At 40.2% G+C, this 71,089-nt stretch overlaps 1 protein-coding gene across 1 annotated transcript; it reads left to right on the forward strand.

The window, feature by feature from the left end:
* Window positions 1-33,135: 33,135 nt before the first annotated feature.
* Window positions 33,136-41,810, forward strand: tbx2a (T-box transcription factor 2a). The gene is made up of 7 exons (XM_072674342.1): window positions 33,136-34,138; window positions 35,155-35,422; window positions 36,867-37,013; window positions 37,542-37,618; window positions 37,721-37,890; window positions 39,066-39,670; window positions 40,355-41,810. The coding sequence occupies exons 1-7, from the start codon at window positions 33,759-33,761 to the stop codon at window positions 40,787-40,789; spliced, it is 2,082 nt and encodes a 693-aa protein (XP_072530443.1). The 5' UTR covers window positions 33,136-33,758; the 3' UTR covers window positions 40,790-41,810.
* Window positions 41,811-71,089: the final 29,279 nt, after the last annotated feature.

The raw sequence follows: 71,089 nt of genomic DNA on the forward strand, positions 1-71,089 counted from the left end.
GTCCACAAACATTTGAACATGTATTGTATGTTAATGGTGCCAGAATTCATCCATGTATATATTACACCAGTTATAAATATGTTACCGCACCACCCCATGTCAGACTAATCCAGTCTGAAGAGTGCTCTACTCTTTCACAGTTTCACACTTTGCTGTGCAATAGAAATCCCCTTCCAATACAGAAGCCTGAATTGGACTGAACTGATAGAAGTATAGAGAGAAAGACAGACAGACAGACAGACTGAACTTTAGGGGTGAGGGGAGTGGTAAGCAGCCTCCTCTCGATCCCCGAGCCCTGCTTTGAAAAGCAAACTCGAGGCGGCGAGTGTTTACATTGGCCCCGGCCGGGGCAGATCGATGATCTGTAAAGTGGATTTGTTATTGCCTTGTTTGCCTTGGCAGCCCTTGAGAGCGGCCCGCTGATTGCCGCCCCAGATGTCTACAGTATGCACACACACACACACACATACACATTTTTACTCACATCAGGGCCACTGGCCACATACTTTTTTCTACGGCATTTCCATTTTTTGCACCACGAATAGCTCATGAGGTGACCAGTGCCTATATGCTTGTTAAAGTTATAGTTTGGTGAAAAGGTCTCTTAACGCAATGTATGTCCTCACCTCAAGGGTGGCTGATCCTCATTAAGCTGCACTTAGAAGTTTGCATACACTCATGATGGACATGAATTTCACAGCAATATTTGGGCTTTTACATAATTTCTTTGGGAGTTTTCGGAACTCTACAGGGTCAAAATGATACATACTAGGTTACAAATACACATACAGCACGCCTACTATTTAGGTAAATGTCTCTTAGCAAGTTTAACCTCGACCAGATGCTTTTGGTAACCATCAACAAGCTCCTGGCAGAATTTTGGTTCTGGATCTTTTGCCATTCGTCTTGACGGAATTGGTAAAGTTCCAATACATTTCTGGGTTTCCTGACACAGACCTGACTTTTAAGCACAGACCACAATTGTTTGTTTAGGTCTTTCCTCTGTTAAGCATGGTGCCACCATAACCATGCTTAACAGGTGGTACAGTGTTCTTGACATTAAATGCTTTATCTTTACTCCTCCAAACCTCTTTTTCTCAGCTGGCTGGCTATAAAATGTTCCTCCAGCTCGAAGGTGTCAATGTTGGAGCAGGTGCTTCTTTCATGGATGACAGTGTCTCAATCTATAGCAATGTAAAACTTGCTTGACTGTGGAGATTGACACTGGTGTTCCAGCGCCTTCCAGTTCATGGCCGGCCTTTGACCTTGGTGGTTCTTGGGTTGTTCATGCAAAACAATTTCCTGTCTACATTTTTCACTGTTTGTACAATGTTGACTTGTGCACCTTTAATTTAAAGAATTAAAGTTTATTTTTGTTAAATGTTAAAATTGTTAAATCATGTTTGCCATTACAGACCATGCCCTGGAAGGCTGTTATGGGGAGGCAAAATCAGAAGACTACTGAGCTGGAGTCCGGGGCAGCCTCAAAGCTGGGGTGAAGAAGAAGAGTGAGGATGAGTTAATGTCATAACTCCAAGTAGTAAAACCATAATCTATGAAAGTTTACTTATTGATACTTGTCAGCCATAATAGTGCCTGATGAGATGCCATTTAATCATCAATTCACTATCATGGTACTTCAGGCACTATCATGGCTGACAAGGCTTCCTTACTTGCACTTTGACCCATTGGCTAGGTTGTTATTGTGCCACAGTCACCAAACCCAACATTTACAAAGAAAGAACAAGCCATCCCAACCCTCTGTCACTGTAAGAGTGTATAAATACACACCTACAGCCATATTACGCACAGTATTCATACAATAACCATCTGTGGAAACTGTGTGAAAACATAAAGAGCTGTAGCATGATATAAAAGTAACATTTGGAAAACATGTATACATGTGTGGTATTGAGAGGGAGAGAGAAAAGTGACATTTGGAAGCCACCCAATCCTTGTCTTTCCTCCATGCTCTTCAGTCATAGGCCTCTACATGAAGCTCCGCTGTGAGGCCCTTTCCCTCCGCCTGTGTGGTCAAATAAAAATGACCTCCTGACACTTTTATGGCAAGACACATTTGTGAGGATTTATAGTAGTTGTTTTCTTTCCATCTAAAGTGAGACTGTCCAGGGCTAAGGGCTTATTGCCTCTGTCAGCACACATTAAATGTTTATGCAGTTTGTCTCACACACTTGTCCTTTTATTTGAAACCATTCGACTCGTAGCCTCGGCTCTAGTGTGTGTCTGACACATGACTACTGTGACACTGGACACATCTTAACCCTTTTTACATAGGTACTTTCAGCGTACAATCGACCCATTCACCACAGAGACAAATTGCTTATGCCTGGCCCAAACTACTTATTCAAAATAGGTAGAGGAATCAAAGTGTTAGCATTATTGCTAGCATAGTTGTGACGGCCAGGAAGCTTTTGCTGGTAGATGGTTTCAGAAAGTCTAAGCTGGTCTTTAGTGGTCAATGTTGTTAAAAGGCTGGTCATCTAGGTAAAAACATACCCTATGCTGGTGAGCCAACTGGTTAACCTGCTCTTGATCAGCATAGCATTTATTGCATTTGATTTTGATAATGCTTGATCATGTTGGTCAACCAGCTTGGTGATGCTGGTCATGCTGGTTGACTAGTGTGGTTATGCTGGTTAAAAGATAAGCTGGCCAACCAGCTAAACCAGCTTGACTAGGGCAATCGGGACTTGGACATTTACCCTGTTAGCATAGCCCAGCAAAAGCTTTGCATTGATTATAGCACTGTTTAATGTTCATTCTGACCAGCAAGAAAAGACACAGCAGCAATCATATCGGCATACAGTAACTTTTTTAACTTCACATCATCTTCACTTCTGTTGTGTTCATTTTCTGAGGAATTTATTTCCCAACAGCACACAGATAACTGCCATTTAAAGAGGGTTTACTCTGCTCTGGTTAGAATCTAGACAGTCCACATTTCTTGGCCTTCTAAACTAGATGTCATCATCCTTCCATAACAATCCGATTATGTGCCTCTATCTGTTTGACAGGCAGAAGCTCTTAAAGACCACATGGTCTCTGTTTTTCCCCCTTTTTTGTGTTTTTTTATATGGCACATCTCACCAGAACAGCTTGATGTTTTTACGGCAGTAATTGAGGTTAAGTACGTTTATCAAAAGGTTGCAGTGTGGGACTTGAACCCATAACCTTACCTTTATGAGCACAGATCAAAGACAGACCCAGAGAGCTGGATGTGTTATACGTTTTTCATGCTGTATTAGTGTGCTTTAGATGCATAAGTGTACATCCATAGACTGTGTGTGTTGGGGTGTGTTAAAGCATGCTTTGAATGAAGTTGAAAGCGTTTCCTTAATGTATTGAAAGTATATATATATATATATATCTTATTTAGAAGGTCCTGACATACTATCTAGGTAAACTATTAGAGATTAAAGATTATTGGTTGTGTTTGGATAGGAAAACGGTTAAGATTAGGCCCAGGTTAGATTTAAGGCCAGTTTTTTTGGTGACCATTAAATAGGCAAACTTGCATCCTACAGCACTGCCACAATAGTAAATAGTTGGTGCAGTTACAGAAGGATAAGCTGAGGTTTTACTGGCTGGCTAATGCAGAAGGAAGTCAGATAATTAACTTTATTGCTAGGAAGCTGAATATCACATCTAAATGTATTAGCCAGTAGATTTTATTAATCATATGTATTGAGAATTTATTACATGTGAACATCACAGGGTTTTATTAACTGTTAAGTGCAAAATTGTGTTACATTTTTAGGATTATTTCCTTTTACAGTGAAATAATTACAATATAAAAGTGCCACAGACATCTTCTGATTGTCCGTATTGAAAGTGTTGCTGCAAATCACACAGTTAACTCGTGATAGAGTGTTAACCCTGATCTTAGCTCCAATTTTTTCAGTATTGTTGGATTTGAATTAGAGCGGAAATTAAACGTGGTATGACATTAGGTGTTCATTCAAAATAACGACCTAATTACTGCACCCAAGAGAAGGCTTCATTCTGAAGAAGGGATCTGTCTCGCTCTCACACACACATGCAAGCACATACACTCATCTTCAGTGGTAGAGCAAGAGTTATTTGGGATCCACGCTGGTAGTCTCTTTTCTGTTTGGATTAAGGTGAGAAGGCAGACAGGCCAGCCGAGCAGAGCACACACTGAGCCCTGCAAGGCATCTAACACCTCCTCTGTCACTGTAAGTATGTGTCTCAGTGGTGCACACACCGGCATACACCCACATACACACATGCTTCTAATGATTTCGAGTAGACTAGATAGCTCAGTCTAATACACACTGCCCCTCCTTAAAGCAAGGGTTCTGCTAATAAAAGAATGGACCTTTTCCCCTTTACACCAAATATAGTCCCTCAGTCAAATTTAAAAATGCTGTCCATTGTGGCCTTTATAAGTCTGAATATGGTAACCGCGTTTTACTGTAATTAAGCTACAGTTCCAGTAAAAGCAGACAGTAAAGGAAGTTTTTGTTAAAGGTTTTGGAGTCTCACCACCTTTTCATTTATGAGCTTGCTAATGGCTTGAATGTTTAAACTGTTGTTGGAGCTCAACATGAGTTTAAATGAAAATTTCTGAGATGCAGCGCGAGTAGCCACACCAGAGACAAACCAAATAGTTTGAGGGGGTTCTTACACAAATTACTTGTGATAGGTGAGGACTGACACATGCCACCCAGCTCTGATGCAGAAAGAGAGCCATCTACCCATCCAGAGAGAGCAAGGCCAGTTGTGCTTTCTTGGACTCCAGCTACTGATGGCAAGCAGCATGACAGAGCGAACCAGTGACCCCCAGGTCACAGTGGCTGCCACTCAGAGCCCTCAGAGTGAATATTTAACAAAGCTTACAAAGTACAATCAGTATTCCATGATACGGTTCCCTTTAAATCAATGTAATGCAGGGTCCAATCATATCACTTTCCCCTGCAGAGCCCACAGCATGGCAGCCTTCAGCATGCAGACAGATAATACACTGTGACAGGAGTGGGAATATGGGGAAACATGCATACATTTGTGCATGTATGTAGGAGAAAGAGAGATAGAGAGAGAACGAGAGGGGGAGAGATAGCAGGACCAAGCTTGTTCCACATAGCTCTGCTGCTGGCCAGAGGATGCTTGACCTTTCTTCCATACCCCCTTTATTTCTGTGCCACTGCTGCAGTGTATTAACAAGCGTAAGGTGTACAGCATGTGACACGTCCTCACTACCACTGCCAAAAGTGTCTGGGTAATCCCGAAGTTATGGTGCCATGAAGCCACTGTCAGAAAGTTTCTTTTTCAGTTAATTACGAATGAATTAGGAATTATATCATTAATATTTTATAGGTGTGAATTGATCGCACCTTTAATCACTAAGAGAATATTGAGGGACCGAAGTAAAATACACTAAGGTGTAGTACTCAGTAACTACAGGCACTTCTGGGGCTATTCTTTGGTAATAGAAGTTCGTAATAACACTTTTATTAGGCTTTGAAGGGGTTAAATGAATACAAAAACAATTATATTTTTAAGGTATTTCAATACTTACACTGTATGCTAAGGAAAAGTGAAGTTATAGTGGCCTGGGACAGGCAAAAATCAGTGGGACACAAATGCCATCTTAACGGTAGAACCACTCATCTCCTGTCAAAGTGTTGATTAGTGATGGGACAGTAGGAAATGTTTTGATGTATTCTAAAAATCTATAATTATAATTATTATAATAATTATATTATTATAATTATGCCCCTCTAGCCCACACCTGGCATTAGGCAGTACTTCTCTACATAGGGCTAGACAAGCTGTGTATGTGTGCATTTGTACATCTGTGACAACAGTTGGTGCAACTTAAAGTAGCCGAATGCATTCATTAGAAGGAGGGGTGTCCACATATATTTGGACATATAGTAAATATATTGTCACATGCCTTGAAATCTCCAATCCTGAATTCACACACACACATAGACACAAACACACCCATACAAAAATATGAAATCATGCTCTGTAAGCTTAATGCCTTTTGATTTTCCTCACACTGCTGTGTGCATGCGGATGTCTGAGTAAATGTGTGTACGGCAGTGCTTTGCGTCTGCCTTACAGTGACAGTAAACAACTCTTTGACCTGTTACACTTGCACACACACACACACACATACACAAATACACCTTCACCCACATGCAAGTCATAATATTTGTAATAATGTAAATACAATTTGACATATAAGTTATACATTGTAAAAAATTAAACTAACATAGAATACATACATTTTCTTCAGTTTTAATATTAAAACTTTAAGTATTAAGTAAATGACTTTGGCTGGGGTCTAAGCATTCTCAGATGCATTTTTACAAGCCTATTATTTTGCTTGTAAATAAAATGATAAGCTCTGTTTACATTGGCAATGTAACAAGCTTAGCACTAAGCACTGTAATAAGAATTGTAGCACATTGTAATTATTATATAATTATAGCCGTATTACCCATGCTTCTGTATTCTGTAGCTGTTTTGTTTATCCTGTAAAGGTTTCTGAGTTTATGAGTCAATTTTTGGGCATGAATATAATGTATAGGACTGGTACATAACAGAATTGGCCTGCTTTATAGATTTTTAATCTTTTAAGTCACTTTAATGCAAATACGTGTCCTTATCACCATCCTTTAGCTGTACAGTAAATAGATATGGGATTAATGGCATCTCTGGATTCAACGGCTCAAGCTTCTAGCTGTAAACATGGAGAACACACACTGGTCTTGCAAAACTTCAAGCAGGTCAGTCACAAACGCGCGTAAGCAGACTTCAGCCGTTGTGTTGAAATCGACGTCCCGTTATATTCTGTTGTGTTGACAGAATATAAACAGCCAAAGTCAGGCATAGTGGCGCAGAGATAAACCAAGTCGGTCGTTAATCATGTGCGAGCTGTACGAGCTAGGTGCTATCGTTACAAATGTAACCACCAGTGATAGCTTGAATGATAAACGAAGCGAGTGTCACTTGCTTTCCTTTCATGCTGACTTCAGTTTCCCTGCATGTCCACTAAATGATGTGTTTAGAGCCTGAAATGTGTATACAGATGGAAGCTCACGCTCACACACACACACGTGTGTGCTATCCACCTCTTTCCTGTTTAAGACTGCACACGAAAGCTGATCAATAAATCATGGTTATTTGTTGTCAGATGGAATGGGATAGATCTATTTCTAATGAATGTGTGCTTACTAGGCTAGATGAGTGAGGCGCTAAGATGGCCAAAGTGGCTGGAGAGCCCATTAACAGCTCAGCATAAACACTGTGTTGCTTCATTAACATTTCATGTAACACTGCTAGCTCCAAGAGCCATTACTGCCTGCCAAAGTAAGATGAAGAGAGATTATGCTACACTTTACGCTGGGTATTATGAATGTGGTCGGGTGATATTCTGTTTACATGCGTCCAGACCACCCCATTCATAAAGGCGGGAGAAGGAAGATGGAGGCTGAGGGGAGCTGTGAAGGATTCATCTATTTAAAGCCTTTGATATGAGGGTTTATAGCTTTGCTTGTCAGTCGTGCTATATTCATATAGGCTTTACACTCTTTAGCACAGGTAAAGTTACCTTAGCATATATGCTAAGCATTAGAGACATTCATATGTCACTTCAAAAGAGTCTCAAATCTCTGGAGTACGATTCTGAGCCTTAGTTATATTATTATGTTCAGGCATTTTATTGTACAAAAACTAACCCCCTACTAAAAACCTCCCATCTCTTTTCTTACAGAAACATCGGTCTGAGGGACAGAACTTGATCACTACTTGGAGGAAAGAGGCAAAATATACAATTTTGAGCTGTAACTTATTGACACTTCATGTCTGTTAGCTATCTTGCTAGCTAACATGCTACTGCGGTGTTAACATTGCTCCCACCGACCACCAGCCTTGCCCAGCACTGCTATGGCGTTGTTAGCAACCCTATCACACCGGCTGCCTGCCTCACCTAGTATTGCTACTGTGCTACCGTTAGTCAGTACCGTTAAGTCCTTTATCAGGCAGGGTCACTTGAAATGGTAAATGAAACATAGCAGAGGTCATTTTATGCCACAGAACCTTTTTCAAAATAAAAATTCTGGCCCGAAAGTCCCCATTGTTGAAATGTTGAAATTGACGTTTTTATGCTGCCAATGGTGGTCTGGCAAAACTAGGCTATGGTTAGGATTTTTCTTGTCAATGAGTGCAATCCTGCCACCTTGCATTGATAGCCTTTTCTTTAGCTCTACAAAAGGCACTCTATAACACAGCTAAAAGCTACTCGTTAGCATATACTTTAAGAATAGTTTACTTACTAAAACAAGTGTGCAATCCTGTCTCTCCTGCCTTGATCTTATATAAGGCACCCTTCGGCGCTGTCAAAGGCCCCATTTTTAGAATAAAGCCACAATGTTCGAACAAGCCTGACATGAATAAGGCGTTTTCTTCTTTCTTTGTTGGCGTATTGGTGGGACAATTGCTTGTGTCCTTGTGTGGCCAGGCCCAGCTCACATGTAAACGTGGCCATATGGAAGAGAGGCCTGGGAGTGGGGCAATGAAAAGTTTAATGTGTTCTGAGTAGCCTTTTGTTTTGCCCTCTCTTTCAGGATGTGAGCCATGTTCTCAAAGCCTACAGGCATGAAGAACAGCTTTTAAAGTCCAGTGCAGACATAGTCACTTAGAGTGACATACACACTCACACACACTCTCTTCCTTTTGCCACTGATGCCCCCTAAAAACTGCTTTTAAGAAGTCTGAGGTGTGTGAGTGCCAGACGCAGAAAGGGAGCTGAAAGGCAGATATACTGTGTGAATGAGAGCGTGAATAAAGAACATTTGCCCAGGCCTCTATTGATGGGATTACACACATTTTCTCAGCTCTAGGACTGAGTGAGCACGTGAAGAGATGGGAGGGGAAAAAGGAGTAAATGATTTAGCAGCTAACTCTCCTAATGCAACGGACGAGGAGTGAAGCCAAGGTGAGACAGCGATCAGGCGCCTAATCCACAGGGCTTCTATCTCCATTAACAACCCAACGCCCCTGAAGCACTTGTGGCAGTGGCAGACAGCAGGGAGGCCGGCAAAGAGGAGCCATAGAGAGATGGAGAGTAAAGACAAGAGCTGCGATGATAGTTATGGTAATGGCGATGATGGCGAAGATGATGATGAGGAACATTTCATGTATAGTTTAAAAAATATTAAAGGCACGATACAAAAACCAATCAATATATACAATGCCTTACAATCACAGTAGCAAAAACACCCAGTTCTAAAGGATAAACACAGGTTTAAAAATGGTAATACAAAGTGGTGATTAGGACTCATAATAGTCAGAGGAAGGTCTCAGAACAAGCAAGGTCATGATTCCCACCAATTGCTATCAGGGGAAGGTATCAGAACAAATAAGGTCATGATTTGGACCAATCACAATCAGGAAAATGTCTCAGAACAAATGTTGTTGGCCATGAAGACCAATCACAGTCAGGGGAGGGCCTTAGAACAAACTAAGTGGTCTTGAAGACCAATCACAGTCTGGGGAATGTCTCAGAACAAACTAAGTGGTGATGAAGACCAATCACAGTCAGGGGAATGTCTCAGAACAAACTAAGTGGTCATGAAGACCAATCACAGTCAGGGGAGGACCTTAGAATAAACTAAGTGGCATTGAAGACCAATCACAGTCACAGGGGAAGGCCTTTGAACAAACTAAGTGGTCATGAAGACCAATCACAGTCAGGGGAGGACCTTAGAACAAACGAAGTGGCCATGAAGACCAATCACAGTCAGGGGAGGGACTTAGAACAAACTAAGTGGTCATGAAGACCAATCACAGTCAGGGAAATGTCTCAGAACAAACAAAGTAGTCATGAAGACCAATCACAGTCAGAGGAATGTCTCAGAACAAACTAAGTGGCCATGAAGACCAATCACAGTCAGGGGAGGGCCTTAGAACAAACTAAGTGGTCTTGAAGACGAATCACAGTCAAGGGACTGTCTCAGAACAAACTAAGTGGTCATGAAGACGAATCACAGTCAGGGGAAGGTCTCAGAACAAACTAAAGGGTCATGACGACCAATCACAGTCAAGGGAATGTCTCAGAACAAACTAAGTGGCCATGAAGACCAATCACAGTCACAGGGGAAGGCCTTTGAACAAACTAAGTGGTCATGAAGACCAATCACAGTCAGGGGAGGACCTTAGAACAAACTAAGTGGCCATGAAGACCAATCACAGTCCAGCGAGGACCTTAGAACAAAATAAGTGTTCTTGAAGACCAATCATAGTCAAGGGAATGTCTCAGAACAAACTAAGTGGTCATGAAGAACCAATCACAGTCAGGGGAGGACCTTAGAACAAACTAACTGGTCATAAAGACTAATCACAGTCAGGGGAGAGTAATTTAGAACAAATTAAGTGGTCATAAAGACCAATCACAGTCAGGGGAGTACCTTAGAACAAATTAAGTGGTCATGAAGACCAATCACAGTCAGGGGAGGGACTTAGAACAAACTAAGTAGTCATGAAGACCAATCACAGTCAGGGGAATGTCTCAGAACAAACTAAGTGGCCATGAAGACCAATCACAGTCAGGGGAGGACCTTAGAACAAACAAAGTGGTCTTGAAGACCAATCACAGTCAGAGGAATGTCTCAGAACAAGCAAGGTTGAGATCCTTTGCTAGATATCAAGCACTTTCTGATTTCTTAAATGAACAAAAATGAAATCAAACCGTTGTTGGAACTTTGTTTCACCTCAGATTGTTAATGGGCTGTAATCATGTGACCATGTGATGCAAACATTGTGTACTAAACTCCTTTGTGATAATTTTTATTGCCATAATCTGGAAGTAAGACCCTTTTGTCACCAAGAAGACGTAATAAAACATGCTAAACTAGTCCGATCTGATTAGGGCTTTGGATCACACTGGAACTAGAAATCAGTGTGCCTACTATGGTCTATTTAGTAATCCATTACACAATTGAGTCCCGTGGATCCAACCTTCCCATTTTCACAATTTACTGGTGTTATTCCAAGTGGATAAACAATATTTCTCAAGAACACACACCTCCCTTCCCTTGCATGATTTGTGCTGTGGAATCAGTAGGAGGAGCTGGCTTTATCCTGCCTTAAGTTGACACTGTTTCTCTTCATCCTTGTTCTGATGTCTTAAGTGCAACAAATAATGTCCTTTGTGGCTGGCTGAAGAACGTTGAGCAGGAGAGCTTCATCAAAAGACGTTGAACAGTGATAAAGGCCCATGGTTACCTCCTTTCTTCTGAAACAGTAATTAAGATGTTTGTTTGTCAATTATGCCTATAGGGCATTTTTTTGTGGCTTCTGAGGTGGGGGGGGTGATCCTCATTGAGGACCTTCTGCATTTTTTCATTGAAAGTGAGAGACTGATTAAACCTCAGGACTGTAAGATAAGCTCCAGTTTCTTGGCTAACATTTGTACTGGACATAACCCCTCACCTCGCTTCCTTCCATTTCTCAGTATGATGAAAACCATTGTTGTGTTTTCAAAGCCTGAGAATGCAGGGTGTTGTCCTTCCATATTTCTGTCAGTGGCAGGCAAGGTCTAGTCTCAACTCTATTCCTCCCTCTCTGTTTCCCTTCCCTTTTCTCTCACTCTCCCTGTCTTTCCTGTTTCTCTCTTGCTAATTCTTTTCCAGAAATACATTATTATAATTATCATGTGCTATTTTATTATGTGCCATTACTATTATTACTATTATTTTAAAATTTGGGTGGGACTGCAGACTGCCAGACAGCTGAGAAGAGTGAAGATCTCTACTACAGCTCTTTTTTTGGCCCAGAATCCTGAACTTGAAAGCTTCAGCAGATCCAGTAGCTTATGGATGTACAAGCCTGGCTGGCAAAGTTGCTAGCATTATAACTGGGAATTCACTTTCAGCTTTAGATGGAATTCCTGGCAGGACACATCAGAATTTGGTATGGTGTATCAGTATTCCATACATACACTTGGTCACAGCCCTCACACCAGTCTGCAACACTGTTCTCAATATGAAATACAATCCTTCTGAGCTTTTTTAAAAAATTTCCACTGCATCTGCCCATTTTAACATACACCAGTGGTGATCCCCATTTTTACTTCATCCCAACATGCAATAAACAGGGACGGAGCAAAAGTGTCTGGGGGCTGTGAGAACCAGTGTTATGTATATGATTGATCAAGGTAGCTCCCTTTGTCTTGACGTAGCTTTATTCATTTGTTCTCTCAAGCAGCTTCATAATAAGCTTTCTCAGATATTTTTCCTGCAAGCTTGAAGAAGTGCCTTATGCTGAATATGCTGAACTCTTCTTGGCGACATGAAACCCACTTAGTAGAAGAAATATTTCCAGAAACAAAAACATTTATTTCATAAAAGAAATACATTCTTACATCAACGCTTTGATGGACGGGCACCTATTCCAGGGGTATTCCTGGTTTGTGTCCAATGACCCATCTTGACCCGGACCAGGAGAAGAAGAAGAAGATGATTGCATTAATAAATGTATATGTCCAATTCCTTTTTAATTAGCTGTCTAGGCAAAATAATTAATTGTGATTAATTGAATTTCTTCGAGTAGTTAGTCAGGATTAAAAATATATTTTTTTTCCCTTAGGCTTTTGAAAACTGAAACTTTCCATTCCAGAGCACTTTCTGGATCTCATGTGGATATTGTGTAAACAGAATGCGTTTTCTGTGATTGAATTCCATCAGGCAAATGGAAATACATATCTACAGTGGATCAGGACAGTTTTGATGAGAAACTGTTGTTTACAGGAAGTGAAACTGAAGGGTTGTACTTGTTGGTGTGGTTTTTACACGGGAAAGTAAAATTGGATATCTGGTCAGGCTGGGGACGCATTTTGATGACAAGTGTAAATCGAATCCGTCAAAGTATTACCAGATACTATCCGGATACTGAGTGTGCTTTTATTTTCATTCTATATTTTCATTAAAATGTTTTGTTTAAGATCATTTAAATACATTCAATTAGTTTTGTTTACACATTTACACTAATTTTATTAGTAGATACACAACTGTTTAACATTGCTTAATATTAAGCATTCATATTAACTAAACAAAGTAGTAAATTTATAGTAAAATTTATTGTAAAATAAATATATTTTACTATTATAAACAAAGCACCAAATAGTATCTGATTTAGGACACGTATTATTGAAAATGTTAAATAGTTGTTTGAAATGATAAATTATACTACATTTCACATGTTTTCTGTCTTGAGATTTGATTACTTCAGAAATTTTAGGCATTCTGAAATTTTATGATAAATTAATTATTAATGGCGTATAGCTTTCCAGGTTTTTTGTGTTATATTATTAAAAACATTTTCTAATAATATATTCTTTTTTTTTACTTGATTTTTAAATGATTCACAATGTTTGGAGCGTAACAGCAAACATTTGCATGACCACAAATTATCCTTACAATTGCCCCTGCAAAAAACTACAAACCATACTACACCTGCCATTTTTGCTCAAGAACATCAAAGCCTCCTTTCAAAAGCATCCCCAAGCCTGTGTCCTCTTCTGGTCTCTCCCTCACACCCCTTCCCATCATCTTTCTGCTTTGATGACCAGATCTGCTGACCCAGGTCCCAGCGCTCTCCTTCAGACGGAACAGTGGCAGCCGCCACTCAGCAAACCTTTTTCTGAAGTGGTATAAAGTTTATCTGCTGTCCCCATGTGTCTGCCTGCTAGAGTGTTTACCAGCAGATAGCAGCGTCCTCTTCCCTTTTCCAGACCTCATGTAGATCGCCACCCCAGGTCTCAGCGGTGGTGGAAAGTAATGCATTACAATGCTGGAATATGTGTTTCTCTAACAGCTCAGTTAACCAATATACCATTAGAGCTTCAGCACTTGGATTTCTTCTGTAAGGCCAACATTAAGAATGAACGCAATTAGTGAAGTCAATGCTCATTGTCCACTGGATGACGTGTGTACATGGGGTCCTGAGGTAAGTTCCTCTTTTACTCCTCTGCTGTTTTTTTGTGTCCCTCCTCCCCTGAGAAAACCACAAAGTAAATTCCTCACTGTGTAATTTTGTTGCAGCCTAAATGTGATAAGTGAAAATGTGTTACAGTCCAAATCAGGGCTTTGGTTACTTTTACTTGTAGTCAGCTGAAATATCACCACGGTTGTGGTGGCTCTCTGGGTATCAGCAGCAGGTTTTGGAGGGTCTGGTGGCCTCTCACCTGTGTATTAGCAGCTGTCAGAGGCTCCGGCGTGTGGCTGAAGGAGTGCAGAGTCCAGGCACAAGGAGAGATAGCCACTGGGCTCCACATCAAAGAATCCACTGATAACCCCCATAGTGTTTCATGTGTGAGGTATCTGTCGGCTGAGGGGCAACGCACCTCACCCTCCTCCCCCGACATCCGCCGCCTGCAGACCGCTATCTCTGCCTCCTGTCTTTGGGATCCGTGATTCTACAGACCAGACGACTTCCTCCTCTTCCTTCTCTAGCTTTCTCTTTCTCTCTCTCTATCTTTCTCCCTCTCTTTCTCTCCCTCTTACTCACTCTTCGCTTCATTTTATCATCTCACAGGCTTCTCCCCCTCCACAACCAAGGGTTAGAAGAGATGACCTTTGTCATGTGGAGTAAAGATCTTGGTATCGCAACAGTAGCAGACAGGATGGCCAAGAGAGCCTAGGTTCTGCAGACATTAGCAAAATCTCTTGATAACCATAACTACAACTTTACTGATAATGCACCCCCCCCCCCCCCCCACACACACACACACCCCACCCGGCCAAGTAGATTTCATTGAACAGACCAGGGCCCTCCTTGAACACTTCAACTGTTGCTCAGACGTCTGCAGTAAGATGCTCCTGATTCTGTTTATTAGCTGATTACCAAGATATTAATTCAAGAAGTTGATTTGGTTTGATGACCACCCCCTGGTTTGGAATGAACTCTACCCATTATATCAGCTCCACTCACCATACAGAAGCATTTTATAGTTCTATAATTACAGACTGTAGCCCATCTGTTTCTCTGTATACTTGGTTATCCTCCGCCTAACCCTGTTCTTCAATGGTCAGGACCACCACAGAGCAGGTAGTATTTGAATGGTGGGTCATTTTCAGCACTGCAGTGATGCTGTCATTGTGATTGTATGAGTGGATCAGACACAGCTGACTGACCCAGGTCCGAGCAGGGTTAAGGTGGGAGGGTTAAGATTAGGATTTGGGTGGTGGTAGATTAGGGTAAGGATTTTGGCCAGGGTTAGGGTAAGATTAGGTTTTGGGTTGAAATTAAGGTTAGTGTTAAGTTTAGGGTTAGGACTAGGTTTTGAGTTGAGGTTAAAGTTAGGGTCAGGATTGGGAACAGGGTCAAGAATAGGCTTGGGATGAGGTTAATGTAAGGATTGGGGCCAGAGTTATGATTAGGTTTTTGGATTAGGGTTAGTGGTAGGATTAGTTTTGGGATTAAGGTTAAATTTAGGATCAGGATTACGGTTAGGACTAGGTTTTGAGTTGAGGTTACATTTAGGGTCAGGATTGGGGCCAGGGCTGAGATTAGGTTTTGGGATTAGGGTAGTGTTAGGATTAGTTTTTGGATTAAGTTTAGGATTCGTTTTTGGGTTGAGGTTAAAGTTAGGGTCAGGACTGGGGCTAGGGTTAAGATAAGGCTTGGTGTTAGGGTCAGAAATAGGACTAGAGTTAGGGTTAGGATTAGGTTTTGGATTGAGATTAAGGTTAGGGTCAGGATTTGGGCCTTTGGGATTAGAGTTAGTGTTGGGATTCGTTTTGGGATTAAGGTTAAGTTTAGGGTCAGAATAAGGGCCAGAGTTAGGGTTAAAATAATTTTTTTTTGTTTAGTTTTTTTGAGTTACGGTTTGGATCAGAATTTGAGCCAGGGTTAAATTTAGGTTTTTGGGATTAATGTTAATGTTAATGGGATTAATGTTAAGGGTAATAGAAGTAAGGTATTAAGTCTACTTTCTATGTTTCTATGTATTAATAGTATATTTACTTACTGTAAGTAATGTATTATCAGAACATATTTAAGAGATTTTCTTTAATTTCTTTAATGCTTCACTACTGCTAATTCACTGATATATTGCTGATATGTTATTGATACTTTATTAAGAGTTTATTAACCATCTACAAAGGACCACTCAAAATAAGTTAGGTGTTACCCCCAAATAAGCATGTTACAGCCAGTACCAAGTCTACAGGTCAACCCTGTAGGAGCTTCATCGCCTCATCACTGCAGCCAAAAGTAAGCAAACAGTCCTGACCCACTCTTTCACTCATGCACAGACATTATGCACCTCCTTTACCTATCTCACACTATCATCATTTAGTCACTCTGAATTTATTTGACAATTTTATCTGACTCTTATTTGATTTCCTCTCTTCCTCAGCCATACAAAAAACAAACCCACCATTCCTTAAAGAGATTTCCACCCAGAAAGATAAGCTGGAAAAGAAGACACTGCCTTTTCAAAGGCTTCAGCTGTCGTAAATTAGTCGATCCCTTCTCGAAGCAGAAGATCTAGAGCCGTCCCTTTCTGTAGACCCAGACCTTTAACATATTTAAGAGGCCACGACTGCGTCTTTCTTTCCTTAAACAAACTAAAGCCCTTTGGATTTTGTTGCATGTCTTTTTTTTCTATTTTGCAGAGAACGGTGGAAGATACAGAGAGATGGGAGGTCACAAGGCTTTAATGCATTTAGCATCGACCGCACCCCCCCTACCTCCTTCTCTCACGCAGTGCGTCTATTAGGCTGTGATTCGATTTGGGCCTATTCATTTGCAGGCCCCAGCAGCAGGGACCCTCGCTAGGCCCGCTCGGCCGCCCACTAATTGGTCCTGTCTCTGCCCGGCCCGTCATTAGATTACGGCTCGAGTCCCGGCACTTGTAGGCTGCGCTTGTGCCTCCATTTATATGGGCCTAATGTAACGCAAAATTCATTACTGATTGCATTAAGGCTGTGGTCACACACACACACACACACAAGCGGAGCATCTAACTTGGGGGAAGGCTAGAGGGAGGAGAGAGATGGAGGAGAAAGGTGAAAAGAAAAGCCGAACAAGAATGGATGGACCTGACTTAGGGTCAGATAAGAGTACCTTGTTTTTCGTATATGTAGAATAGGCTTTTGGTCGACCTTAACACTTCTGTGTTACCTTAAATACAGAATAATCCCCACATATAATGGGGTGGTCTGTGACTTTTGCACATTACTGCGTGTGCCGACTTGTTGACGACGGAGGAATCACATACCCCTAAACGCATGGCTGCTTCGACAATGGTGTATAATGCTTCTGCTGTCAACAGCTTGGCACTTACAGATCTGTGCAAAAGTCCAAAAGAGACCCCCCTTTACACATGGATTTTTCAGTTGTTCATATTTCAGTAAATTAAAAGCTGAAAAAATATACTTATATAAATATACTTATATAAAAACATAAAAGCCTCAGCAACCAGCTATAATATCAGATATTTCAGTATTTAGTGAGTTCACCCTACTACCTACTACAGCTTCCATTATTCTCAGGAGCCTTGAAGACCTTTTCTCCATCCAAGTCATCCCAGCCACATTCAATAATGTTGAGGCCTGGTCTCTGTATCTTCAGCTTCAGCAAATTGGTTTGATCAAATGTTCATTCTTTGTCTGTTGGCTTTTCTCAGTATAAGAAAAACAATGTGCAGCCATCTTTTCAGAGTTGAAAGAAGGACAGAAACTCCTTTGCATGTTTTCAGATCTGAAACAAGAGTGGAGCATAATTTTCTCCTCTCAGTGATGAAAGTTTATGAAGTGCTGTTTATCTCATGGGGCATTTTTGGTGTTCAGCTGTTCAACCATGCACAATTGCTTTACTCCCATTTTGGAAACTCCTGTTTCTCCTTGATTTCCAGCTTCTTACATGTGGTCTCCTCTGTAGTATGTCCTAAAAAAGATGAAGAACGGACTGGAAAGGTAATTGCACACTACTGTGGAGTACTTGCAGTATTTGCACAGTATCTAACACAAATTGACCTACAAATTCATGACTGTGTAACATTGTCATGTAAAACAGTTCATTGACAATACCAAACTAATAAAGATTACGTCATAGTATGTTTAATAATATTGGTAACAATTCATTCCTAAATGTATCGCATCTCAGTCCTTTGCTCTGAATTGGGGGGAGTGGCAGCAGATGGTTAGGTGCTTGCTGTCTACTTGGGATGAGGGGGGCTTCAGAGGATAGCTGCTGAAATGAGGTCATCTCTAGTCAGGAGGAGCAGGGGGCCACTGAAGGGTTCTGAGACACTGACTGGGGATCTCTTCCGAAGGTGACTTTACAAATGTTAATTGTGATCACAAACTGGTCTTACGTTTAAGACCAGTAAACTGGTGTAAGTGTATGTAAGCTTGTTTATTTTGACATTTCATATATATTATATTATATTAATAATGGAATTCATGTAATATAAATGTGCTCTTGTACTGTTTTGTGTAATTATGGAATGACATCAAAAATATATATATTTATATGAATTGTATGAATTTTGGTTTTCTCCCTAATGCATTTCTTCATGGGCCTTTATTTTGCCTTTTAAACCTTTTGTCTACAAACATTATACCGTATTTCATTTATAGAACAAATCCACTGAAAAGAATTGTCAAAATAATTTATACATTAATGTCTTTATTTATTGTTATTTGGGTTTTTCTGACAATCATCATGTCATTTTAGGAATTAGGTTTGTATTACCATAACATATTTTTGGAATGGACTTGTTGAGTTCTAGTTAGGTCTGCAAATATTCATTAGCCGCAGTTAGGTTGTATGTAGTCTTATCCAGTGTCTGAAATTGAGAGAAAGAGAGAGTATGCCAGATCTCTTCCCAGACACCACCACAATGCATTCCTCCTGTAATCAGATTTCCCAAGGCCCACTACAATGATGGCAGTTGAGTTTCACTTCTTGGTGTTAATCCAAGACAAAATTCTTTCTACCAGTGAAAACACAAGAAATGCATGGCTTAGATAAATCCTACATTCTTATTGGATAGACCATCATTTACATTTACATTTATATTTATGGCATTTAGCTATATGGTGTATAATGCTTCTGCTGTCAACAGCTTGGCGCTTACAGCTCTGTGCAAAAGTCCAAAAGAGACCACTCTTTACACAGGTTTTTTCAGTTGTTTATATTTCAGTAAATTAAAAGCTATAAAATATACTTTAAATATATTTAAAAAAAACACAGAAGCCTCAACAACCAGCTATAATATCAGATATTTCAGTATTTAGTGAGTTCACCCTACTACCAACTACATTTAGCTAAATGCTACATTTGTATTTGGATTATTGCTATTGATTGTAACTTGTACAAAAAGAGTTGCAAACATCAAACGTCACATTTTCACATTTTCTTATGCTTACAAAGTCGCATGTTCTTTCCACAGAGCATATGCTCTTTGTTTTCTAATAAATGTTATCTAAATATTCCTGAATAAATATCAAGCCCAATGAGGCTTTTTGTTTTCCGTTTTCCACCAGTGTCTTCAAAGGCAGCTGCATGCCGGTCCGTACAACCAGGCCTAATCTTGAACTAATTTCATTGTAATAATTATTAATGGAATCATCTGGGTGCACATTGTAATGGCTTTATGATTGAACAAATTACCCCCAAAACAGAGTGTCGTTCATGCATAACTCAAGCCAAATTGATCTGTGAGGTCCTGCCTGTGGATTTTGGAAGTGTTCCCTCTTTGCTAGATTTTTATCTCGAAGCAAAACATTAGAACTTCAGGGAAGCCTGTGTGCACTTATTCACATTTATTTGGATCCCATAAGCACTGATTCATAGTTATGGTGCTTCATAGCGCCTGTGGAAGTATTTCTTTTGTAACGTTTATGTTCTGGTGAAAGGAGCATACTTTCTATCATATTGTCTCCAAAACAGAAGTACGTGTCTCTTAAATTAACTTAAAAACAAGCTGAAAAATAGTTATTTGATTTTGATAAACATTTGGGCCATGAGATAAGTGAGATGACAGGGACAGCTGTCTGAAGCAATGCTGCCCTTAAATTTGTACATTTCTGGAGCATCTCCGTGATTTTTGGGCGCATTTGAGTCCTGATTATCCACTTAAATTCCACTCTTCGCATCCTCACCATACGTAACTACATAGCTTCAGTAAATATGTATTTCACAGAAATGACTGAATAATTCATACTTTCATAGCATGACAATATATTATAATTTTACAACAGTTACTGAATAATATGTATAAATATTAAAAACTGAAAAATTAGCCTAGAATGTAAGGGAATGATTACTGCCTGAAGTCATTTTTTTTCCTCAGCCTGTTTGCGATGGAAACAGCTTGTTGCTGCTGCACAGAGCTGAGTGGATTGTGGCAGCGTTCTTACAGCAGATACAGATCTTTGCTGTGACTATGGCTCGGTGCCCGGACCCTGCTGCACCCTACTCGCTTAATCAAGCTCCGATTCGACTGACCTCCTGTTTCAGACCTACATCACACTAACAGCACTTCATCTTTCCCACAAAAGTAGAAGCTCCAGGTTCCAGGAGTCCTATGTGTTCAAGGGACAAATCTGGAGCCAAATCACAATAGCAGCTTCAATACCCCCCCTACTGCTTAAAGTAACTGTCATGAGTCTGGAGTTACGGCAGTCATTTTAGTAAAAAAAAAAGCCAGAACCATGACAACTCAAACACTCCAAGAATTTGACTGATCAAATCTTCATTTGACTGGTTTAATGGTTCTTTAAATACAATTGCAGGCAGTTCTTTATTGATCCTTTTAGAACATTGTCCTACATAGCACCCCAAAGGTTGCTCTACTGTTATGAGCCAAATAAATGTATGAAATGACTATAAAGTAATAGTTAAAAGTGGTGAAACTTGGATGTGAAACCTTGAGGAAAGAAGATCTCCAGAATGAATGTTAGTGACCACAGAACCTTCACATAATCTAAAGGTTCTGTACAAATTCAAAAATGTGTGTATTACACTGTTTTCCATGCCCAAACATTCAGTTTTTCCAAAGAATCAACCATTAAAGGGCTTTTCAGGGACCTGGGCTGAGTCTTCTATGGCATTGCACAAAAAACCCTTTTTAAAACCTTCATTTGTTTAGAGTTTACTTGTTTCAGTGAAGAACAAATAAATAAAAGAGTAATACATATCAAATGACATCATACATTTGTTGTTGTTGTTAATGAGTGAGCTTATGATGCTTTAAAGCTTACGATATGAGCCGGGGGGGATGTTGTGGCATAGATGTCACATTGGATGAAAGTACTCAGATCACTGTCTAGACTTCTACTTTAAGAGCTTGTTCTTTTGTCCAATTCCATACCGAAGCTGTCTCTGAATTTCCAATAAGATGTGGTGTATGAGGCGTAGCTGCCCTCACTCAAACAAATCACATTTCACTTCCTGTTTACAATTTTGGCATGTGATCCTTAAGAGTCCTGTCTGATTTCAATCTCAGGTCAGCTGATGGTGCTGATGTGGAAAGGAGATATCCGGGCAGGGTCTCTGGGTTAACTCCGAACTTGGCAGGGCAGGGCTCCCGTGCCCCAGGCAGCAGCCAGGCAGCAGTAGGGTTTTCATTAAAGAGTAATTGAAAGCGGCTCTGGCTTTCCGCCGCTTCCACCTGCAACGTCTGAGAGCATATTTAAACGATAACAATGCTCCATGCCACCGGCCCTATTAATGACCCACTGTTCCCTGGCCAAGGTGGGTTTGTTTTCTCTCCGTGATCTGTGATTTGTGATGGGAAAGTCACTCCCCCATGGTGGCAGTGAAGGAGCTAGGTTTCAAATCTGTCCAATGAGTGGAGAGAGGAAAGGTGAAGGTGGAACAATGTCAGGTTTAGTTGAAGTCGACCAGTGCCAAAGCACCCCCTCTACTGGTGCTCCTGCCACGGGAAATTCTTCCCAGCTTTCTTTGTTGATCTTTTATGGCTACGTTTGAAGCATAAACTAATCTACAAAAACAAAAAAAAGAAAGAAAGGGCTGCAAGGTTAGCTTTGTAAATTGATTCCCATGGCTGTCAGTTGTCAATATGTAGTCTAGCAAGTGTAGAGAACCTCAGTAACCTATTAAACACAGAGAATAAGAAAGCTTACAGGCCACCAGAGAAAAATTGACATGACCAGATGGCATTTTTGTATCTCTGTGATCACGTAACATGATCGTATTCCTCCGCATCACGTGCTGAGTGGAGGTAAGGATGTCTCGTAGACTGGTCCTCACTAATGAAGGCTGATTGGGGTAGATGAAGATGGAGTTGTCTGCTCGCTCCGGTTCCTTTGCCTCCTTCCTGGAGCCTGGTTCCTCCAAGGGACATTTTGACGTGAGAGCGCTAACTGGAGACAGCTGGATTAAACTTTAAATGACATAACAAATCAAAGAGGGGGTGGACTTACGGAGCTAAGGGCGGGTGTGGGTTACTGGCCGGGACCCTGTGATAGGAAGGTCTAAATTGGGCTCGGGACAAAGTTTGGAGCAGGGGGTAGTTCTCCCTTGCCTGTGCTCAACGCTGGCACACAGCTCCCTGATTACGAGCTTCTTTTGTTTCTCCTTTGATCCCCGTCTTGGTTTTGCAGCATAATGCCGCCCCGCATGTATCTCTGTCACTGCAAGTCTTTCATTTGCTGCAATGTGTTCTGAATCAAGGGGGACGTTTCCTTGGTGGGGTAGACAGAAGAGTGGAGCAATGAGGGAAGCCTGATATCCTGTAGTTTTTTTGGGGGGGAGGTTTAAGTCACCAAACCTGAGAATTTGGGTCAGGCCAACTGGTCCTTCCTCTACAAGGCAAGGCAACTTCAGCCCAGAGTGCTTAAATGGGATTCAAAATCAGGTTTTTCAACTTGGACTTTGTAGGGTGGCAAACACCAAAGCCATTAGGTGTCACGTGAAAAGAAGTACAGTTTATATCTGCCTGAGCAGGGCCCTGAAGTGAGAAGAGAAAGAGGATTATAGCGATTCACAGAAAAGTACTAAAGCCGGGGTTTATCAGCCCATTCCGGTGCGCAATTGTTCACTGAACACTATTTCATAGGGATATTTTCACCTTCCTTTTATTTTTAACCCCGATTTCCGAGAACAAAGACGAAGTGTCACTTCATCTGGAAAAAAAGGTGCTGAGCACACAGAGTGGTGTAGAACTGCCTGCCACTGTATTCATTACCAAGCGTGTCGCTAAGCCTAAAAACACAAATAGTAACTCTGTTCAGCTCCAACAACTTGACTGCAAATGCCCTATGTCTTAAGCTTGGAAGACTGCTGGGAATTTTCAGAGCTGCCCAAAACACATAGCTCCAGTGCAATGTCTGAGAAGTGCTAGAATGTTGGTGCATTAGGCCACACAAGAAAGGCTTTTAGGTCTTTAATGGTCTTCATCAGCTTAAGGCCTTCAGAGTAATGAGCCACACTTGCATTCCTATGGGAGCTGAGGCTCGGAGTGGTACTGGGGCCCGAGCTTTGGCAGGGAAAGTGATATCATTACAGATTAAGCCCCGATAAAGCCTTTCGCTGACTCTGGACCCAAAGAGGTTGGGTGCATGTTAAGGTATGCGTTAGGGAGAAAAGAAGAGCAAGAACGTTATCATAAACTGGGGTGATTTACCATTCTTTCCCTTCAGCACTACAGCTTTGATAACCATGTTTTTTCACCTCTCTAATTTATGCACTTAGGTTGCTATGCTAAGTAAAGGATAAATTAATTGTGGTATGTTATTGTTATATATTATATTATGGCTACATACAGTATTTCAAGATAGGCCATGTAAAACAGGCCATTACTTAGGTTTGTTGGCTGGGGGCCACTCCACCCATCTCCAGACACTTGCACTCACCCTCTCTAACGTTATTACAGGTTAACTGCACATCTCAGTGCCCTGGCTGTTCTCTGCAACCTGAGCCTTAGAAATAAAGCTGTTGCCCTTGTTCTGCACCACTCCTCTGCGGCCCCTGTTCCTGTTTATCACCGGGAAGGTCTTCAGATGGGCTCCTTGCTTTACAATCTCGACCTGGCGCTGACTCCGCCGAAGGGCCACGATGACCTAACATGATGTCGAATGTGTCCCAGGTGTGGATCCGCGAGTGGAGAGGTGAAAGCGCTGTCGCTCGGCCCGAGATTGATGGCCTCCTTCCTGCCCGTCCCAAACCCGTCTGATGTTGATGGGGCGATTTTCAACTGTTGTTCAGTTGAGTGTAGGAGGGAAAGTGGGGGACTGTTGGGGTGTGGTGACTGAAGAAAAGCAGAAACCCTTCCTAGGTTACCCCCTTACTCCCCTTCTCTTTCCATGTTCTGCTCTGGCTTCAAATCACCACTGTACAATTTATAAGGCTGCAGGGGAATCAAGCAACAATGTGCATTCATGAGAAGAGAAGAGAAGTGAAGTGAAGAGAAGAGAAGAGAAGAGAAGAGAAGAGAAGAGAAGAGATGAGATACAACTACTACCCCCCCCCCCCCCTTCCAAAACCCCTTCACCTCAGACCTAGTCTTGGCCTGTCTTATGGCTTTGATTACAAGTTATTACCCCTGTTAGCTGGGGAGCCATTCGTCTTGTGTGGGAGCACTGAGCTCACTTCCTAGCCCAGGCCTGCACTGTCATACAACTGCAACCCCATCCCTCCCCCCTCCCCCCCTACTCTTTCTCCCTCTCTTTGTTTGAGCATCCGGCAAGAGACACCCTCATAACTTCATCAGACACTGATTTCCTTTTAATGGGGCTGGTGCTTTATTTTAGACAGACAAGGAATAAAGAAAGAGAAAAAACAGTAGAATTTAAGAGATGCTTGGAGACATAGCACTTACATACTTAAGTTCTTGAAAAATAAACATTCCTAAATGGTTCCTGGTTTAGATGCACTGTTTAAGTAACTGGTAGAAAACCTCTATATCATATGAACTGTCTCATATTTACAAACAACGATTCTTAATAGAACTTTGTTTTCAGACCATTATATCTGTAGGCAGTCTATAGATAGGTCTCAGCACTGACTCCTTCAGTCAGGTTTACAATACCTGTGAATGTATTAACCAGCCAAATGTACTACCTCCTACCTCTAATGACCCCCCTCCCCCCAGCACCATAATCACACACATACCTGCCAATCCATAAGATCTAGAACATTCCCCTGAGAAATGCAGTGTTGATGTACTGAGAGATTGACCTGTGAAGTTAATACATTCACCTTCCAAACCAAGTCTGAAGCCAGTCCTTACTACCCCCACACACATACACACACGCACACTCCCTCCACCCCACGCCACCGCGCCATGGCCCCGTCTGCCTTTGATCAGTGGTGGATCGCCTGGGCAAGGCAGGCTGGAGGGATGACCTTTTTAAGGCATCTCAAACATTTTGGGCCACATGCAAGCAGGCTGGAGGCTTCAGAAAGTGCAGGGAACAGGGAAGCCTTGATTTGATAAGCAACGTCAGAGTGAGCATAGATCAACAGACCTGCACCTTTTTGATAATGTTAAAGACATTTTCTCAGAAGCCTGAGTTCAGTCCAATGTAATTGATTCATCAAAATGATGAAATGGGTTAACTAGGGCTTTCCTCACTAAATTACATGGGAGCTTGAGTGGCGTATACAGGCAGATCGAACCTAGACTGACCTAAGGCATAAATTCTAGGATGGAATCCTTGGGACGTGCAACGTGTTAGTATAGCCTTCAAAAGTTATTTTCTTGATTAATTAATTATTTTAAAAGCACATTTTAAAGCACATTGTTTACATTGCATGTTATTACATATAACTGAGACATTTGAGTTTTGGGTTTATTGTAACAATAAGGCTTATGTGTATTCATGTCAGTATGTAAGTGCTAAAACATGAATACATGTGTGAGCATGACCGTTTATACTGTACAGTACAGCCGTAGGCACCCATGATAATTGTTTCAAACTATTTATCTTGGCAGTAAGTAACACACTATACAGCATGAGAATAAACAGACATTTTACACTAGTAGAATAAGGTAATGATCAGTAAAGTTACTGGTGTGTAGAATATTTACATTATTGCCTGCTGACTTCTCTGTGAACCCCAGACACTGTATGGATTAGTTCAGTTCCACCAGCAGCTCATCTGATTTACTTTAATGAAGGGCTGACTAGAAAACTATTGAGTGGGAACTGGAAATACTGGCCTACTTCAAGCTTTGGAAATGGCTGAGCTAACACACTCATACAGTCTCAATGGATTGATCATTTGTGTGTTTGTATCCTAATGTTGGTGTTTTCTTTCTTTTAAATAAATGCTTAGAGAACAGCCACATCATAAACAGTCCTGTATTCCATATGTGCCTCTGCGTATTACCAAAAACAAAGCTACAATTCAGAAGGCCTCAAAAATAGAAAGACAGGAATCTTTTGGTCTATGGCCTGCTGTAATTCCACGTTTTATCTATTGAGCTTTTGCCTGAGACCTCTTACTGAATTTCACGTTTCAAATGTCTTTTTTTTTATTTTACCCCAAAACAAACTCATTAGACAAAACAGCCTCATTAACTGATCTTTCTGAAGACGGGCCGTAATCACTTTGAAGCCGTAACGAAAGAAAACAAAGTGGGCCTTCAAATACTTCAGCTTGCTTTATTGTTCGTTATTGGAAACATCCATACAGTCATTGATACCAATACACACGCAGATATCAAAGGCTACTGACGCTGGATACACTCATAAACAGCCATCTTGTTTATCATGGCCGATCCAGTGCCATCGGCGCTGTTTTTGAGGAGTCGGGGTCGTTTCGTTCTCTCATATTTTCTCTTTTCGATCCGGCTTTTTTTTTGCCTCCACGTCTTGCAAACCTTCACCTCAAAGTCGTTTCAACACCGTTTCAAAGCCCCAGTGCTTACTGACCTCTTAGTGTTGCCTCTCTCTCCAGCTGGGCGTACATAAACACTGTAGGTGTTAATCCAACACCACAGGTGTAACTGCAGTTTTGCAGGTGTTCGTTTAACACTGTAACCATTAATTCAGGCCCGTAGTTGAAAATGTTTTACAGGGGGGGTCTTTAAACAGACATTTTTTCCATGTTTCCAGGTGGGGAAGGGTATATTTTTATGGAGGGTAATATTTCTATATAGAAATGGGCCCTAACGGGTTGTGCGCACTGACTGACGCTAGTAACGCTGATGTACAGTAAATTCAGTGATTCGTTGGACTCATTCATTGGCTGAGTTTATATGTATTTGCTTATTAGACTATGCCAAAAATATGTAAATAGTGTATATTAGAGACTTTTAGGCTATATTTGTAGGGCTGACTTCAGAATGTGACATGATGTGAGTTTTGCATGATTCGTAGGATATTATATAATTTATTTATTTTTTACCAGGCTGCATTTATAAAGCAAGAAAATATATTTTGGTATTAATTAAAATTAAAAGTTATTCAATAGAGATCGGTAATATTTATAGTAATGTTATTTATGCCAAAATTAATATTAAACAACACCTGTTACACTTCGTTTGTCCGCTTTCTTTTAGTATGTATTCTTTACTCTGTGTTCAGACCTTCTGTTTAAGGTTTCTAAAAAGTGTACACGAGAAAAATAAAGATGGAATGAATGACGTAAAATGTGCGTAATATTTTTGTAAAACGTGGGCTAGTTTAGCTGCGTTTTTTCTTTTGTAACACAGACATGATAAATACACACTACACACTCATAATCATGTTGCTACTATTATATTAATATTTACCTGTGTGTTGAGCTGGAGTTTTTTTTTGTTTTGTTTTGTTTTGTTTTTTGGACAAATTTAAATGAACACAGGTTAAGTGAATTAGCATGTTTCTTAGCTTGACAGCATTAAAAAAAAAATTCAGTGATCTACAGCGTGGAGGTCAAGTGTGTGTGCATGTGTGTCATTCCCAGTGCTTCTGTCCAGTCAAAGAATTACGACTTTTCGTATTAATGTGCACATAAATGGAGACAGACCGACTGACTGAGGGATGTTTACGTTAGGTCAGTGTCTCAAAAATCATAGCACGATCTTTAACACAGTTCAGGCCTGAGCTGAGAGGCTGTGCTACTTATTTCCAGTCTTTTACTTTGAACCAGGTTAGCTCTGTACATTACCTGTAACAATTCACACGAATTCTTTCTAATAATCTGCTTTAACTTTTTCCTAGAAATATGAAATCGTCGTTGTCCAATTAAAAAAACGCGTATCTCCAACATTGTGGTTTACTGGAGAAGGCAAAAAGGTTGTTAACTTTGGAATGGAAGTCAATATAAGATAAGAGTTCATTTCAAGTAATTTAGAGCATTTCTATTGGTCTATTCATACAGAATTTTTGCACAGTGTACAGAACAGCTACAGGGTTTAAAGAGAAAAGTTTTTTTCAATATTGTATTTTCAAATTAGTAGTATATTACACATTTTGGCAATTTCAAGGGCTCATTATATAGGAGTAATTGTTATTATTATTATTATTATTATTATTATTATTTCTTTTTTTGTCATACCTGGAGTGTAGTATAATCACGAATTGAGGTGAATCCTTCTGCTGCTTTATGTTCTCCAGTATTCTTCTTCACTTTAGTGAACCTTAACTGGACAAGAGCACCTAAAAAGAGTCTTGGAGTAAAAGCTGTTCCTTCAACGAAATAACAAGTCAAGTAAAAATAAAAGCAGCTACCGAAACAGCTTGAGCATGACTGGCTTGGGTGCCCTAAGATCTGCAAAGCATCTCCAGCACACCCAACATTTACCATCATATAATTTAATCTTTGTTAGAAAACGATCTCTTTTGGGGTTCCTTTAAATTAAGACAACAAAAAAAGCTCAGGTATGTTGAACCAGCAGGACAGAACGAAATGAACAAGCAACAAACAAGAAACTGACTCAGGCTGAAGAGCTCCAATTGAACTGGGTAAAAGGTAGATTCCTTGAGGGATGCAATAAGTCAATAAGTATGGTCTTTAAACTGAACAAATAAGAACCAAATGTTAGAGTAGATTCAACCACGGAGTACCCACCTCTGCCTGAGGTTCGTCTTATCACCCCAAAGAACTTGATTGCCATGCTTTGAAGGACCGTTTTAAATGCACACAATCCAAAACAAATTAAAAACAAAACTATTGAATACCTTCCACCTAACGCATGGCAGTGCATGCAAATGCAGGACAAGCAGGTAAAGAGCTTGGCATCAGTCTTAACGAGGAAGCATTTTGACTGACGCCAAAGCTGGAACATTACCACAATCTCCTGAGCCAGCAGAAGCACGGAGCTATCCCAGTGATAACGGAGGCATTGCTGGAGACGGGCAGCTGGGCGGGACACGAAACCCCCCTGTAAGAACAGAAACAAACGAGAAGGGAGAGTAGAGAAGGGCTGAAGGCTTGGGCGAGTCACAGCATCGGAGTGGAGGAACGCGAAGAACTGGACAGGTCTTCAGCGGACTGGCGCCAAGGAGCTGCTCCAACAGGATAAACACGGCAGAAGAGGATTTGCGGAGAGATGCTGCTTGAGGACGATAACACTGAACACACACACACACACACACACACACACAAAAGCTCTGATAAATAATTACAGCCTGAGAAAAGTGCACCCTATTCATTCTGCTTTCTTCCTTTTTTTCCTCTCCACGCCTTATTTATGAACGCTGCTATTTTTAATAGCCTAAATAATTATGCCAGACGTCCCCGAAGCTCGTGACATCTAACTTAGTGTTTAGGTCCTTAAAGTTCACCGAAACGTCGCTTGAACGAGAGGCAGCGCGCGAGTGCACTGCCACGGTAGCGCGCGCTCCCAGCTGCAAATAAATAGGCTCGAGCTTCCCGTTGACTTGTGTTTATATAATTAGCTCGAGACGTATATACATGGCAAATCATTAACTTCCTTCGTGTGGGGTTAATGTGGTTTCTTTCAGCGAGCATTTGTAAGCACGACGTGCACTGTTTGTGATGCTTTCTCGTGCTAATTATAAAATAATTAATGAATTATTAATACACTCGCAACAAAGGGTTCATCTACCGTCTCGTTCAAGGCAGAGCTGCTGTAGATCCTTCTCATCTGCGCCTTAATAAGCATACCTCTGCGTTTGAACTATTTAATCGCCTACTTGTAATTATTAATTATTATTATAAACTGGCATTTATAACAAACTTTCCTAGGCAGTTTTGTCTTGACGAAATATTTAACTTTAACATGTACTTTTAGTGAAATGATATTTATTTTTCTGTAAATAATCTATATTTAGTACTGCATATATTTACATACATATACAATTTCCAAAATAGCAACCTCACAGAAGAAGGATAAAATCTTACATTTCGTTGGAAACCAGTGTAAAAAGGCCTTATTCCATGTCATTCTGGAACATTTCTTTTGGTCTATTCATCAAGAAATGTTGATATTTGCAAATAATCAGATTCAAGCAAGATTTAAATCATTTTAAACAAATGAAAACCGATAAAAATGGAGATATGTTGCATTTGCAATGCCACGACGATACATTGCCTCCACTGTGGTAAAATCAATGGTCATGTGATCAATATTGCGCAAACTATGAAGCAACTAATCGTATTTGTTGATTTTCTGTTGTCTTTTCTATACTTTTTACAGATTATAATTTCTTCAATATTTCAGGTAAATAAAGAAGTAACTATGCCACCTGACATTTCTGCCTGTTGAGGTCCAGCATACACACGCACACACACACACACACACGCACACACGCACGCACACACACATAATATTCCATCTTCCCAGTGCTACTGTTTCTTCCCATCCAGGGATTCCCCACTCATCTCGAGCTCGTTTTTTTTTTTTATATCCCGAGAGATATTCCCATCCGCACACCGAAGCTAAACACGACGGCCGCGGTTCGTCCCCTCTCCATTCAGCCCTCAAGCGGTCTGACAGGACCGAGACTCCACTGTTTGACGAGAAGAAGAAAGGCGGCGGCGACCCCGTGTCACTCTCCTGGGACTCCTGTGAGTCATGGCTAATGTGTGTGGTGAGCAGTGGCTAGCTTTCAAGAAGGCAGCCAGAAGTCTTTCAGAGGCACCAACAGCCCAATCAACATAGTTGAGCCATTCTTGAGTCTGAGTTCATCCTGCTCATGTGAGACATAAGGAGGCTGTTGTACCCCACAACAGAGGTTCACACAACGGCAATGTTAGCATTAGCCTAACCCATTTATGTCCAACTGCATTTAGTATGATGAGGAAAGAATGCCCCAGAACTTATTCTGATTGGGAGAGATTGACGGAAATTTGGATAGTTCTGCCTTAAATATCAAATAATACCTGCTTGAATTGTGCTTTTGATACTTTGACACACATTTGAATTTGTTTAAAAAGATCACATAAACAATATCTGATTTAATTCAAAGTAACACGTATTTAAAAATTTACTCTTTAGCAATTTTTCTGTTTTGAAATTTTTCTTTTAAACCTCAGAGGTCATTTCAGACTACAGATATGGGCGTTAACGGGTTAAAATTGTTTTCTAGCATGTGGCTAAAGGCTCCTCTGTGTTGTTTACGCCACAGTTTTTCTCTCTTTTTGAACTAAAGCTAGGCTAATTTTGTCACAGAGAAATGTTTCAAAGAGGATAAACGAACTGTCTTGGATTGTATTGTAACCTGTGAGCTGGAGGGAGCAGGGAGCGGATGGGTGAACGTTGTTTGAGGCCTGGGGGGGAGTGGGGGGTGAGAGTGGTAAGGGGGGTAAATATGAAGTGACAGGGGTAGGTTCTTATTGTAGGCCTCCAGCCGACTGGCGCCAAACCCCGAGTCCCACTTCATCACGCATGCGTGGGCGGAGCCTCTTAAAGGCACACGACTACTTTTTCCATTCATGTCTAAGCACAGTGTAAGAGAATATAGCGTCGTTATAACGTGTATTTAGTATAGAGTGGGGTGCTTATAAGGTGTCCAGTCCTGTTTGTTGCCCGCCTTCTTATTATAGTACACTATGGACAGATAGATAGATAGATAGATAGATATTCAATGGCAAGGTCAGTATATACAAAGCAGTAAAACATGGTAATAACTAAAATACAAATAAATAAATAAGTGAAAAAGTAACTGATAAAAAATCAGTTATTTCAGATAATCAGATAATAAAATCAGCGATATTAGGAGCATTTAAGCGTTTTAGGTTTTATATAATGGTCACGATACATATATTTTCTCCCGTCAATCACGTCCACATCACGTCCACAATACAAGCATTGCAATGACGGGCTACATGATATGCTTCTGCATGGAGTCAGAGATAACCAATTACCAAACAATTAATAATTACCAAGACTCTCAAGGAGTTTGTCCCATCCATCAACATTTCCCTCAGAATTAAATAACCCGCCAGCAAAGTTTTTTTAGTCTGGAAAAGGGCTGTGCTCTATCCAACCTAGCGTGCACTGTTTTTTCATACTGTGGGAAGCGTTTCAAAACTTAACTCTTTCCTTAGCATCACGGCTAGCCAAAGCTTTTTTTTTCTACCACCGCAGCATTAAAGCCAACCTTTCACCACAACCAAACTGTAAAGAGGCATTTTTGTCGTCTTATAAAATTACATCGTGATGTTCCAACACAAGCAAGCGCGCCTGAGTCGAGTAGCTTATAATTCAAAGCACCATAAAAGAGCGTCGCCGTTTTATTCAACCCTAAAAACACACTGAACGCCAGTGAAACTGTAATTCATGCCGAGCCTATAAACGTAAACGGTAAACGTCGCCAGCGCTGCAGGAAGAAGCTCCGTCTCTGGAGAGCGAGAGTATTCGAGAGCTGCAGCCGGCTCTTGCGCTCTGTGAGGCGGCCGCAAGCAGGGTGCTGCTCCGCCGAACGGAGGAGCGAGAGAGTGGGGGTGGGATTTCCACCTCCTTACTCTGTCATTGGTTAATATTTTATTCTGTTGACATGTTTTCTTACCTCAAACGCTTCCGACACCTTCTTGCCCCCCCTCTCTCCTTCTCTCTCTCTCTCTCTCTCTCTCTTTCTCTCTGTCTGTCTCTCTCTCTCTCTTCTCAACCCCCCTCACCCTAACCCGAACTCCGTCTTCCCCCGAATTTGGTTGGAGCTGTGAAAACCACGCCTACGGTGCTCCGCAATTGGTCGAGAAAGCGTAAAATGGGCAATCAGCACGGCTCGACTCATTAGTGCGGGGGGAAAGCGGAGAGGAGGGGACAGAGTGTGAGGGCAAGAAGGCAAAGGACGAATACCCACACAGCTGCCAGGCGCCAAAGAGCTTCCGACTCGCACCGATTCCTCGCTCATTTCTTCGCTCTTGTCGCGGCACAGCGCTGTGTTTTATCCCTCCGCGTTACGGAAAGACACAGAGAGAGAGAAAGAGAAGAGAAGAGAAGGAAACTGGCGAGGAGCTGAAGTGTGAGAGCTGCTGCTCTTTACTGACGGATGTTACCGCACCGCTTTACTGGAGCATCTCAGTCCGGAGTTACAGCCTACAAGTCCTTTTAACTCTTGCCTTGTGGAAACGTGAACACTTTCATCCTTGGCACGGATGATTTAGAAAAAAAATCAAGTGTTTTATTGTTGTTTTTGTATTTATTTATTTTATTTTTTCACATTTTTATTATTGACCTGGATCTACACGCACCACTTTTATTATTCATTTTCTCGCTTTTTTATTCTTGATCCACCGGACACGAGCGTTTCTCCGGCGCCGGTTTTCCCACGTTCTTCATTTATCTTTACAATTTTAATTGAATTATTTTTCCCTTTTCTGTGGATGCCCCGATGAGAGACCCGCTGCTCGCGGGCACCGCCATGGCGTACCATCCTCCGTTCCCCGCGCACCGGCCCGCAGACTTCCCCGTGTCCGCCTTCCTGGCCGCGGCGCAGCCCTCCTTCTTCCCCGCGCTCGCGCTGCCTCCAGCGCTCGCCAAGCCTCTGGCCGAGTCCTCGCTGTCCGGCGCCGCGGAGGCCGCCTTCCACCCGGCCCTGCACGGACACCACCACCACCACCACGGACACCACCAGCAGCACCTCCGCTCGCTCAAGAGCCTCGAGCCCGAGGAGGACGTGGAGGACGACCCTAAAGTCAACCTGGAGGCCAAGGAGCTGTGGGACCAGTTCCACAAGCTGGGCACTGAGATGGTCATCACCAAATCGGGCAGGTAGGCGCCTCGAGCTCGCGCTGTTATTTCATCCCAAACCAGTAGGAGCGAAGGAGGTGCTGAAGCTTCTTCATTAAAATAGTTCAATAAAATTAGCTTCGCACTGTTTTATGAACCTGTAAAGCTTATTAAGAGCTAATGAGGAACTGATTACGTTCTAAGGCCTGAATAAGAAGACGCGCTGATTTTACAGGGAAATCGTTCAAAAAACGCATCGATTTTTGGGCATTAAACCCTTTAGAGAAAGAGGTGTGTCGTTCCCTGAACACCCTGCACGCACAATATAATTCAGGAAGGCATGAATCACTCCTGTCTAACTCAAATGGCAATTACCATCATCATCAAGCCCATTCGAGGAAAATTATACAGAATTAACAGCAATATTTCGCAACTTGCAAAGTGTGTCTGCTCCATTATGCAGGGAAATTACAACTATTTGAAAAACGCAGAGCCACCGAGTCTTCTCCTTATCGCCACTCATTCGGAATATGACCACTAAGTAGCCATATAATCAAGCTCGGTATTGTTTAAAATATTAGTTATTAATATTCGTTATGGATGAGAGGCATAAGCACATACAGACAGACTGTTTAACGTGATTCTCTAGTCGTTCCATATGTAGCATGTAACATAATGAGAGTTTACATTGTGTTCATTTACATTTGGACGCTATATTTTATATATGTCCATATTGTGTATAAGTATATATTATATAAAGTGTCTAAATTAAAAATCATTTATATATACTTATTTGATGAAACGGTAACGTAACGTAAAGCAACACAGGTTCTAAACCAACAAAACACAAGGAAATGTATATCAATGATTTAGTATTTTATTCTTCTTTTATTTAAAAAAATATTGATTTTTTGTCACGTTTTTACTAAATATTTTCTGGCTGCAATTAAAAAAAAAAAAACTTACAGACGATCAAGTTCGGTTGCATACTATACTATTCCTGCAATTCCTGATAGTATTCCGTGGCCTTAAACGAGACGCTCCTGTCCCCCATGCAGGAGGATGTTCCCCCCGTACAAAGTGCGCGTGAACGGCCTGGACAAGAAGGCCAAGTACATCCTGCTGATGGACATCGTGGCCGCCGATGACTGCCGTTACAAGTTCCACAACTCCCGCTGGATGGTGGCCGGCAAGGCTGACCCCGAGATGCCCAAGCGCATGTACATCCACCCGGACAGCCCGGCCACAGGCGAGCAGTGGATGGCCAAGCCCGTCACCTTCCACAAGCTCAAGCTGACCAACAACATCTCGGACAAGCATGGCTTCGTAAGTAGGACTCCGCATAAATCTCATAGTGGAGTAGCTGCTTAGATTATAGATTTACGGCCTGATTTGGGAATGGAGGGCTGAAGCCATATGGAAGTAAAAGTCCTGTAGTTTCGGTAAAATGGTGACTCAGGCTGAAGTAAAAACGGCCTACCAAGAAACTACTTGAGTTTATCAGATAAAAAAAACAAGGGGAAAAAATCAAGTGACCTGAAGAACTTTTAGTTGACACCTATTGGTGCTTTCTAAAATAAAATGCTAAAGCTGCTAACAATGAAGTAGCACAGGGGCTGAAGCAACAGATCACAGTGAAACTAACACCAAAATGAAAGTATGATCTAAATGCCAAGAACTAAATAGATCTTCCCTCACAAATATAGTAGAATTATAGGAAGGTGCAATCCAAATGACATGAATAGCTTAAAAGCAGTGGGGCCTATTGCACAGACTTCAAGCCATGCACTCCTTATATATATATATATATGAGCATATAAAAAAAATGACAGCAGTGCTCCACACATATTGTTGAATTTTTTAAAACATATCTCTTATGTGTTCAGGCCTGTGTTAATACACTGATACATAATCATGCTGTTTAAGATGTGCAGGGCTGGGGGTGCTCTTAGCAGGCCCTTAGGCTGCTCTTAGCTTGAGCTTAGTAGGCCTTTTACAACGAGTTTTGTCATCTTTTTGGATCTCATTAGTGAGGCAAGGGAGGGAGCTGTGCTGATGGTACATCCCTAAGGTGTTTGCAGCGGCTGACCCTTAAGTGCAATTTAGCGAGGAAGGCTTGTGGAGGGATGGCTTTAAAAATAAATGCCCCTTGGTTCCAGGAAAACCATGTTCCACATGCTAATCCACAGTTGTCCTTGCGGTGGTTATAGGTTACTTTTTTACTAAATATCACATAGCCTATTTATTGACTTTTTGCCTAATTACTGAGTGCCCTGAAATGTCCACCGAAATAATTAAAAGCTTAAACGATTAAGAAATGAAGAAATCCCGTAATGTTAATGTGGCCTAGTTAAAAATCAATAATGCTTTATTTACACCAACATTTAGTAATCTGGTTCTAATGTCAACGATTATTTTTTTTTGTCTTAAGATGAGAAGGTATTTGAACTGAATTGACTGAAACTAAAATAAAAAGCTGCTAAGTTTGTTTGCGTTAATAATAGTGATATCGGAAAGTGAATCATATCAAGTCTACATATTTTTTTTAGAGAACTATTTTTGCCCTTCTATTTCTGCTATTACAAATCAAACACTGCTAAAGGCCTCATGAAGCTTTCAGCAGTCCAGCAGAGATTTATTTTTAGCATTAAAATTTGTTAATGTATACTGTGTAATAAGTATGACTTGCCTAAATGTATTCTGGTATATCCAATATGCTATAATTATAAAAAACTCATTAACATAAAATAATATGTTTTCTGTCCTCCAGACCATCCTAAATTCGATGCACAAGTACCAGCCAAGGTTTCATATCGTGAGAGCCAACGACATCCTGAAGCTCCCCTACAGCACCTTCAGGACATATGTGTTCCCAGAGACTGATTTCATAGCAGTCACTGCATATCAGAACGACAAGGTGAGTGGCTTTAAGGTGTAATGGTTTAAAAAGCTACAAGCGTTTTTTCTTCTCCAATTGAAATAAAAGATAAACATAGTTGCTAATGTGATATTCATTATGAAGTGTGCATAATTTGAATATTAGGATTAAAAATGCACATTGGTACCTGCTGGTGGTGTTTACACTTTAAAAAGTAAGCGACTTGAGTTAATATGAACTCCAATAGTAAATCAGCTCAATGTGAATTATTATTACTGAATTATTATTACTACAGTGTCTTGGAAAAAATGGGAAAAGTAATACAAAAGTAACCTGAATTGGTATTTTGACAAATCATGTTAGAATCTTCAATGTTGTTCACATAACATAATAATCTGTGTAAAAATGGTCATTGTTTGTTTAAGTAAACGTAAACAGAATATTATTATTATTATTATTATTATTATTATAGAATTAATATGGGCTTTAAATTGACAACACTTACCAATTTAACAATGACAACCAGTAAGGCCCTTTTCCAATAAAATATCTACTGTATTTCTACAGATCACACAACTGAAAATTGACAACAACCCATTTGCCAAAGGATTCAGAGACACAGGAAATGGCAGAAGGGAAAAAAGGTATTGAAACATGACCACAGCATACTGAATTATTCCCTGCTGTGTGTGTGTGTGTGTGTGTGTCCACTGAGCTAATTTCACTTTTTTGTTCACAATCTTTAGGAAGCAGTTAACCCTTCCATCACTGCGCCTCTACGACGAGCAGTGCAAAGCGGATCGAGATGGGGCCGAGTCAGACACCTCATCCTGCGAGCAAAACGCCGGGACAGAGTCCCTCCACTCTCCTCTAGGGGCAGTTACAAGCCCCCTGAAATTCAACAGGAGCAGTCGAGGTAGGATTAGTTTGAATGCAGTTTGTTTTCTTCGTTTGCTTATTTGCTTTCTCACGTCCTCCGTTCACTCATTTATTTAAGTCTATAATGTCCCTTCGTCCTAAATTTTAATCCCTCCCTCTTATAAAATGCACAACTTACAGATTATAGTCACTGTTGGTGCAGAATTCTTTTTAGCAGATGCAAAATAAGAAATTCTATTAGAGATTAATAAAGACATTTATTATACTATAATAGTATTAATTATAAATGACATTAATGACATTAATTACATAACACTATTATGGATACTATTACTAATATCAAACATGCTGTTTGAGGGGTTAACCTGTTTTGTACCTGTTACATTACCACTGGCTCAAAAAGTCAATGCACAAGACCTTGCATAGTATCAACAGCACAACATGACTGTTAAAGGATGGGGAGAATTGAATTTAGGGAACCCTTTACACAGTAAACATTGATTTAGACTTTTAATGTTGTCATAACGTTTACTGTTTAAACAATACAATCAAATCAAAACTAAATAAAAAATATGAATACAGATTGCTCTACACAGAGTGACCCAAACAAAAACTCCAGTGAGCACCAAGCAGAGACATTAGTCTAAAACGATTTAGGATTTTTGCCGTATTAACTTTGAATCTTCCTGAGTCTGCTTGATTCACCAGAGTTACTCACATAACACAATAATCTAATCTGTTTTATATTGTTTTAACTTCCTTTTGGAGTTTCAGGGAACATCATTGTAAGGCAGTTTACACAACAAATCATTTTTTACAATGTACAGACCTCGGCCTATACTCTGTCCCAATTTATAGCCTGGCCAGCTAATCTCAGACAAGACACATGGTATACTGGCTGCACCTTTTTCTGTCCAATAACTCGCTACACAGAGAACCACCGACATTTTGCCTTGCATGCATTTTGGGCTCATTTGTTTAAGGTAAACAATACACCCCTGCCAATTGTGCCATGGGCGAGAGTTGGCACGCAAGTAGGAAGTGGTTTGTGTGGAAACATGTCAGAACTAAATGATTTAGCCCTCAGAGGACGTGCTTTGACAATTTCTGTGTGACTAAAATCTCGAAACAGTCGTATGGTATCGCAAAAGAACGGTCTATTTGTATATGCAGGTTTGTTATATTTTTCTTATTATTATGTTCTATTTACAGATGACAAGAATTGCACTGAGAGCGACCAAGAACTTGACCAGCAGGACGAAAGGTCCGTGGGAGTGAGCAGCCCAGGTCTACAGTCACCGTCTCCATTCAGGGCTAGCAGCGAGGAACGCGTCAAGGACAGGCCAAGCCTTGACAAGAAAGCAGACTGCCTTGACTCCAAGCAGGAGAGCGAGTCTGCCTTCAGTGTTAAGAACCAGGAGAAAGACAAGTCGGAAGGCAGAAATCACAAAGAACCAGAGTCCTCCAAGAAAGAGGTGGACAGTGCGGGCCTGAGTAGGACCAAAGAGGGCTTTTCTCCGCTGGTGGTCCAGACGGAGAGCCCATCGCACTTTAGCGCGGGTCACTTGCAAAGCCTGGCCCTGTCCGGTTTACACAGCCAGCACTTCTTTAACCCTCTGACTACGGGGCAACCACTGCTTTTTCACCCGAGCCAATTCGCAATGACCCCTGGCGCTTTCTCCACTGTGGGCATGGGACACTTGTTGGCGTCCATGTCAGGGGCCGGTGCCCTGGAGAATGGAGGCCTGTCGCCTCAAGGCACGGGTGCAGCCGGCACTTTTCCTTTCCATTTATCGCAACACATGCTTGCATCTCAGGTAAGAGACACTATGCTGCATGTTTAACCATTGCAATTATTGGCTTGTTATTGAGTAGCTTCAGTACTATGAATTATAAATGAATTATGAATTTTAAATTATGCATTTTGAATTGTATCCTCAGTAGCTAATATGAATTCAAATCACTACATTTTTAAAGATACTTTACATATAAATAGTTTAATACATAAATCTATCTAATCTATAAATCTATAATATTAACGAACAAATACACCTTCGATTACACCATGCAAGCGGCAAAACATACATTTTAATTAATTATAGGCAGTTGAACTGCCACTGAGAGCATTATAGAGAGAGGTATAAACAAATGCCATTATCTATTGAAATTTCTAATGTTTGGCCTTCATCTATTGTCTAATAAATAAATTGATAGAATTGTTATGAGTTGTTAGACAGAACAATTGCACATTTCTGGTGTCTGAATATGATTTCAAATAGGCTAGGCTATATTACATCCCTTACTTATAAACAGGAACCGAGATACAACATTCAATAGCATTATCTTGCATTGATGGCCTGTAATCTTTCCCTATGTATATAACTGATAAATACATCAACATACTTTATATACATATACATATCATGAGATTCTCTTTGAGTGCAATCGCCAACACTTTCATAAATGCATGTGTTAATAGGGTCTAAAATCTTATTTTCCAGGGTATCTCCATGCCACCATTCGGGGGCCTGCTGCCATATCCGTATACCTACATGGCGGCTGCAGCAGCAGCTGCAGCAGCCTCGTCTCTGCCGGCGGCCGGCGGTGTGGCCTCCCCCCTCAGCAGGAACCCTTTCCTGACCAGTGCCCGACAGCGACTGCGATTCAACCCTTATCAGATCCCTCAGAGCCCTAGCTTGCTCACCACAGGACTTCCGAGCGCTCCCAATGCGGACTCTGGGTCCTCCAAATCGGGCAGCAGGGAGAGCAGCCCAGCAGCCGAGCCCCACAGCCACAGAGCCAGCAGCAGTCAGAGAACAGGGTCGCCCAAAACGTCCACGAAAGACTCCATAAACGAACTGCAGAATATACAAAGACTGGTCAGTGGACTGGAAAAACAGAGAGACATGTCCCCAGGCAGAGAGTCTCCCAAGTGACCGATTGGGAAAGTCCACTTGTGTGCAAGTCTTTCGAACGAGCACATCACAGTGTTTGAATGCAAACTAGAAAACACAAATTAGATCTGTTTCTTAGAAAGCTGAGAAAAATAGGCTTACTGCTGGCCTACAGATCTGAAACCTGGAGAAAAATCCATCAGATTGCTCCATTTCTGAAAGACCTGGATGAGGCTCAAATAAGGCTTTAACTGGTTTAACCCAGCATGGAAGGAAAGACAGCAGAGTTGACATTGGAGGAGAATTTTGCTCACTAAAACATGACCCTTACCCCGAGTCAGCTGAGCCTGAACTGGCTGGACTCGGCTTGTCCCCATTACATTTCGAAAAAGGGACCCAGTGCTGCCATAAAAACAAATCTACAGCATTAGTGGATGGTCCACATTTACATCGCTTGTGTCTGGGACCTGTTTTTATTGCTAATTATTTATATATAATATTAAAATAGAAAAAAAACATTCACAATAACTGTAAATACGCTGAATGGATCTAAGAAGATGCATCTTAATTTATTCAAACTGTACATTGGTGTGTAAATACTATTTAGGTTTCAATTTGTTACCTTTATATTTTCCCCCATTTACATGACTGTAGAGGAATATTATCTAGCGCTTGTTCGTATGAAACTGAATGTGATTGGATGTTCATTTTTCTTGTGACGCATTGCTGTTTTTTTAAGCCAGGAGAAGGTTGAAGGAAAAGGCGTGCCACCACAAAATCGCAAAGTCTCGCTTTTCTGCTCCATTTCGTCCATATGCAGCGTTGCAGAGTTGAACTACAGCGATGCACTCTAGGCAGGGAAATCTCAGGTTTCTTTTTTATTTTTTATTTGAATCTGTCCCGGAGGAGAAACCCTGTGTTTAAACCAGCTCATGGGTTCAGACCTGGCTGTTTAAACACCCTCCTCGGACTGGATATTCGGGTAAAAATAGACCACGGGGTGTTTTTTTTTTTGTTGTTGCATTCTTTACATTTCAATAAACGAAGGAAGCGTTGCACACTGGTTGGCATTTATGTGTATTTACTGTGGTTTTGGAGGAGCGGAAGATTAATAACGGGCTTCGTGATTGGGCGCTGCCCTAATTAAGGCACAAACAAGGCTAATTTACCCATTAATAATAATAATAATATATAATATAATAAAATATAACATAATAATATAATAAAATATACAGCTACGCAGTACTGGTAAGCAAAAAATATTTGTCTTTTTTTATTGTGTCAAAATGTCAAGAAAAATGGACCAGCGTCAAAATTATTTTAAATATTTTAAAAAATATTATTATATTAAAGGTTTTTACACAGACGTCCACTGAAAATTAAGAAGGATTTTCTCAAGGAAGTTCCCTTTTTTAGGACAGAAAGGTGACCCTTTTCTGACCTAATTTTGTAATTATAGCCTTTCTTTGTTTAATAAGATGGATTCCTCGGCTTGTTTAGCTACCAGCTGTATTGATTTGTGTGTTATTTTGCTCAGTGCTAAATTTACGTGGTCAGAATTTCAGTGATCTGCATTTTTAAAAAACTCAGGTTTGAGGTTGATAGCTGATCACGCATTTAGATGCTGTAACACTGTGATCTCTCATTGGCCCAGAGGTGACCGAATTTAAAAAAATCAGAAAACAATCAGAGAAGAACGCAAAGGCTGGTAACAACGTTACAGTATCCGTGTCCTGGTTTTGCTTCAGTAAAGACTCCGCATTAGCTTCATCTCAAGTCCATCTTAACATTTCTAGTTCTGCATAAAAACCTTTAAACTACCGCGAGAAGCCTCCGTGTTCAGTAGCCCGAGGAAAGAGGCAGTAAACTGAGGCAGCAGCACCACCTGCCGGTCACTGACTTCAGCCCCATTCTGCTCAGCCTCGTCGCTGTTAATCAGCGAATTCATCATGATCTCGATCTCTGTGAAGATGAATGAAACAGGTGAATATTTTGGGGCGTTAGTTTTGAGGTTTTTTTTTTTAGGTATGTAATTAAATTATGATGGGAACAGTAGTGGCTTTCCAGCCGTTACCAAAATTCACGAGCGTATTTTAACAAGGAGGAAATAACCATAAAAATAAAGATAAATAAAGAATAAAAACAGAGTCTGCAACACTTATTTCTTTTTAAAAAATTAAAGTTAAAAAGTTAAATGTTTTTTAAAACGTCACGCTCAGAGAGAGAACTCCTCCCAACACTAAACACATCTAGATCAAACGTCATACAGATGATATCATATAAATAAACTATATGATTACTATTAATACTAAGGGTTTTATTAGTTATTATTTTGTTATAGTATTAGTGTTAAACACATTTTAGGGATTTTTTACACACATTAAGTTAACGACGTGTTGTCGTTCACAACATACAGTGCTTAGTTAGGAGTACAATGCTCTTCTGTATCGTTTTTTGTCATTTTTAAATTCTCAATTCTCTATAATAATAATAATAATAATAATAATATTAATAATAATAAATTAAAAACATATACTAATTAAGCCAACGTTAACGATTATTAAAAATATTATTAACTAAATTTTTGTCATACCTCAGTACATTGCAGGACAGCAAACGACAGCTAACAGGCTAACAGAAAGTAACAGACAATAATAATAATAATAATAATAATAATAACGCCTCTTGGTTACACTAATAAAAGGGTTTCTAGGGTTCTTTACTTGCCGTGACAACTCAAAGAACCCTTTGATTCTTGTCTGATTAAAGTGTTCTCCGCATCGGTGGAGAACCTTTCGGTATATGGTTCTTTATTCAGAGCATTTTACATGGTTCTGTAGAGCACCGACACGAGTGAAACCGTGTGTCACCCTTTTTTTAGCTGGCTACCTGAAATCGACTGCTGGAGGTAATCTAACTGTTGGGAGAGTGTGAACTAGGAGCGTTAGTGGTGCTGCTGAGGGGAGGCTGGATGAGGGCTGGATGTTCTCCTACTGCAGCGAAGGACTCAGTTTAGCTCCGGGCTTGTAGCACTGCTCGCGTGTCCGCTGCTCAGAAATGACGAGCTGTATTCTCCACAGTGTTCTGCCTTTACCTGCAGAGTGACCACACTGAAGCACTGGCCAAATCCGCTGCCCACGCCTCGCCAATCTACGAGTCCAAATCCGTACCTTTCAGAGAAAATGAAGAGCCAATTACGTTGCAGCTCTGACACACGTTGAGAGAAACATGAGGGGCATGAACGCAGCAGCCTCAAAGCACTCCAACGGTCTTGCACTTTTCTTTTTTTTTTTACATGTATTTATTTTTTTACATTGAGGACCGTTGATGCTATTTTTGGGGGGTTATCTACCAACATTAGTCTTTTTTACAGGACAATTTCCCCATCCTCTCTTTCTCCTACACACGCAGTTTTTGTTACATATGTAGATGCATGTTTAGACGGTCGCCTTGTGTTGAAAGTGGAGTGAAACCTTCCTTATAACTTCAGTGCAAATTACTTGTGACACCACAAAACAGGCCTTTTTGGCCCCTTAGGTAGTATTTATGGACTGTACGGACCAGGGAGTGAATGGTACAAATCTTTAATGTTTACAATCTAATTTTAATCAAATTCATTTTTATGTTTTCTCATTTTTAAATGAAGTTAATTTTAAAGGGTCCATGCAACTAAAAACTACATTTAACTCACTTTTGAAATATGAAAACATTCCCGCTGTTTTTCATATATGAAAACTATAAAATGCATATAGTGTTTGATGCATATAGTATGTAGCCTGCAGAGGTTTTTGAAGTTTGCCACAAGGTAACAGAAATAATGTTTAATTCTAAATGAAAAGAGAGGTTGTGAAGATTTTTTAATACATGGAACATATATTATATAACAATGTTTCTTCCAAATTAGCTCTCATACACTCAATACACATTTTATTTATCAAATTACATTTAAATAGAGCTAGCAGGCTACATAACTAACATTATTAATATACAAAGAGAACCTGCTGTTTATCATTTATTTAAATAACCTAATTTAACTTAACTTAATATTTAAAAATATACTATATATATATACACACCTAAATGTCACTTCTTCTAAAATTCAGAAGACATTGGGTAGTTTCCCAGTTTACTTCTCAACAGTTGAATTTTGCAGAAATGTTGAGAAACTAGTGGAATTTCCCAATGGCTTTTTATTTAAGGTTCCCAAAAGGGACGTACAGCATCTAATAAACTTAGGTACTCGATTGTTTGACCTAATTTTGGCATCCTCCTCTACTTCTACACTCTAAGCAGAGGGGTTCTACTGTATACAGTACTGAAAATGAGATCTTTGACTCATAACAATAGTGGAACCCTTTTTGGTGCTAAATAGAATTGATTCCTTAAAGGTTCTTTTTAGGACAGTCCATGAAAGGTGTTCCGCCAGTATGGAGAACCCTTTATCCAGGCAAAGAACCATTTCAGCATTCACCGTTGTCTTTGAGTTGACATAGTTCTACATAGAACCAGTGGCTTTACTAAAGATCCTTTGAAGAACCTTTTTAAGAGGGTACTTGAGTCATTATGTACTTTTACTTGAGTATGGTTTTAGACTCCCCTGCCCACCTTGTAGAGGTCTGTGTGACAGGGCACATGAGTATTATGGGAAATGCCAGAGGAATGTTGCTGTTTCCAGTAATAACAAGCAGACATTGGACTGCCTTTGTTACCTTTGGCATTACTTTGTTGTTTACCAATGAACATGGTTTTGTCCTTCTGTCCAAGTAATATGACTGCTTCCAGTTTGGGATTGGATACCGCCCTCTATTGGCTGGAGAAATGTTAGTCATACATTTTATGAATGCAGCAAGGTTGTCAGATTTGGAAAGATAACTGTGGGGGAGCCTTTTTTTCTGAGAGATTGATTACATGATGTAATCTCACATTAGAAAACCTGAGCAAGAGAACCGCTCTGTGTAAAGAATTCTACTGGTTTACTGTATTATTCATCAATATTATGTAAAAGCACGTTATGTAAAAGCACATAAGGAGATTTCATTGTGGGGCTTAAAACCCCTGTCTTTCTACACCACAACAGTCACTGGCTGATCATAAATTAGCCCAGTAGTGCGTATAACACACATACACGCAGCATACATATTCCATCACAGTCTTCATTCACATAGAGGAAATCACGAGAATACCAGCAGCTGCAGGTTCAGTACACTGCAGTAAAACATCTGTAAAGTTCTGTCCCAAAAAACTACAGATAAACAGTCAAAACTATTGTTTTTCAAAAACAGTATTATATATATATATATATATATATATATATATATATATATATATATAACATTTATTTAAAACATTGTTTAAAATATTTTACAAAAAATTTACAAAAAAATTACATTTAAACAATTTAATAACATTTATTATTACTTTATTCTCAGTGTTATCACTCATTTTAAAATCATCTACAGGTAAAGGTAAATAGGTGTAGGTAGGTAGGTAAATTACATGCATTCAGATTCTCTAAGGGAAAATAAATTACACATAATCTACAGAAAACACACTGTTGCACATTTTACTTCACAATGACTGGGTATAAAAAGTTTTTACACACATTATTATTATTACTATTTATATATTTGAATAAAATTATTTTACATATTTACTGTAACACATATTGTTGCATATTTAGGTTTTCAAATTTAAGTTTTCAAATTTAAGTTTTCCTGTAAATAATATTTAATTTTCAACAGAAAATAAATCATGTCTAAATTGATCAGGGTTTCCCAAACCTTTGCATATGGCTGTATACTAACTAACTCTAATAGCCCACCTGACAGTTTCACTATTAAAATGCTACAAATGAACAGAAAATCTTTGTTTAAATATCATATTTAATTGTGGATTACTGTAATGTAAGAACTACAGTTTTGCAGATGTGGAATACAGTGATAGGCTGCATGATTTCTTGTAAGTACTAGTTGCAAACAGAGAGTGAAGCCTTGGGCACTGTCTGAGCTGACCCTAACCCATCCTATTGTATTAAAGATAACACACACGCTGAGTCTTGCTGTGGCCTGGAGCAGTCCTCTTCCAACACACTTGGAGTGGACACAGGATTCGATGCTAAACCTGTATTTACATTCTCCCATTCAGGTGCTCAAATCTGAACCAACAGTGAGAGTGAATCCAATTATCCCATCATCCAAAAAGATACTATTATAAACTACTATTATCCAATAAGTTCTATAAAATGTTAGATAACAAATACATACAATTCCCCATTAATTCTATACTCATTATATATTAATTGGCATGCCTAAAATGCCTGACCATGATATATAATTGCCAAGATCACATGACCTCATTTAATATTTTACAATATTACCATATATTAGTATTATCCCATTGACCTATAGGTCACTACTAGTTTTAAAAAGATATTATAATGTAAAATAAAATATGTCATAATGATGTTGCATACATTTACACTATAGAAAGTGGTGTGCATGTAGCTATGGCTATTTATAGCAATTATACTGACCCATGCCAGTTGTCATTAGGGACTATGTATACCATGTAACACATCATAAATGCATTTAGAACTCTTTATGAATACAGGCTTTTTTAGATCATTTAAAATGAGCTACTCATGTTAAAAAACAATGGTAATAATAATAAAGACCAATAATAATAAGCCAATAGAAATAGCTCAAAATGACCCTTAAATTATTATTATTTCCCACTACACTGATTTACACTAAGACTGATAGATGTTTGTGCTTCTCCAGTTAGGTTCCTTTTTTCTGATAGACAAGTGATGATAACACACATGCTGAGTCTTAATCCGACCCCGATCTGGCCTCTTCCAGCCGCCTACGACTGGATACGGGAGTAAAGAGACGTCACCCTGTTAAGAGTCATGCTAAGGTTAACCCCACTCAAGCATGTAGGATGAAAAATCAGTCGAATTGCTCTTGTTTGCTCGAGATGGGACTCCAAGGAGCCCCATCCAAACCTAAACCAACAGTGAGATGATGTTTCGTAGGAATAAACTGTGGTCTGAACTGCCCTTTTTCCCCCGTTCCAGGTTCATAAGGCAAACAAGGCTGGAAGAGAGCAGCTCTACTCTGTCTCGGCTAAAGGCATGATTGTACAGCCCGTTCGCTGGGGTTGCAGAAGGTAGCTTCTGCTCCTGTGTTTGATCATCCTAATACGCTACATCAGAACACTCTGTTATTCGAACCTTTTTAAGTGCGACATTTACTGAGTGATACCATATTTCAGTGAAAATCAAGGCTTTCAATATGACACAAAATCAAGTTGGAAGCATATGTCTTTTCCTCTTTTTTTATTCTAATTCTTTTTTTTTTGCTCAAAAAGGTAAATTTGGAGCAGACGTAGGCCTGAAGTTTATGGGAGCTGTCTCGAGGTAACATGCCAGCAGCCAAGATGAAACAAGGAAACATGTCTGCCTCGTTTAAAAGCTGTAACAGAAAGAACATGAGAGGAGAATTTATCCGGACGTCGGCCTGTGACGTTCAGTGAGGGAAATTGTCGGCGTTTAGCTGTCCTACTGGGATTAGGTGAATGCTAGAGGGATCTGCAGATGTGTCAACGTTTTGTATAGTTACAAATATATAATCACAGTCATGTCAAAGCTTTGTACCTCAGGGTTTTTTTAACAGCATTTTAACAAAGCTATGTGTGTTTTAAATTGTGGGTATTTTTTAATGAATGGACCAGAAGAAGTGGACCACAATTACTATGCTATACAATCTTATTACATTAACCTCACATTAGAATTTAGTCCTCCTCCTGAAGTCACCATTTTGGATGTATTAGGCTCTGTTGCCACACCAGATTATACCACGCATACATTATTATGTACAAAAAGGCACTGATTTATACATTGTATTGTCCACATACTTTATTAGAAACAACTTGTGCAAAAACTAACCTTAACCTCATCCCAAAACCCACATTTAATCTGTACCCTCGTCCTATTTTTAGTCTTAACACTGTTGAGAATCTATCGAGTTTCACCAGCTGTTTTCTTAACAATCGAAACTTCTGTAAAAAATCTAGAATCGGATCAAGTGGACAAAAGAATCTCTACCTCTACCTTATACTACCACCAGCTGTCCACTTTATTAGAAACACCCACCTTAAACATCCACTCAGTGGCCACTTTATTAGAAACACCTACCTTGAACATCGGCTCCATGACCACTTTATTAGAAACACCGTCCTTGTACTTCCACCCACTGTTCACTTTATTAGAAACACTGATCTCGATCTTTCATTCAGTGGCCACTTTATTAGAAACACATACATTCTACTTCCACCCACTGTTCACTTTATTGGAAACACTTATCTTCATCTTCCACTCTCTGGCCACTTTAATTAGAAACACCTACCTTGTACTTTCACTCACTGGCCACTTTATTAGAAACATCTACCCTGTACATCACTGTCCACTGTATTAGAAACACTTACCTTGTACTTCCACCCACTGGCCATTTTATTAGAAATGCTAATCTTGATCTTCCACAGAGTGCCCATCTGTTTCTGCCCACCTCTAACTCATTCACCTATATGTTGGTCTGTTTCTGACCACAGGACCACTGTTGGCCAGATATTATTTGGGCGGTGGATCATTCTTGGGATCAGCAGTGTTGCTAGACTTCTTTTTTTTTTATGAAGCCAAGACTAGGCTCGCTGGTCACAAACTGACCACTGATGAAAGGTTAGAGGATGGCTAATGCAGAATGTGCACCAACAAATGGGCTACAATAAGGAGGTCCTTCAGAGTTGGGATTTCTAATGAGATCGCCAGTAAGTGTTCCAGTGATGTCCAGGGTTCACAACTAAAGGTCATTTCCTGTTTTTACGTCAAAATACAACAACATTACGCTACTAACTACGGCAATGCTTTTGTAGTAGAGTAGCAAAGTTATGGTAGCAGTGTTGTGCATCAACATTGTAAAATGGCTTTCCTAGCAGGAGCAACATGCTGGAATGAAATACAGATGCAGCGACGACGAGTCGGACTCAAAGACCTTCTCGTGACCTTGCGTTTTCCTCCAGCTAACCCTTTAGCACCAGCTCATTTTGTGAAAGCAGATCCTGTACCAGCGCCCCAAAGTAAGCGTGTCTCGGCTGGCACCGTAACACCATGGCTCACATTTGTGCCAAGGAAAGCCACTGGCTGGGGCAACCAGCCCAGGGAGTTTCGCACAAGAGCCTTCATTTCCCCTTCCACGCCTGCTAGCCCGTCTCAGCCTCTGCCAGCATTAGCTCTGAGTTTCCTCAGCGCCACCTTTGTGAACAGCATGATCAAAAGCAAAGCTAATGTCAAGGCACCCCTAGTCCCCTCCACCCCATCCCCTGTAATCATTCCCACAATGCCGTCGGGCCGCCAAAACCGCGCGTGTTCTGCGTCTGTCATTAATAGACATGTGTTCCATATAAAACGAACCTGACTCACTGTAGCCTGCTGTTGAACTTTGCTGGAGGTTGCGTGACAGAAAAGGCTGACTCCATGTGGATCCACTATTTTGGTGCTGCAATAATAATGATGATGATGATGATGATGATGGTGATGAGAGTGTAAGGGACAGACACGATACACTGAGGCTGAGCTGCTGATATGCCAAGGACTATTAAGAAAATGCCAACCTAGCAGTCTCATGATACTTAGGAAAAAATCTTAGACGATTTAGACAATTTTACCGCAAATGTAGCCAACATACACCACATGGACAAAAGTATTGGGACACCTGCTCATTCATTGCTTCTTCTGCAATCCAGGGTATTAAAAAGAGTTTGTCCTGCCTTTGTTGGAGCAACTGTCTCTACTGTGCAGAAAAAATGCTTTCTACTAGATTTAAGAGCATTGCTGTGAGGATTTGATTGTATTCAGCAACAAGAGTATTACTGAGGTTAGGACCACCCTACCTCATTCCCAACTTCCCCCAACTCTTCCCAGAAGTATTGGATGGTGCACCACCATTCCACCATGGTAATCATTCAACATCCTGACCTCACTAATGCTCTTGTCACTGAATGCAATCAAACCGTCACACCAATGCTCCAAATTCTAGTAGAAAGCTTTCCCTGGACATGAGAGACAGTTACTCCAACAAAAGCAAATGCAACTCCTTTTTAAGTCCTCTGATTTCAGAAGAAACCATAAATGAGCAGGTGTCCCAATACTATTGTCCATAAAGTGTATCTTTAGGAACTGAAGTGTTAGGTCTGCTTAACAACACAACATGGTTCTACTACTTGTTAGCTACACTGGCCTCATAGATCCAGAGGAAACACTAAAAAAGTAAACTTCACACACCAAATAATTCTTGGCTGACTGACCACATTTGGGGCAGGGGGGGACAATGCGTACTGATTTTTGCATCTGACTTTTTGCTGAACTATTCATGTAGCAGATCCATGAAAAAAAAATCGACGACTAAAGGCTGCTACTGATCCATGTCGCATGACGCCCCAGCGCACACTTTCACACACAGTATCAGCCAGCTCCAGATGTTCAGACGTACCTCAACCTTCACATGTACTCCAGCTTGCCTCGCCAAACCTTCTCTTTCCAAAATGAGTTCACATGAGCTATTGCACTCCACATGGCGAACAGAAGTCATGCCCATACAGATTTCACAGTCTGGGCCACAGAACTCGTTAATTCATCGGCCGTAAACAAGAAGTACTAAGGACAGAGGAGGCGGTGGAAAAGAACCCCATTGAAGCCCAATCAGTTACCTTGACAGAACTCTGGAGAGCTATCTGTCAGACATTTCCTGACAAGATGATTACTCTGACAGCATTGTGGCCCATCGACACTTGTAAAAATAAAGTTACCAAAACATATTAAACCATGCAGAACAGGGCTTTCCAATCCAGTTGCTGAGGGAAGGTGGTAGCGTAGTTTGGACATTTCTGGGCTATAACACACCAACTAAACATGGAAGTGAATGGATAAGTTTAAGCAGGTGTGTTTGAGGACTGGAGTGGCGGTCTCCACTCCCTAACTGGCCAAACGAAGAACCACTCAATCTCCATTTGTGCTACACACATAAGAATGGGTCCTCTCTATTTAACCCAATCGTGCTCAAGGACACTTTAGTCTTGTCTTGTCAGCTGAGGGGCTCAAACCGACAACCTTCTTGTTGCAAGGCTACTTCACTAACCCTCAGGTCACAGCTATGCCCTTAACCCCTTAAACAGCATATGGCCTGCTGGGCAAAAATGTTATAATAGACTTCTATTACCAGAAAATAGCCCCACCAGCCTGTACAGAAGTGCCTGTAGTTATGCCTTAATGTTTGTAATAGGCCTTTTTACATTAAGGGTTAAATCTGTCTTGGTAGTAGTGGTCACTATGTACTGTGTCACTACAAAATAACCACTGGCTTTTTAGCTAACTTAACGGAAGCATTCTTTGCCCAGGAGGTCTGTCTTGAAATGCTTCAGCCCAGGGAGTTTCTGTGTTGATTGATATTAGCTCGGTAACTGTTGCTATCTGAACCTGACTTTGCCCAAATTGTCCCCAAGTATCTAACAGATCAATCAGATCGATCAATTCATTCTGATCTGTGACATTAATGTTAGCAATGTATGGTCATGTGTGGTGATGAAAAATGATTGATTCATGTTGTCACATGATAACATTTATAACAACTGTGATCAAATGGTCAATGGGGCGCTGGTTCCAACAGCAACTTGGTTCCATTGTAGTGTCAGAAAATACTTGTTTAGTGAAAGTGTAAAATTTAGTAAAATCACAGAGGAGCCCCTGTGAAAGAGAAAATTACCCCAGAACCCCATGTAAATATAATCCCATCCTGATAAGGTGGATCAGGTGGACCAGCTTGACAAGGGGGACCACCGTTTTTATTACACCAGATTTAAAGAAGCCTGGTATATAAGATCACTTTCTGATTTCTTAAAGAACCTTTTGAAGGATAGTTCTTTAAAGAAACATCTTTCCTAGAACCATGCCTGCAAGCCAAGAGCTATTAAAGAACCTTTATTTCTAAGAATGTACTCTAATCTCAGAGAGGAGAGCCAGTAGAAGAACCAGATAAACCAATTGGACTTATAGTATCTCTAGGCCTCTGTCATGTTCACTTGATGGTCAAAAACAAGTACTCAAAAGTTTTGATTTAAAATTGTACTATTTATTTCTTTTGTATTGATCACTATTATTATACTGGTTTTAAAACCGCCAACATTTACGTCTAGACTGGACTGATGCTTCGTGGAGATCAAGTGTCTTACTTTGTAAGAATACAATAGGATTTAGTTAAGTTTTGAGCCGACTGGACTAATAATGATCAGGCATCTAATTAGTTGCCTGCAGGACAACAGCTGAGTCTGAAAAGCCTGGCATTTTAGCCCAGCAAACAAAGCCAATTATGTTAAGTCACAGTTCCCCCAACAAACAATGCAAGAAAGATTAAGGCAGTTCCCTCAGTAGCAACCCGTTTTGCAAAAACTACTCAAGTACTGTAACATCTGAAATAGACTTTACTTGAAATTGATGCCTTGCCAACTTGTATTGTTGTATATGCAAAATAATTAATAATTAAATGAGCTCTGAGCAGGTTTTACAGTAGTCAGGTCTCATCACTATTGTATAAAACATTAATAGGGAAACTTAAAAACTTTTGATCTTTATTTCAGCAATATTAAGAGATGAAAGTTATATAGCTAAACACATTAAACTGAAGAACGAGCATTTCTAAAATGTACTTAATAGAAATGTGTTGTTCTTATAAGGAAACAGGTAGAACACGCCCCCACATTTATTATTACTTAAAATGTCCAAAATTAGAGTCATGTGCAGCACATCAGCTGTAGATGATTCGAACATAAACAGTTAGAGAGTATTCTGGAGGAGGCTGTCTCATTTAAACATTGGACATATAGTTTGATTTGCTCTTTGAGTGATATCAACATGGCAAGATCCAGAGAGCTCTCTGAGGCCTTCAGAAAGAAGGGTGCATGTGGGCCAAGGAAGGGATTTAAAAATATCTCGGAACAAAAAGAAATCAGCCGTTCCACTGTCTCCAGAGCAATTTACTAGTGCAAGGACTGCCAACAAGGCCAGATCAGGGCATTCTACTAGGTTCAGCCCAGGAGCAGACCACAAGATAAAGTGTAAAGAAGTCTCCAGCAATCCTAAAATGTCATTGCGGGACCTACAGATAAATCATGCCACAGTTGATGTCAGAGTACATGTAGTCACCACCAGAAAGAGATTGATGGTTTTTGTCAGTACTTTATATAGTATACATGTAGTGTAACCACAAAGGATGGTAGAGCTCAGTCTGAGTAAGCTGTTAAACAATTATTACAAAGAGCCAAGATCATGATTTTGACAATTCAGTTACATCCCCTTTGAGAGTCAACTGTTCAACCCACAGTTATGCCCTTACTTGCAGTACAATAAACTAGACAGTGCACTCTATAAGGCTGAAGACATAGAACACATACATATTGCAATCATATTGCTAAATATTGCAATTACAATGTAATTGTTTGTATCGGTAGCCAGGTTATATAGCGACCAAATTCGCTGAGTGATTAAAACACCCACATAGAGGCACATCTGGAACATCTGATGTTGTTCAGGAAGCTCACACCCACCAATAGAAATGTATAAAACCAATATTGTGAAAATGATTAACAACCATTAAATCACGCAGACCTACTAGAAGCCAACTCCATGCTATGCTTCTGTATGAAGTCTAATCTACCATCAGTGGTTTGATCCTGAGATAAGGAAGAGTCACTGACTGAAACCCCAGAGGAGTGCTCCCCTCTCGCCCCTCTCACCATCATAACTCATAGCTGATTGGGGGAGCTGCTGTCAGCCTCGCTCAGATAAGACATGGCCTAATCATCTGGCTGGATCAAAGGCTCTGGACGGCCCTGGACAAAGAACTTACGGTCTCCTCCAAAAGTACTGGAATGGCAAGGCCAATTCTTCTGTGTTAGGTATGCACTGAAGACATTTAGGCTTTGAGATCAATATCAGATGTGAATATGAGGCAATAGATCAGAATTTCAGCCTTCATTTCCTGATATTTACCCACTCAATTTTCAAGTAAGCAAAAACATTGGAACATGTGACTGACAGGTGTTTGTTGCCCAGGTGTGCCTTGTTAGATTTACTGTTAGACTTAATACCGAATGAATGTCTGCTCTTGGTTTGAGCCCTGGGCCTCCCCTGCAAAGCATTTCATGATTTCATGATGATGATGATGATGATGACGAAGTACAGCAAAAACTGGCTTTGCTGTTCCAGGGCTTTTGGAGAGACAGTATTTGCACCATAGTAGACATACCAGCATCAGGATTGACGAGAAGAGGCAGAAACCGATAGATATCAACAGGACCTAGCCAGACACTCTCATGTCCAGCCGCCGGCCTGGAGCTCTGGGAGGCGACTGAAGAGTGGCTGAAAAGTGGAGCAGGAGTGTCTCAGCAGGAATGGGAGCTATGCTGTTAAGGCAAGGTCACGCCTGCGCTTTCTCCAGTGGCTCCAGGCGCGTCGCTTAAGAGTGTCACGATCAGATAACCTTGGTGAAAGGGCTGCGGGCCGAGACAAGCAGGCCAGTCCAGACAGCTTTGCCTTCTTTTTGCTTTGCCATGCAGCACAGGTTGAAGGAATATATCAGTGAAAATGTGGACACTAAAATGTACTACTAACCCCAAATATAGCCGATAAAAATATGTATAAAATAGTGCTATTATGAAACTTCTACTCTATTATTTATATAAATAGTTAGCATTTATTTGTAGGACGAAATGCTAGATGCGTTCAGAATAATGAAGAGATTACACTATTCTAAAAGGAAGTTATTTATTTATATATTAGATTTTTTTTCATCTTTGCCAATTCCCACCCAGTAGCTAGGAATCTCCATCACACAATGCTACCAGTGCTATGAGGGTGAAGGCTAACTTGGGCCAGCCAGCATCTCACATTTGACTCTCAACACACTTGGAGGAGAGCACTAACTAGCACTAGCAATTATTTTATATCAGCTAACAGACGTCTGTGTTGGCTAGTAATTTTCCGATGGGAAAGGGAGGGCCATCCTACCCACCCCGGAAAACTGAGTTATGTTCTCTTTGACTGATGCCATATGCCATCACCGGGGACCTCACAATCTCACTGCTGTCCCACTCATGAGGCAGCATTCAGTTTATGATACCTCGTATTTCAGACGTGACAATCGCATTTTGAGACAAGCAAATAAAACAAAAATTATATAAATAAACTATATATATATATATATATATATATATATATATATATATATATATATCAAATATATGTATATACAGAATAATATTAATTCTTGAATAATTTCGGATCGCTGCCTTGAAATATTGTGTGACAGCTAAAAGTATTTTCATTTAGTAGTTTCATTTAGAAAGTTAAAATCTGCTTGACATTTTATGTGAAATAGCAAAAAAATATATATTACAAACATTTTAAGGATAGTGTCCAATCTGTACATAATTATAATTTGTATGTTAGTTATTATTTAATCATGTTTGTAAAAACATTTCAAAAAGGTTTTGATTCAATTGAAATTAAATTGAATTAACATCTTTAAATACTTTCTGATATCTAGCCATCAGTCTCTCCCCCAGCCTCACTAGACTACACTTCCCAGAATCCCCAATTCATGACATCTCTACCACAGATCCCTGATCCACTAATCGGAAATGGTTCTCTTGGCTCCCAGTCTCATGAGTACTAATCAGTGCCACCTGTGTCTCATTACTTGTTGTATATATACTGCACTGTTACTTTGGGAAGTTTTGCTAACTATACCATAGCATACTGATTGGGCTCACCTGGCTAGTTATCTTGTGTTTGACCCTGTTTGTTGTTTTCTGTCTTTTGGATTACCCTTTGATTTTGTCCTGGCTTGTTTTCTGGTTACTCTTTTGCTGATGTTCATACCTTTTGGTTATCGTGCTCACTGGCTATTGTAACATGGCCTGGCTTGATTAAAACTGAAGCATCGTTTACAGGCTGCAGACTATCCTAAACACAAGAAAAATCTGACTCTTCTTTTGGTGCTATATAGAACTATTTCTATATAAGGCTATATAATATATAATATATTTCTATATAATTCAACCATACCTGGAGCCATTTATGCATTTGGTTCATGGTCATCATGGTTCTATATGGAAACATTAACCCTTTAAATAACCAATAAACAGTTTATAAGTTCTTAGTACATAAAGAAAATAGCATTTTTTAGTGACTGGTAATTCCAGAAGTTTAAATGACAGTGTAGCTAACAAGCAATGGAAGACACTGTGCCTTTTCAATTAGCATCAAACACACAAACTGGGTCATATTGGTAAATAATGTAAAACCACTTGCTTATATGGATTCTGGAATCGAAAAATAGACTGAATTATGATAAAACCTAGGCTTAAAGATGCTCTGTACCACTATTTTAGTAGATAGTAGCGTCAGAATATACATTACAATACACATTATTGATACAGTGCTAGTTGGTTAGCCTGTAGCACCAGTGCAATGCTAAAGAAACTACAGAGACTTAACCTGCTTTGGCTAAACCGTTACATTTAAGATGGGAATGGGAATTTTCCTATAACCAAATATGCCACACTATTTCTGTAACCACAGTTTGTATGTGTATGTGTGTGTGTGTGTGTGTGTGTGTGTGTGTGTGTCCAGACAGAGACGACCTCCCTTGTTGTGCCACTTGACATAGGTTAAACACACAGCATGTGTGTGTGTGTGTTTGTGAGTGTGTTTGTTTGTTTAGGGCGTAGAAGTTAGTCACTTAAGCATGTAAGCCCATGTCACTTTGACAGTTGTAGGCGATGGACCACCGGCCTCAGCAGAAGATGAAAGGGATCGACTTTTCTACAAAGAATGCATGCACGCACCCAACACACACACACACACTGCCTGTTACACTGCAACTGTGTAACACGTGCCTGGACTTGCATTAAATTTGACACCAAGAGAGCAACATTGTGAGTCCCCTAAGCTAGTCTTAACACTGCAGTTAAGCCCTAATTAGCCTGACATGGCACTTAAATTGCACCAGACAAAAGATGGAAAGCTGCGTGCGATGCTTGTGTGTGTGGGTGTGTGTGTGTGTGGGTGATGTCTGTGTGTGTGTGTTTGTGTTGATTTTTGTAATAAAAACGCAGAGAAGGGCTAACCTGACTTGGTCCTGACTTGAAGTGCTTCTTCTATAGAAGCTCCATGGTTCATTGCTTAAACTGAGAAACAAAAGAACTGCGTTTTGTTACTGAGGTTACATTGAAACAGTCTGGGGCAATGGTGGCTTAGTGGTTACAGCATTAAGCTACTGATGACAGGGTTGTGGGTTCAATTCCCAGGCTTGGCAAGCTGCTGCAGTTGGGCCCTTGAGCAACACAACTGGTAAACATGAGTGCCTTTGTCCTTAAATTAGGATCATGTCCTTATCATCTTATATATTAGTATTATACTCATATAATATTGAGAATATTTGTAATCTAATACAGTAATGACTTACAGAATGCAAGTTGCATTATTCCAGATAAGACCTCAAAAGGTTGTGTGGTGTAGTATTTAAACATTGCAAGCATTTTGGAACAATTAATTATGATATGATAAATACAATACTGTAGTTACCCATTTAAAACTTGCAAGGTTATCTGTGTTTATAGAGCATTTAAGAAGATTTATGCTCCTTTATGCTTTAAGAAAATGCACACATCTGTTTGAACCTATGCAACTGTCACTGCCCATATACTTCTATGCATTCTTTACATTGGCATGGATGTTATGCAATGCATCCACTAGAAGGCAGTTTAGAGTCCAAGGTTTCAAAGAACCACAAACATGGTGACGGAGGACGGAAGTGGCAACGGTGTAAACTGATAAAAACAAAAGCATTTAAAAGTGTACAAAAGCTACAATTTCTTGACAATTTCAAATTGTCTGCCAGTTTCTTCTTCATCATGTCCCCTCGATTTCCAGTGATATTGCTCTGTTCTGTCCATATCCATAAGCTTTCAGAAAATATGCACAAATATGGATAGGCTGAAAGCAGAGTACAGGCAGAAGGATCCATCCGTACTCATATTTAACACTGAGCATAAATCCACCGTTAGAATTAATTGAAAATTGAATGTTATTATTTATCAACATCTCTATTTATCATTGTGGATGCATCCTTTCCGGAGCTTCCTACTAATTCATTGAAACTGGGGAAAACTGCAGCCATGGCATTTTTAATATTGCTATTTTCTTATTTTCTTATTTTCTCTCCAAACCAATTAGAAGCTGTTTGAGAAGTGTTCTGTTCATGACATCCTGCAGCCTTTTTACTTCAGATGTACCTTTGCTCATTACTGCCAAAAAGGTCTATTTTAACTTCATCAACAAACAGAGGCTTGTTTAGATGTTTCTTTGAAAAGTGCAGATGCTGAATTCTGTGGTGAGGATGCAGGAAGGGTTTATTTGTGAGGACTCTTCTATGAAGCTTATATTAGTGCAGGTATCACTGCACAGTAGAACAGTGTATCTCCAAAACAGTGACTTTACAAGAGAAGCCCAAATTGTTCATCACTCTGAATGGAAGTCAATGTAAAATAAGAGTTTATTCCAAGTAATTTGGAGCATTTCTATTGGCCCATTCATCCAGAACTAATTACACAATAACTAGTAAGCAATAGCACATGCTTATATATACAGTACATATAATGCATACTGTATATGGGGGATAAATTGATGATATAGTTACTAACACACACACACACACACACTATTTGCACATTTATCTACTTATGTATATGGGTCATACCATAAGCTCCCACACTTTGATGAAATAAAAATCACTGTGTGTGTGTGTGTGTAAGTGTGTATGTGTTTGAGTGATTGTGGGTGGGGCAAGTGGAGGGGGCAGGTTTTGGGATGTGTTTACTTGCTTGTTACAGAGATTACAACATTTATCTGTTATCTCTTAGATTGCATTGACGGGGGAGACACAGTGAGAGGCAGCCATTGTTATCCAGTGAAGACACACTTATCTAGAAGCCGGACAAACTCGCGCAGTGCAGACGTTCAGTCTAGAAGGTGTTGAGGGGTGTCATGTTATCAACAGTAACTGGTGGTGTTTCTTGTGTGTGTGTGTGTGTGTGTGTGTGTGTGTGTGTGTGTCATATCACAAGCTGTTAGACTTTGGCACTTGTTTTGGCCTCATGTTAAACTTTGTCTCTTTTCAGCTATTGTGTAATTAAGCCAGGCAGCACTGGGCTGGATACTGCACATATTAAAGTACCTGCAAGAAGAGGACAAGACAGTTAGAGTAGATTATCCACTATAATCCACAACACTGTCATGCACCTGGATTAATCCTTCCTAATCTCATTCCAGTTTGCAGCCTAAATTACAGCAATCTGCAATGGATAACATTGAACATGCACATTTTTGTTTTTTTGGAGTGGTGATTATTATTATTATTATTATTATTATTATTATTATTATTATTATTGAGTAATTAATACATTGAATGTACTTCATTTATCTGTGTAGTTTATGATTTTATTGAAGTGACTTGAAATGTGCCCTACATTTCCCTCCAAACATAATACAAAAATGTACTTAATTTAATGGTAGCCCTGATATCAGAATCCTAATGGCAGATATGTGCTACAAAATTAGCCATTAGCCAGATGTTTACATTTTATTTAGATATTCGGGGTATTTGATGATGTATTTATTTTGTATGATATATTTTTTGATGCATTTTCTGAAGACCAGATTGTTTAGGTGATGCTGGACTACTGCACTATGTGCATGAAAAATCGTTCAATAGTTAATAAATCTCCTTTCAGTTCAACGGCTAGGTTGATTTGTCAAGTGTTGCAAACAAAAAACAAACATTTCTGTAGTTTTAAAGCAGCATTATGCAATACTGGTCATTTTTCCTCGTTCATGGGCTCCCCCTACAGGAGGGCAGTGTAATTTATTTTTACACCACTGCCGTAAATACAAATCGCTCAGTGAGCCCCCTCATGTGGCCAGCTATAAGTGTATGTTTGATGACAAGCTGAGAGATACAGAACTGTGACTGAAAGTGAAAGAAGCTTTTGGACTATGGTGGTAATGTTACAGGATTTACATAAATATGACTCTGGTTAGGCAGTGAGCTTACAGTTCCACCTAAATTGCATAATGCAGTAGTAGCCTTTTTTGATCATTCTCAAGTCTGCTTGATTGATCTTCTCTTCATACTCTATCAGATGTTCCTCGAGGGGTTTGAAGAGTCATTTCAGGTAAGATTTGGACAACACTGGATCTGCTGACATCTGCTGGTATGACCATCTGAAACAGCAATCTGACAATATGGTTCCTCAGACAGAACTCTTGTCTAATGTGGGAAATCTATTTTGGAAAGCTTGTTCTGACAGTGGTCTGACACAAAGATTGTTCCGACTTCACTCTTCAATCTTTACCATCAGATCAATTAACAAGATTTTAGCTTTTTAAGGTCTGATTGCTGAAGTCATGTCTGAAGTGAATGTGATCCACCTTGAAAAGCTTTTAGCTTATCAACTCATTTATAAGATCCAGCAGATTTTAGAGCATGTCAATATAAAATTATGAGGGAATCATACATCACTAAAAATATGATATCACTTTCAAATTGCAAAAATAACTCATGATTGTAATCCATTTTGTACACATTTAACAATAATGGTCAATGGGCAATGCTATAGAAGAACCTTGGGTCCATACTTCCATAAACAATCATGGGCCTCATACACCATCATCTTTCTATGAATGTTCTTAAATTGGCTCTTGGGAAAAGTCCTAGCACAAAGTCTACGTCAGATTCATGCTGTGCTTTTAAACTGCAGAATTGTTCACAAGCTCTGTTCTTATAAAGATGGATCCCACTGTCCTCATAAACTGAGCAAATCCCAAATAAGAAAACACTGGTGAATCCTCGCCGGTCAACCAAAAGAAGTTCTTCTACGGCATTGCTCAAATAATATGTTTGTAACAAAGATATGTGAGTGTCAAGAACCTTTTAAAGATGCCATGACATTGTTTAAGGACCTATTTGAAACACCTTTATTATTAAGAGTGTAATGTCTTTTTTTTGTATTGTAGGTCATATATTCTCCTCAGTTATCATTGATTGCACACTATTCTAGAGACAATAACAGCCAGAACACTGCCCACTGGCAGAGGAAGCCAGACAGGGATTGCTACCAAATAACCAGCATCCAAATGTTTCAAACCCAGGGGTGAAGAAAGTTCCAGTACTTGTACTTGTACTTGTACTACCTCCCACAAAATGTCAAATGCACATTTTTACCAAGCTGCATTTTACAAGCTGAGAGTTAAAGAACCAGCACTTCAAGTGAAAGAAGCCTGTTGATTCAGATGGCACAGTAATATTACCAGATATTAATTATGCACACGGGTTCTGCACATTTCACAGGTACGAAGTCTACATAATGCTGGTTTAAGTGGCATTGAAATTTTCAAAAACACTATTTATTTTACCCATGGAGAAAAACTTCGCAGACCCCTATATTCCTAACATGGACGTGGCGCCGGCTACAGAATGACGCTGTGAAGGTCTGTGGTGTTTTGACGTCTATTTGATCTGTTGCTTGTTCAAAACCGATGCTAAAGCAAACAGCCCAAATGCAGACGCCCAAAGTGAGACATAAAGTAAAAGAGGGGGAGGGACTCGAGCCCCCGCCATTACAAACAACCCTGAACAAAAGGTGACCGCAAGCCAGTGTGTTTAGGCCTCTCGCACACAGACACTCTCAAGTGGCTCGCACAACAGCAAGCGCACAACACTGTGGAAGGCCGCTGAAAGGGACTCTGCAGGAGGCAAACAGGGTACATAAGGCGAAGTGCATTAGGACTGTTTAATCAGCGCTTTACCCGCAACGGCAGCTGGGAGAGGCCTAGGCTAATTGTCTAGCCTTTGTCTCTGCCTTGCCGTCCCTGAAAGCACAGCTAGGGAGAGTGAAAGAAGAGCAGCAGAGCTGCCATGTTTGTTTTGTGCCGCCTTGTTTCGTTTCCCATACTGTCAGTGTGCCCTGGGAGGGCCTTCATTGTCCACTGGCACGAGAAGCCCCAAAGCCTGCAAGGATGCAGGGCAAGGAGTCAAAGGTTTTGTTGGGATTCTACCTGCGCCAATACGGCCTCGCATTGAACTCTGAATAATCCCTGTGCCTGAGGAGACAAAAGCAGTCGCGCTAAGCTCTTTGCAAGGCTTTCATCCACGCTGCTGCTAAAGTGAATGTTGTTTTGGTTCAAGTGTGAGTTGTTGTGGGATCTCTCTCTCTCTCTCTCTCTCTCTCTCTCTCACTGTCTTTTTCGGGAGACAATAGGTGTGGTATTGACATGTTGTGACTGGTTGGCTCGTTTCCCAGGAGTAGGCCTACTGTTTGTACTGTTAGCCTTACACCATTACATGTGCACACAATACATACATATACAACAAGATCCTGTGTGTACACTTCTGTACACACCCCTGGTGCTGTTTGTTAGTTTGTCTTTTTTAATCTCTATAACTTATAAATGAAGTATGGTTACATTAATCGAGTTAATGTGTCCCATACCAATGAACAGTTGCACTGCAAAGACAATTGCATTTAATGTAGCATCCACAGATGTACAGTACTGTACAAGCATTTACTTTTGAAATAGAATAAGCACTAATAACGTTAATACTGAGTTTTATGCCACTGTGTTTATTAAAGCACTGGCATTAAAACTCTCCTCATGGGAGTCTAGTATTATTTAATATTTAAAGTCATCCTCCAACACCTGGTTTGGTAAATCTGTGCTTAATGATGTTAAATCAGGTGAGCTGGTGATGGAATTGCACAAATCCACATGCTGACTGGGGGCATCCAGGAGGAACCTGGAACCAAGCTTTGCCTACCAAACTAGATCACAAGATCTCAGCTACTTTCTTCAAAATGAGAAATTCTTCCTGCTGTTTACAGTATTTATGTTTACCTGCATCTGTTCTAGGTGGAGTGGAGTTTATACAAGCAACAACACTCTTATTACTGAGATAACAGTTTAAAAGAATGTGTAAGCACATGCCACATCTAATATTTTACTGTTACTTTTAACACAAAAAAGAAAACAGGCACTAAAATGTGCATTAATATAACATTTTTTATTTTACTTTTTTTTTCTAAAGGATGTGTGTTAACTTGCATGCAATTAGAAAGTCAAACATTTCATATTACCAGGGGTGTCCAAATATGTTTGTGTTGGTTTCCTCCTTTTCAATGTTGGAGTACCAGCTAGTCCAGCAGATGTTAGCCAGCTAAAAACATACCTTCTGTTTAAATTGAGTTTAATGTATAAATAGTTCTGACCACATAAGGATGGGTCCCCCTTGTGCGTCTTGGTTCCTCCCAAGGTTTCTTCCTCTAGCTCCAAGGGTTTTTTTTCTTGACACTGTCACCTTTCGCTTTTTATGTTTTGTTGATCTCTTGTCCTCTAAAGCTGCTTTATGACAATACTAGTAATGAAAAGCATTATATAAAATAATTGTTTTAATTTGATTTGAATATCTCAACTCTTAGCGGCTGTAATATGGCTCTGTAATATGAACTGATACTCATATTATGATCGTCACAAAAAAAAAAAGAATACTGGCATACACTGACTCTTGAGGCCTGTTTAATTGCAATGAAACTCTACAGTGAAGGCATTTTCTAGACCAACTAGGACTATGTTCTGGGCCAATATCATGTGCACTACAACATTTTGTGTTTATTTGCTTCTAAAACAAAGTACACCAGTAAAACTGAGCGAGCATTTGAATGATAAACGAAGAGAGTCTCTGAATGAGTTATCTTAGCAGTGAGTGTTTGTTTACCTACTCAACATATACATACATTACTTATGATATATAATGTTTTGCAGGTAACTTTGTTGGGTGCCTAAGACTTTTGCACAGTATTCTTTTTTATTTGTATGAAATTGATTTATCATATTCTACATAGTACATAAGCAGTGCTCTGCAATAACCTATAGGCCTGCACCCCTTAAACTAAAGGTGCCAAAAGGGTTCTTTGGAGCAAATTCCATTGAAAAACACTTTTAATTCCACATAGAATCTTCCACCGGATGTAAAAACTCAAAGGTAAGGTTCTTTAGGGAAACAAGCAGGTTATTCTATGGCGTCTGTTCAGTTATTCCTTTGTGTATTCCTTTCTTGTACAAGGTAGAAAACATCAGTGCTAAATCTTAATATGGAGTATATAGGGCCTTTTATTTACTTATTCACCATTGACAGATGCAGTTTGTCTCCTGCAACCTCTTCTCTACCTCCAGTCACATGCTTCACTGCATCAGTCAATGATGAGAGTCCTAAACCATCAGCATCACTAATGCTGGGGGATGGTTCTAAAAAGTCCAGATTAGCACTGCGGGGAATGGAGCGGTCTTTCCTGAATGCAGTTCGCCTGTTAGGACGCCCAACCTAATCAATAGGGGGTGGCACCAGAGCTGTTAAAGAGGACAACTCATCACAATGCACACAAAGGGTAGGGCCTTCTATGGACTCACACCTTTGAGTTAAACTGGGGTGACAGCAACCCAAACAAATGGAGACTGAAACTGTTGAATGGTGCTCGGCCCCCTCATGGCGACGCATTTCCAGAAAGCCAAGTAACAAATCTATTATCATATTCGTGAAAACTAAGAATGTGATATTACAATTAAGGACTTTCTATGGGGTTAAAAGGCAAATGCAAATATACGCAGAACATAAATGTAACTGTAAACGCCAAATGTTGTTCTCCATTTTAATATATACTAGTGCCATTACTCAAAAACCTTGTATCTCCATAATGCCAAAACCTTTTGACTTGCAGTGGAGGAAATATGAAAATGAATATGAATATGAAATGATTCTGGACCATTTCTTTCAGAACATTCATGATAAAATGTTGATACAATATAGCCAGATTCAAAATATATGAAAATGGGGAAAACTGCAAAAAAGTTTTTTTTGTATCACAGTGATGAAATATTAATTTATTTTTATATATTTATTATTAATACTAATAATACTAATAATTTCATATAGATATATTATGTCAACATTCAGTATATATTGTGTTAAGTTACACCACAATTTTTTAAATATAACAAAAATAAATAAAGTAAATTTAAATTTACTATAGCTAAATATCAATATTTAAATACTTTTGTATAAATTTGTATTAAAATCTCTTTATTTAAAAAAACCTGGAAGAGCGTACTTGATGTAAAAATGAAAAGGCAAAACGAAACCAATCACAGGGCCACGGATTCTAAGCAGTCGGAAAAAGGAAAAAAGGAATGGAAAGTGAGAATAATCCATACACTCACTAATTGATTTTTTGGTCTGTCCTTGTATGACTTGGAATTGTTGAGACAGTTCATTCCATTCACTCTAATCAATAGATCAGGGTACAGGACCTGAAAGACCATGTTCTGCTTCTTTTTAGCCTTTTTTCAACCTTCAGATCTCACACACACACATATTCAATTAAAAACATATACATATCACAAATCATAAAAAATACATTCCTGTTTATCTGAGATCTCGTAAATATCCCCCAGACCCATTGTTACTGTATTAGTAGGAGTTTGCTATAGAAAGCCGAGAATCTGCTTATCAACTTCAGGGAAGCTTGTTGCATGTCTATCGACCTCCTTAATCTCTTAATTAGCCTTTAAGACTGAATGTCAGAGGGGGATCTAGAATCCCTAGTCAGGCCAAAAATGACAGATTTTGCGTTTACATGCTGTTTCGACCTCATAGTGGCACATGACCAGTAGAAGCATGCAGCCATGTAAATGTTAATATGGATATAATGATAGCATTACTGGAACAGTGGCATTCTGGTCCATGTTCAGGACGATGGTGTAATGTGAATAAGTTATATATGGTACAAAAATTAAATATCTGGACAAAAGTATTGGGACACCTTCTCATTCATTGTTTTCTTTCAAAATCAAGAGTATTAAATAAAAAGTTTATCTTTCTTTTGTTGGAGTAACTGTCTTCATTGTCCAGGGAAGGTTTTCTACTAGATTTTGGAGCACTGATGTAAGGATATGATTGCATTCAGCAAAAAGAGCTATAGTGGGGTATGTGTGTAGGATGATCAACTCCCACCTCATCTCTAACTCCTCAACTGATCCCAAAAGAAGTGGATGAAGCACCATCATTCCAGTGAACATAGTTCCACTGCTCCACAGTAACATGCCAGGGGGTGCTTAATACACCTCTATCCCACACCTGGCATTAGGCATAGTGCCGTCTATTGACAATACTTTCTTCACAGGGACTAGAGAAGATGTGTCAACAATGGATTCTAATGCGTTCATTAGAAGGGGTGTCCGCAAACATCTGGACATATAGTTTATGTCCTCTCAGGTGGGGAAAGGGTGTGGCAGGCCAAGTTAAACATCCTCATGATCCAACTTTGGCCATACTACGGGCAGCCCTCTTTTAAGAGTTGTCAGCAGCCACTGGCCCTTCCATCCAACCTAGCTTTTTAAAACCCTTCTTTAATTTGCTGGAAAGCCTGCATGCCAGAACCTGTCAATGAACCCAATACGCAGAGGAATCCTGATATTGCTTGCACAATTCTGCTATTCCTCGCATATTCCAACCAGGCCAGCATGGTTGAACAATTAATGTTGATGTTCCAGTCACAGTAGCTTTGGTTCAAACCTGTGTCACTGTCAAGTTAAACACACAGTATAGCCTCCATGGGTACCTACAATAACAGGGGTCTTTCTCAGGTCAACTTAATCCTAAATGTGAAAAAGGCAATCCCATTATTTGGCATGGTGGCTGGTTTTTGCGGTGTCGCTTCGCTGGATTAATTGCCTGATCAGGGATTAACAAAGAGAGGCTCCTTGAAAGAATTAGACCCTCAAAAATCTGCCACACAGTCTGCTTCAGACTAGGAAACCAAATCCAGGAATCAATATCAAAATGGGAAATGTCTCAGTATTACAGGGTACTCACAGGGCTCACATTTGGAACTGTTTTTTTTTTTGTTTGTTTGTTTGTTTGTTTCACATGAAGACTGTACATTTTGTCAACTTGCAGAACAGTGCATGGTATATGAATACCAAGAATTGGTGGCTTAGCATGCTAACTGTTGTTTGCTTATATACCAACTTTGAATGAAATCGAACTAATACAGTAAATTCCTAACTCTTTCCAAATTGTCCAAATATTACTGAATCTATGCCTACAGTGAAATGAGCAATGCTATTAGACAGGCATAAGGCTATCAGTAGCTCCCAGCAGGATGCTAAACTCTACAGGATTAGCGGGCCATGGGGCCTGGGCTGGCTCATCCTTGGTTCGATCAGCTCATCTGTGCGTTTGTCTGTGCTTAGGCCATGTAAAGAGGCGGTTCAGATGGCTAACTCATGCACGTCCAGAAGATCCCTTCCTCTGGCTAATTCTCTCTATCTGCCAAACTCAAGCTGATATGCACAGTAACAGACAGATTAAGAAGATCAGATTAAAGTTAGGCTGCTCTGACTCCTGGAGTGCTACTGTATTCACTCTGTACTTGTTGCATTCAAGACTCTGCATCACGGCAGGGAACCGAGTTAAGACAGTGTGTAATTGATCCCACAGACCTGCTGCTAATGGTATAAATGTATTAGCTTCTGGTTCAAATAATGACACATATGGTGGCCCACAGAGTCGAAACAACAGCACTTGAGGATGAATAAGAAAATGGTGATTGTAGCATTACTATAGTAGACCAGGGGTTCCTTTTCTTCTGCAGACATGAAGGTAAAAACCAGGTGTATGGCTATCCCAGGTGAACACTGTTGGATGGATCAATGATGACGAGATCAACAGAAGCTGCATCACCCAGACACTGCCTAGACACGTCCCTCAAGACCTCTTGCTCTGGAACAAGAAGAGGACTCAGTCACTTTAAGGAGCTGCAGAGTTCAGTGGTTGAGAGCCTAGTGAAGGTGCACAAAGGATAAAAGGATAAAAGGATAAAGGTGCACGTATTCATCACTGTACAGTGTGGACTGTACAGCGAAATGTGTCCTCCGCATTTAACCCATCTGGTAGTGAACACACTCACACACACGTGTTAGGGGCAGTGAGTACACACACACACCCAGAGCGGTGGGCAGCCAACCCCAGCGCCCGGGGAGCAGAGAGGGTAAAGGGCCTTGCTCAAGGGCCCAACAGTGGCAGCTTGCCGAGCCCGGGAATCGAACCCACAACCCTGTTATCGATATCCCGGCGCTCTAACCGCTGAGCCACCACTGCCCCACAAGTCAACGATGTCAAGGGCCCCACGTACAACTGGCCTGTATGGGAGGGTGGCTGGAAAAAAGCTAATACCAGAGAGAAAAAAAACTCAATGCACAAGTTTTGTGGTCAGCTGAGACAAAAAGGGAACTTTCTGGACACCATATGTGGCTCAATCCAAAAACCATCCACTCCTCAACCAACATCACCCCAAGAGTGAAATATGAGGCCGGTAGCATCATGTTGTGAGAATGCTTTGCCTTAGCAGTGCCTGAATATTTTGTCGCATTTGAAAGATAGATGGTGAAGGATATAGGCTACTAAAAGACAACCTGCATCAGTCTGCTATATAAAAAAAAAAAACAATACATAAACAAATCTTGAGAGAAACCTCAACATTTAGCAGAGCAATTGTTGCAAGCACAAGGCCAAAGCAAGAGTGGTTGAACAACAAGAAGGAAAAGGAATGTTCTAGAGTGAAGAAGTTTTTTTTTTTTTCAAATAGCCTGTAAGGTTTTTGAGTCTTGTGATTCAGTCAAATAAAGATATGCTTTGCCAGTTTAATGATGGAAAAATGCTGGTCAAAGCAAGTTTTTGATGATGCAAAAAAATATGAATCACAGGATACAAATCAGTCAAGTCAGGATACAAATCAATAAGTCTGGCCTAAGCCAGAGTAAAAAGCAGAACCTTCATGAGCAAGAGTTGAACTGAGAGAATTTTCAAAGTATCGGCTGTCAACTTAGAAAGTGCGTTCGGTCTCAAGTCGTCAGGCGGGTGCCCGAAAGACTCCGCCCCCAGTGCACTATTGCTGGAGGTTTTGTACCCTAACGGGCGAGGTCGCATCCCCTCATCACATCATGACAGGCAGTCAGTGCCATCTAAAGTCAAGATCAGTTTCTCCTCAGCAACCTTCATCATGAATGTTCAGTACCTGATACAACAATTACAAGCAATTACTAGCAATTAACTTGTCCACGAAGAGATCCTTCCTTCCAGCAGGAACAGCACGCAGGAGATCTGTGATGTGTGAAAGGGAGGAGGGAAGGATTTATTGGAGAAATAGATGTATGTTGTGGAATGTACATTTGTGAGGATGGGGTACATTTGTTGTGTTGATCACACGGGTGTCGTGAGTGTTCTTGGAAATATGTGCGTGAGGGTGGGGGTGTATCGGTCAGGGTGGGTGTTGTAGGCCTTCCTTTAGAAGTGTTGTGTGTGAAGGTGTGTTATCTGTGTGGCCAGTGAGTATGTGTATGGGGGTTTGGAGGACAGGAACAGGGTGTGATGGATCTGTCTTTAGCACTACAAATGCAGGCGTAAACATGATAAAGGGGATGGAGTAAGGTGTCAGCTTGTTCCTCTGGGCCTGCTGGGGGACAAAACAACTTCGGCACATTGCATGCATTTCAAATGAACTAATACTACATTAAAAGCAGTTACATAAAAGTTTAAATGGTTCTAAATATGATTGGTAAACAATTAATGTATATGATTAGCAAATGATTATATAATATTGTGAATAAGTAATGACCTGGGGTGGATGTGGACCATGCATTTCTCTTACAAGCCCCAACAGACTTAAAGCTGTGGTTCTACCAAAAAAGCCTGAACAAACATCATGTTTTCGTTTTACGTTTTAAAGATCTGCTGACAAAAAAGAGCATAAGGTACGGTGGCTTTACAGGGGAACTTTCATTGTCAGTGAACAAACTAAAGAAGCCACCATGACAACTAATAATTAAAACAGGTGCACTAAAATCAACCAAATGGGTGCCATGTGGACAGTGACTCCCCGAGACTGGCTCAGCTTCCAGTCAGAAAACCTGGGTTTGATCACCAATCATGATCTCAGCTTGGGGAGAGGCTGAGTCACATGAGTAGAGGACCTTTTAAAGCTCAGTGGCACACAGACAGACGGCAATTCAAGTCAACCCAAATGTGTTTTATTTACACAGAAGTGCCCCAATGACACCCAAAA

The sequence above is a fragment of the Salminus brasiliensis genome, chromosome 1, assembly GCF_030463535.1.
Source record: "Salminus brasiliensis chromosome 1, fSalBra1.hap2, whole genome shotgun sequence".
NCBI lineage: Eukaryota > Metazoa > Chordata > Actinopteri > Characiformes > Bryconidae > Salminus > Salminus brasiliensis.

Coding starts and splice junctions, on each gene's coding strand:
- tbx2a (XM_072674342.1), top strand. CDS start 33,759: ATGAGAGACCCGCTGCTCGCGGGCACCGCCATGGCGTACCATCCTCCG. Junction 37,014..37,541: donor CTGCATATCAGAACGACAAG/GTGAGTGGCTTT, acceptor GTATTTCTACAG/ATCACACAACTGAAAATTGA. Junction 37,891..39,065: donor ATTCAACAGGAGCAGTCGAG/GTAGGATTAGTT, acceptor TTCTATTTACAG/ATGACAAGAATTGCACTGAG.